The sequence below is a fragment of the Phascolarctos cinereus genome, unplaced genomic scaffold (assembly GCF_003287225.1).
Source record: "Phascolarctos cinereus isolate Bilbo 61053 unplaced genomic scaffold, phaCin_HiC Scaffold_3;HRSCAF=262, whole genome shotgun sequence".
In the NCBI taxonomy this organism is placed as follows: Eukaryota; Metazoa; Chordata; class Mammalia; order Diprotodontia; family Phascolarctidae; genus Phascolarctos; species Phascolarctos cinereus.
The window spans coordinates 93,297,645-93,369,733 of record NW_027555736.1 but is presented as its reverse complement, the minus strand read 5'-3'; the positions used below and the strand labels follow the sequence as shown (position 1 = coordinate 93,369,733).

General features: G+C 37.0%; 1 protein-coding gene across 1 annotated transcript; it reads left to right on the top strand.

Moving 5' to 3' along the window:
* Positions 1-38,371: 38,371 nt before the first annotated feature.
* On the top strand, positions 38,372-58,036 carry LOC110209542 (pancreatic triacylglycerol lipase-like). The gene is made up of 12 exons (XM_020988158.1): positions 38,372-38,417; positions 41,945-42,099; positions 42,771-42,896; positions 46,362-46,496; positions 47,740-47,851; positions 49,139-49,258; positions 49,357-49,476; positions 50,194-50,312; positions 52,440-52,566; positions 54,228-54,336; positions 54,886-55,050; positions 57,930-58,036. Exons 1-12 carry the CDS (start codon positions 38,372-38,374, stop codon positions 57,991-57,993), a joined length of 1,398 nt encoding a protein of 465 aa, XP_020843817.1. The 3' UTR covers positions 57,994-58,036.
* Positions 58,037-72,089: the final 14,053 nt, after the last annotated feature.

Sequence of the window (72,089 nt, the reverse complement as noted above, 5' to 3'; positions counted from 1 at the left end):
AAAATTTGACTCCATTCTCTGTACGTTTGAGAAATGAGGTCTTTATCAGAGAAATTTGCTTCAAAAATTTTTCACAGTTACTATTGCCAGCTGTATTTCCCTGCATCCTATTCCCACCCCCCCCACTTATTCTATTCTCTCTGTCCTTTCACCCTGTTCCTCCTCAAAAGTGTTTGCTTCTGACCACACCCTCCCCCAATCTGCTCTCCCTTCTATCACAGTCCCCCACTCTCACCCACTCTTATCCCCTTCCCCTTCTACTTTCCTGTAGGGTAAGACAGATTTCTATACCCAATTGAATGTGTATGTTATTCCCTCTTTGAATCAATTCTGATGACAGTAAGGTTACTCACTCCCCCTCATCTCCTCCCTCTTCCCCTCCATTGTAAAAGCTTTTTCTTGCCTGTTTTATGTGAGATAATTTACTCTGGATCTGAGTATGAGCAAAGCAATAGAGTCCTGCCTCAGTGTTAGCAAAAAAGACCCTTACAATTTCTTTCCAATCAGTTGTTTGACCCCATTACCATCTGTAGGCTGAGAGCTCCAGAAGCAGCCACTGCTGCTGCTGATTCAGTCACTCCCAAGGCCTGCTTCTGGTTTGCTGGGGCCTGGGCTGTGCTGGCCTGGGCTATGCTGGCACATCCTGCCTGGACTGCACTCCACTCTCATCCAGGTGCAAAAGACCTTTCCTGCTAAGTTGCCTTTAATGTCTGTGGGCTGAGAGGTCTGGAAAGTGCCACTGCTGCTATTGATTCAGTCATGCAGAAGCCTGTTCTAAATGCACACTGGAGCCTGGTCTTCTCTGGTGTGGTCCGTGTTCCTCTTTTATCTGATGCACCGAGACCTTTCTTGCCAACATTCCAAGTTGTCTTGGACTGGAAATTTGTTTTACTCCATCTTTTTGTGGATTCTGCAGCTCTAGAATTTGTTTAGAGTAAATTTTAAAGGTATTTGGAGGAGTTTGGGGGATAGTTCAGGCAAGTCCCTGCCTTAATTCCACCATCTTGGCTCTACCTCCCAAAGATATTCTTAAAACTATTGCTGTCACTATATACAATGTTCTCTTGGTTTTGCTTATTTTGCTCTTCATTATTTTGTGCAAGTCTTTCCAAGTTTTTCTAAAATCATTGACTTCATCATTTCTTATAGCAGAGTAGTATTGTATCACAAACATTTATGACAACTTGTCCAGCCATTCCCCAATTGATGGGCATCCCTGCAATTTCCTGTTTTTTGCCACCACAAAGAGAGCTGGTGTAAACATTCTAGGGCATATAGGTTCTTTTCTTTTTTCTCTAATCATCTTTGAAAATAGAACAAGTAGCAGCATTGCTTGGTCAAAGCGGAGAGGTAGTTTAATAACTCTTTGGGCATAATTCCAGATTGCTGTCCAGAATGGTTGGATCATTTCACAATTCCATCAACAATGGATTAGTTTCCCAATTTTTCCACATCCACTCCAACATTTGTCACTTTCCCCTTCTATCATTTTAGCCAATCTGGTAGGTATAAAATGTTATCTCAAGGTTGTTTTAATCTGCATTTCTCCAATCAATAATAATTTAGAGCATTTTTAATATAACTGTAAATTGTTTGGTTTTTGGTTGGGCAATGGGGGTTAAGTGACTTGCTCAGGGTGTGTGATGCTGCATTTGCACTCAGGTTCTCCTGAATCCAGGGCCGGTGCTCTATCCACTGTGCCACCTAGCTGCCCCCAATATAACTATAAATAGTTTTGATTCCTTCATTGGAAAGCTGCCTGCTCATATCCTATGACCATTTATCAACTGGGACTTCCTAATCATATGAACTCTCCTAAAATGGAGTGTGCTGACTTCAGAGACATTGAGTTCTACCTTCCTAGAGGCCTTTAGGCAATGCTTGTTGACTCTACTTTCTTTCCTTTTACTCCTCAACCTTTCGCAGACTGGCTTCTGACCTCATCACTCAACTGAAGCTGCTCCGTCCAAAGTTTCCAGTGATTTCCTTTTTCTTTTTTTCTTTCTTTTTTTTTTTAGGCCACTGGGGTTAAGTGACTTGCCCAGGGTCAAAAATGCTAGTGTCTGAGGCTGATGATCTCTTAATTGTCAAATCTAATTACTTCCCTTTAGTCCTCATCCTTTGTAATCTCTCTGTAGCATTTCACAGTTTTATCTAACCTCTCTTCCTGTATGTTTCTCCTTTCTGGGTGTTTGTGACACTGCTTCTTTTTTTTTTGTCTCTCCTCCTACCTGACCAGTTCTTCTCAATCTCCTTTTCTCAATCATCATACATATACTGTACCCTAGCTATGATTATACTCCAAGGATCTGCCCTTGGTCCTCTTCTATTCTTTTTCTCTACTTTCTCACTTAGTGACCACATCAATTCCCATGAGTTAATTATCATCTCAATGCAGATGACACTCAGAGCTATATATCTTGCTCTTGTCTCTTTCCTGAGCATCAGTCTTGCACCACTATCTCTTGGACACTTTGAAGTACACCTCCAAATAGGCAGCTCAAACTCACCAAATACAAAATGGAACTTCTTACTTTTCTATTCTCTTGCAGCATTTTGTCAACCTACTCTGGGTCCCTAAGCTTCTGACTGATGAACTTTGTTTTTTTTCTTTTTATTTATGGAATGAATCAAACATTTCTATAACAGCATAATAAAAAAGATGACTGCATATGAAACTGCAAATTTATTATGTACAACTTGCTATTCCTTTTAAATATATAATACATTTATCATGTAAACTTTTTTCTTTTTTTTCTTCCCTCCCTCCCCTCCCCTAGAGATGGTTGCTGTTAGAAACAAATAGGTGTATATGTGTGTGTGTGTGTGTGTGTATACACACATACACATATATGTATATACATATACATATATACATATACATATAAATAAAATTATTCTATACATACTTCTATTTATCAGTTCTTTCTCTTTCCATCATGAGTGAGAACCTACATTTGTCTGTCCTGCTCCCTTTCCATGTTTATTGCTGGGAAAATAATCAAATGATCACTAATATTCTTGGAAAGGACTTGCCAATCAATTGCTCTATACTATAACTATGACTTCCTTCACCAAAACATCCTTCCCTATCTACCAGCACTACATATATGTGTCATCTTCCCCTATTAGAATGTAAGCTCCTTGAAGGCAAGAAACATCTTGCTTCATATTTTTTATGCCCAGCATTTAGCAGAGCACCTGGCAAATAATTATATGTATATATAGATATATATTTAAAAGTCATTTCTTTATTTCCCCTAAATCCATACCTATTATCAACTCTTCTACTATTGAAAATGGAACCATCATTTTTCCAGTCACCCACATTCACAACCTTAGAGTCATCTTAGATTCCTCAACTTGTCTTGTACCATATATCCAATCAGTTGCCACATCTTGCTCGTTTTACCACTACAACATCTCTCCCAGGTGTTCCTAATTACCACTTTTACAGCCACCACATTAGTCTGATGACCAGGAGTGGGGAACCTGTGGCCTCACGGCCACATGTGGTTTTCTAAGTCCTTGGGTGCAGTCTTTCGATTGAGTCCAAGTTTTACAGAACAAATCCTTTTATAAGGGCGATTTGTTCTGTGAAGTTTGGATTCAGTCAAAGAGGAGCACTTGAGGGCCTAGAGGGCCACATGTGGCCTTGAGGCCTCAGGTTCCACCCTCTTATATATTATACTATAATCCTTTATAACTTCTTGCCTGGATACTGCAATAACTTCTTAATTGGGTTATGTACTTCACGTCTCTGGCCTCTAATCTTCCACATAGCAGCCACATGATTTATTTAAAACATAGATCTCACCAGATCAGTGTCCTGCTCAATAAACTCTAATGGCTTCCTGTTACCTCTAATATAAAACACAAATTCTTCTGAATAGCATTCACATGTAAACACCTCTATTGACATTCAAAACTTTTCATAGTGTGTGGTCACTATTTAATGTTCCAGCATTTGACATGTAAACATTATTATACAATCAAATTTCCCAGTATTACACATTTGATGCACATAACTCCCCTTCACAAACTCTAAGGTTTAGCCATGCTGACCTCTTACTATTTTTCGTAGATAGCACTGCATCTTTCGTCTCTATGACTTTGTACTCTCTGTCTCCCAAACCTGGAATGCAAATCCCACCTTCTACCTTTTATCCCATCTCTTCCTTTTAGAACCTCTAATTTCATTGAAGATTCAACTCAAGGAATACCTTTTACATGAGGCCTTTCCTAACACCTCTAGCTGCTAGTGCATTCATAGTCAAAATATATGACCATGTTTATCTCTCATGGAAAAAAATGTGGAATAAAAGAAAGAACTGAATATTTATTAAGCATTTACTAGGCACCAGGTAGTTTGCTAAGCAATTTACAAATGGTTTTTCATTTGATCCTCACAATAGCTCTAGGAAGTAGGTGTTATTATTATATCCATTTTACAATTGAAGAAATACAGGCAGATAGAGATAAAGTGACATACCCAGGGTCACAAAGATAATAAGGGTGGGCAAGATTTGAACTTAAGTTTCCTAACTCAAGACCCAGTGTTTCATCCTCTGTGTCACCTACTTTGCTTTCTCTTTGTATTCATAGCATATATTCTGGTATCTGGAACATAGGAGGAGCTTAATAAATGCTTACAAATAAATTGATTGGGGGGGCGGAGCCAAGATGGCAGAGTGAAAGTAATGACTTGCTTAAGCTCTCCCCCAAAAACCCCTCCAAATACTCATAAAAATGGCTCTAAACAAATTCTGAAGCAGCAGAACCCACAAAAAAGACAGAGTGAAACAAATTTCCAGCCCAAGACAACCTGGATGATTGATCAGAAAGGTGTATTGCACTGGGTTGGAAGCGCAGCAGAGTGCAGCTTGGCGCGCAGGCTGCTGCAAACCTGGAGCGGGCCTCAGAGGACTGAATCTCGGGCAGCTGTGGAGGTTTCCAGACTCCTCAATCCACCAATGCCAAAGACAACTTAGAAGGTCAGTGGGAAAAGTCTGTTTCTGTCGGTGCTGAGAAAGGAAGGCGGGGTCTCAGATTCATTCCCCAAGTGTGTGGTCCTGGGGGGTGCAGCTGCTTCCCGAGCTTCTGGCCCACAGACAAAGGGGGAATCCAGTGGCTGATCAGAGAGGGACTGCAGGGATCTCTTTGCCAGAGCTGAGGCAGGAATCTCTTGCTTTGCCCGCGTATGGATCTGGGTCACAGTTCTGGGCAGCAGTGCTGGGGTGAGGAGGAGTGCTGGTGTGGTGGAGCTTGTAGTGGCTGTGGAGAGGAACCCCTCCTCACAGTTACAGGACAGAAAGGAATACTTGTGGTCACAGGCCAGGAAAGGAGTAAACACCTCCCCTTATCATACCACCTTGGAAGAACTGAAAATTTACAGGTCCCTACAAGTATCTCTGAAAACAGCTACACAAACCCCTGAAGCTTGGGACAGTACATTCTCCACATTGGAAGCAGACTCTTACCTTAACAAAGAGTTTAAAACTCAAGTAATTATCTGGGATCATGAGCAAGCAGTGCAAAAAGAGTCAGACTATATTATCTTACTTTGGTGACAGAAGATCAAAATATACAACCAGAAGAAGACAACAAAGTCAAAGCTCCTACATCCAAAGCCTCCAAGAAAAATATGAATCAGTCCCAGGCCTTGGAAGAGCTCAAAAGGGATTTTGAGAAGCAAGTAAGGGAAGTAGAGGAAAAACTGGAAGAGAAATGAGAGTGATGCAAGAAAATCATGAAAAACAAGTCAACAGCTTGCTAAAGGAGACCCAAAAAAATACTGAAGAAAATAACACCTTAAAAAATAGCCTAACCCAAATGGCAAAAGAGGTCCAAAAAGCCAATGAGGAGAAAATGCCCTAAAAAGAAAAATTGGCCAAATGGAAAAGGAAGTCCAAAAGATTACTGAAGAAAATACTTCCTTAAAAATTAGAATAGAGCAATTGGAAGACTAGTGACTTTATGAGAAATCAAGACACTGTAAAACAAATCCAAAAGAATGAAAAATTAGAAAACAATGTGAAATATCTCATTGGAAAAAAACTGACCTGGAAAATAGATCCAGGAGAGAGAATTTAAAAATTATTGGACTATCTGAAAGCCATGATCAAAAAAAGAGCCTAGACATCATCTTTCAAGAAATTATAAGGATATATTAGAACCAGAGGGCAAAATAGAAATTGAAAGAATCCACAGATCTCCTCCTGAAAGAGATCCCCAAAGGAAAACTCCTAGGAATATATAGCCAAATTCCAGAGTTCCCAGGTCAAGGAGAAAATATTACAAGCTGCCAGAAGGAAACAATTCAAGTACTGTGGAAACACAATCAGGATAACACAAGATTTAGCAGCTTCTACATTAAAGGAGCAGGGCATGGAATATAATATTCCAGAGGGCAAAGGAGATAGGATTACAACCAAGAATCACCTACCCAGCAAAACTGAGTATAATCCTTCAGGGGAAAAAATGGTCATTCAGTGAAATAGAGGACTTTCAAGCATTCCTGATGAAAAGACCAGAGCTGAATAGAAAATTTGACTTTCAAATACAGGACTCAAGTGGAACATGAAGAGGTAAACAGGAAAGAGAAATCATAAGAGACTTATTAAGATTGAACTGTTTACATTCCTGCATGGAAAGATGATATTTATAACTCATGAGACCTTTGTCAGTATTAGGGTAGTTGGAGGAAAAAAATATATGTATGTAGATAGATAGATAGATAGATAGATAGATAGATAGATAGATAGATAGATAGATAGAGGCACAGGGTGAGTTGAAGATTAAGGGTCATATCTGGAGAATAAAATTAAGGGATGAGGAGGATTATACTCGGAGAAGAAGAAAGGGAGAGGTAGAATGGGGTAAATTATCTCACAAAAAAAAACAGAAAAGAAAAGTCTCTTACAGTGGAGGGGAAGCGGAAGGTGAGAGGGAATGAGTAAATCTTATTCTCATAGGATTTGGCTTAAGGAGGGAATAACATACACATTCAATTGGGTATGGAATTGTCTTACCCTACAGAAAATAGGGGGAGAAGGGGACAAGAGAGCAGGGGGATGATAGAGAGGAGGGCAGATTGGAAAAGGGTGTAATCAGAAGTAAATACTTCTGAGGAGGACAGGGTCAAAAGAAAGAATAGAATAAATGGGAGGGCAGATAGGATTAAGGGAAATAGAATTAGTTTTTCACAACACGTCTACTATGGATGTGTTTTGCATAAGTGCACATGTACAACCTATATTGAGTTGCTTGCCTTTTCAGTGAAGGTGGGTGGGGAGGGAGGAAGAGAGAAAATTTGAAACCTAAAGTTTTAAAAACATATGTTTAAAAAAAAGTTTTCACATGCTATCGGGAAATAAGAAATACAGGAAATGGGGTACAGAAGTCTATCCTGCCCTACAGGAAAATAGAAGGGGAAGGGAATAAGAGAAGGGGGGAGAGAAAGAAAAGAGGACAGACTAGGGGAATGGATATTCAGAATGCATGCCATCTTGGGGTGGGGGGAGGGTGAGACGGGGTGAAAATTTGGAACTCAAAAACTTGTGGAAATAAATGTTGAAAACTACAAATAAATAAATTTATATCAAAAAAAGAAATTGATTGACATTGTCAAACGGGGTCTTGGTCAAGGATGGGTTGGATTATGTGACTTCTAATTCTGAGATTCTATCACTGTATGATTGTTTATTACACATTTATAACAGTCAAGAGCCACAATTTCACTTTTTTAAAGTAAAATTTATTTTAGATTGGCAGACATTCATTTTTTTTCTCCCTTCCTATTACTCTCCTTACTGGAAAAAAAAAGAAAAAAAGAAAAAAATGAATTTTTAGTCAGGATATGTAAGCTAAGGAACTCTTTTGTTGTGTGTGTGTGTGTGTGTGTATGTGTGTGTATGTGTGTGACTTTGTTCCAAGTTGCCTAGAATAGCTATTAATGGTAAATAGTCTTTTTTTCTAAGTAGCTATCCATACTCATGTTGGTGTCTAGTTGCTTCCAGTCATGTCTGACTCTGTTTCCCCTTTTAGGGTTTTCTTGGCAAAAGATATTGGAGTGGTTTGTCTTTTCCTTCTCTAGTTCATCAAACAGGGTTAAACCAGGGTCACAGAGCTAGTAAGTGTTTGAGACTAGATTTGAACTCAGGTATTTCTGACTCCAAACCCAGAGCTCTACCCACTATGCCACCTAGCTACCCCTTCAACACCCATACATTCTATATAATTCTACAAGGCTACCTCCAAATGAATCATTTGGTCTTGTGAGTTGGGACCAAAGTTTATGTTTCTGTGGCTGGACACATTAAAGAAGTATACAAAATTGCTAACACTCATTTTTGCCTAGCTTGAAAAGTCAAGACAGGGTATTTCTCTTCTCTGAGAGGTAGACACATGTTTCTGTAGTCAGACTATGTAGACCCAGCTATAAGTACTGGATCATTATTCCCACAATAAAGTCGGGAACAAACCCCCTGATTTCTTGTTTCTGTGAAGGAAGAACTATAGAGATGAAGGACAGCTAAAAGAAAAGATTTATCTGATTAGATATTTATCTTCTGGACTATTTTTAATATAGTTTCAATAGAGAAGTCATAAAAATCGTGCTTTCTGTGAAATCTTATAGGCAAGTTGGTATTATTGCAGACATTTTATGAGAAACAAAAAGAGAGATAGACAGATAAATAGACTGTGTAATAATAGTGGAAAGAGCACTGGCTATAAAATCAGATCACCTGAGTTCAAATTGGGCAATTCAGTCTTCTATAAGCCCCAATTTCTTCATTTGTTTAAAAAAAGAATAAGATGGAGTGGAAAAAGTTGGACTAGGTCCCACCTAGGTCTAATTCTATGCACTCACTTCTTAGAATGATAGCCATTCTCTAGTAAATTATCAAAGGATTTGAAGAGGCAATTCCCAAAGGAAGAAATCTAAGCTATAACAGGCATATGGAAAAATGCTCCAAAGTTCTGATAATTAGAGAAATGCAAATCATCAAACCACTCTGTTTACCTCATGACTATCAGATTGGCAAAAATGACAAAAACGGAAAATGACAGTTGTTGGAAGGGCTATGGAAAGGCAGGAACACTGATTTGCTATTGATGGAGCTGTGACTACGTCTAGCCATTTTGGAGCAGTTCAGAACTACTTTCCAAAAGTCAAGAAACAGTGCATACCTGTTTACTTAACATTATCACTGTTAGATCTACATGCCCAAGAAATAAATAAAGAGGACAAATTATTCATTTGTGCAGAGATATTTATAGTAGCTATATTTGTTGTGGCAAACAACTAGAAACAAAGTGATGTTGTATATACAGCCATATTTTTAGATTTATGTAGTCATTTCCAATTTTCAAAATTCTCTTCTCACATTTGCTTTTCAGATTATTTCCAATCAGACTCTTAAAAAAAAACTTGGATGAGTTCTATTTCATCATCATCCTTGTATCTCATTCTGCAGGTATATCACCTAGGCAGCTTTGTTGCTATTGGCCAATTCCTTTCTCTCATTTATGGTTTCTTCCATATTATTGTTGAGAAAAAATGTATTCTAGAAAGTCATTTAGTATTAAGTCAAATTAATTTCCATCTCCTAAAATTATTAAGCTTTAACAGAAAGTTAATAAGAAGGGAGTTTAATCCTTTAATTGTGTGTTTCCTGGGAGCAGGTTGTAGGAATATCATGTGGGTTGGTAAATTGTCATCATCTGGCTATAAAGTTACTATAATAAGAGCCACACAAACAAATATTTTTTCATATGAATTAGAATTACATATTATATTGTTCATAATATGAATTAGAATTGTACCCGTTAGAATTGTAGAGGGAAATGGGGCCATTACAAAAGGTATAAGTTTGAAATAGTGATGCATTGTCCTCCATCTTGAATACTTTTTTCCTCATTGTCCCTGAGGAAGAACTGACCCTTCTCCTTACCATGGCCAACTTCTCCACTTGTGCACTGGAGCCTATTCTCTCATCTCCTCTAAGAGCTTCTTCTCTTCATCATTCCCTTTCTTTCTCTTTCCTCTTCAATGTCTCCCTATCTACTGACTCTTCCCTCTACATATACTTAGGTCTGTCCTTTCCTTAAAAAAAAAAAAAGAAAAAGCATCACTTTATCTTTCCATCTCCTCACCAAACTGCTATTATCTTTCTGCCCATTCATCACCAAACTTTTAGAAAAAACTTCTTTACTTGCTGAATCCAACCTTTTTTTGGTGAGGAGAGGTAGCAAGGTTCCTAATGAGATAGATCTTAATGACCTGTGTTTTAGACTTCTAAAGCCAAGCACAGAAGGGTTGAAGGGTGTTGAAGAAATGTCCGGTGTTCTCAACGCTTATTGTTCAGGTGTACTCTTTTTTGTTGATTGAGAGACAAGGGCCTCAGTACTCTGCTGGTGGGACATGGCTCTCAGGAACCAAGAGATCTTTCTTTTTCTCTTCTTCAATGCCTCCCCCTTCAAGCATTCAGAAAACTTCAATTCAATTCAACAACTGTTTATGTTAATTGCCTGGGTTCTCAGAAAGCCTAACTTTCTGTGAAGAAGCCAAGATGGGAGGGTAGGAGTCATCAATAAAACCATAACCAGACAAATACTTCTGTGGCATATTTATTTGAGTGGATGAGGTCCTTGGTGGCACGGAAAAACCATTATCCCTCATGCGGGCACAAAAATAGTCCTAGAACTTCTGCATGCCAGATTTGTGCTGGGTGGGGGTGGGGAGATGGAGGTGGGGAGAGGAAGCTGATCTCCAGGAAAGGAGATCATAGCTACAGGACTGTAGCCAGAGGTGATTGCATTCTGCATTCCACTTCACATCCTACCTAGGATGTCAGCTCCCTGCAGCAAAGCCCCGTTTGCCCCATGCTAGTTATGGCTCTACAGGAATGTACAAATGCTTTGAAGGGCCAAAGGTTTGAACTACATATCTTCAGGCTATTTTTTTTTAATGTGAAATACCTTTCTAGTGAAGTAGCTGTAAAGATAATTATATGGGTTTGTCCAAAAATCCCTTTAGTTTCTTTGAAACCAGGATATTTTTAAAACAAACTAACAAACTTTTTTTCACTTACCAATCATACTCATCTCTAAAGGGCTTGTTAGGGGAAAACTTTGTACACAGACCTGTCTCTGTTATTGCCTGACAATAGCAATACACTGTATATCACACTTTCTGTAGTTTTCGTGATACCAATTTCTCCACTTGCTGTAATGGAATCTCTAAGCAGAATCTTTGCCAAACTTCAGATACCAGTTTTCAGCAAGAGAAAATTAAGAATGGGAATGTTGAAAGTCAAAGAGTGATAATCCAATATTCTACTATCCTAAAAATTTTTTATGATTGTTAATTGTTGTATTTCTTCATTGTTTTTAAGATCTTGAACAGATCATGTAGAAAATGAAGTTCATTATGCTTGTTAGTCATAAGTAAAAAAAAATCTTTAAAAAATGGATGTTCTAACACTCCCTTGATGATTTAACTACTTCTATTGTATTTGTTCTAGAATTTGTTTTTGCATTTTGATTTCTGTCTGCAAGAAAAGGTGAAGACAGCTCAGTAGATGTAGTGCTAGATCTTGAGTCAGGAAGACTGAGTTCAAATCTGGCCTCAGATATTTCCTGGATATGTGACCATAGTCAAATCACTTAACTTCTCTCTGCCTCAGTTTCCCCATCTGTAATTCATGTAATTCCCCATTTGTAATCCTCATCTATAAAGTGTGAGTAATAATAGCATCTACTTCCTTGGGTTGCTGTGCAGATAAAATGAGACAGTATTTGGTAAGTGCTTTGCAAATTTTAAAGCACTGTGTGAATGCTGTTTTTGGTATTATTATGAACACAGACCGATATTTCCATTTTGACTGAATTGCCTGCTCAGCTCAGTTTTAAGAAAAAAAAATCAAGCAACCATTTGATTTGACACACCCCTACACCCAATCTTCTACAACTGTTTTTCAGCAGTTGATTGATTGGATTTTGATAGTTTTTAAAACTATGATGCCTAGACAGTTATCAAGGGTCAAATTATTTATGCATGTGTCATTATCAGCTTTTAGGAAATGTTGGGAAACAGTAGGGCACAGTGGAAAGAATGCTCGATTTAAGGTCTGAGGACCTGGTTCAAATCCCACCTACAGTACTTACCTTCCTTGTGTGAGCCTGAGCTAGTCAATTTTCTGGGTCACCATTTGTTAATATGGAAATAGTTGGACTGCATGACTTCTGAGGGACCTTCCATCACTAAATCTGTAATCCTATGTCTATACTCCTTATCACCAAAAGGCAAAAGAAATATCTTAGACTCAAATTGTAAATGGCTGGGTAATTCTTCATTATCACTTCCTATTCCAAATCTTTGCTTTTGGAAGCTTCTAATAATTCTACATGGTGGGTTCAGTATCAAATCTTCCCCTTTTCAAAAACGCGACAAAAGAATCATAAAGACATGTTGCTTAAGACAAGAAGTAAGTACAGAATAAAAGCCATAAATCATCAATACTTTGGTATTGGCCCTCCTTGAAAACTTAGAAATATCATTTCTGTGTTGAAGGGAAGTGAGAAGTCACTCTCAATGAAGACTCTCAAGGAGTGTATCATGAACATGTCACTAATACCAATCCAGTCATTTCTGAAGGCCTTTTCTCTTATCAGACTGAGCTTGGATACTCTTCTTCCAATGTCCACATCATTGGTCACAGTCTGGGATCACATATTGCTGGAGAGGCTGGGAGAGGGTCAAATGGTCTCATTGGACAAATCACGGGTACGATTAAAACAGTGAAACCTGCAACTTTGTGCTAACATTGCCATGATATAAACAAGACATGAGGATGGATATGATGGGAACTTGGTGATCTTTAAGTCTTACATAAAATATTAAAATGGTCTTTAATTTTGCCTGCTATAAGCATCATGCACATATATAAAATTGTGTATGTTGTTGGAAGAGATCTTGGATCTGACTACATTTCCTGTCCTGGAATAATTAGATTATTTTATCTCACAAAGCTAATCTTATTCTTGATATGAGATGAAATTTTTAGGGAACATTGACTAAAAAGCTATTTTAGACTTTTATAGCTTCCCTTCTTATGACAGCATGGCTCTGTCAAACTTACCAGCAAAACTTAGGGATTTTCTGGAGAATCCACGTTTTGCATTTGTATTTTGACAACCTGATAGGGGCATTTAGAAGAAAAAAATTATTTGGTATTTTCAGAGGTTTTAGTTAAAGGAGAGAAATTCTCCATAAAATTTGAACTTCTCTTTGTAGGCTAAAAGTACCCCATCCTTCTATTGCTGTCAAGCTTAATACCATGGTGGTATAATTCAATGACTGACATTTCTAAAACTGGTTATACCTGCCCTCTGTGAATTGAAACCTAGTGGTAAATTCTGTGACACTCAGAAAATTCTTATTATAACATAGATGGTAGCAAAAAAGGCAATGATATTCTAAAAAAAAAAAAGAAATTCAAGCTATCTTTTTTATAAATTAATTTTGATTTATCAACAATCACTTCCATAAGCTTTTGAGTTTTAAATTTTCCACCTTCCCTTTCCTTCTCTGTCCCCAAGATGGCATGCAATCTGATATAGGCTATACATATACATTCCTATTAAACATATTTTCACATTAGTCATGTTGTAAAGAAGAATTAGAATCAATAGGAGGAACCACGAGAAAGAGGAAAGAAAACAGAAGAAAAAAATAGCAATGGTATGCTTCAATATTAATTCAAACTCCATAGTTCTTTCTTTGGATATGAATAGCATTTTCTATCATGATGCCTTTGGAGACGTCTTAGACCCTTGCATTGCTGAGAAGGGCTAAGTCTATCACTGTTAGTTAATAGCACAACGTGGCTGTTATTATGTTCATCATTCTTCTGGTTCTGCTCACTTTACTCAGCCTCAGTCCACACAAGTCATTCCAGGTTTTTCTGAAGCCTACCTGCTCATCATTTCTTATATTTTGACCATGATCTATGAAGTGTATGACTTGTTTAAATGTCATAAATTTCCAAATATAATTTTGGATAAAAAAATAATACAGTGCCACTTCTGTATGATCCCATCTACTTTCACAGGAACTTGTGATTTTGCAGCATGTAACCACCTAAGAAGTTACAAGTATTATGGAGATAGCATCCTCAACCAGATGACTTTTCTGGATACTCCTGTGCTACATACAAAGATTTTAAGGCAGTAAGTTTTGCTTACCATGAAAATCAGCATTGCATACAGCATAGAGAACTTGGGTTCCAAGTTCATAAAAGTTGGGTTCTCTGCCTGGCACACCATTAACTGGGCCTTGAGCAGGTAGCTTAACTTCCCAGTACTGGGAAAGGTACTGATCTGCTTTGATACAGGGAATTTACTTGCCATGAGCTTTCTTATAAACATGTCAAGAACAAGAAAAAAGGCATTTCTCTACAAAGAATAGCAGACCTGGAAGGAACAAGGACCATTAGAGGCTATTTAATACAAACTATACTTGAAAGCAATCCTTATTACAACATGCCTGATAAGTGACCATCCAGGGGTTATTAAAGTCCTCCATCGGTGGGGGGTGGTGGGGGTGGGGGGGTGTCTCATCACCAGTCCATTGCACTATTGGAATCTCTAACTGATAGTAATTTTTTTAACTGACATGAAGCCTGTTTCCTCTTCTAACTATAATTCCTGGGTCTGTCCACTGGGGCCTAATGAATATTTCTGATCCCTTTCTCACAACAGTTCTAGAGATAGCTATCAGGTGGCTCCTATCACTTTTCTTCTCCACAATAAATACCCTCAGTTCCTTCAATCCTTGAGAACAAGTAGATGGAGTATACCCAAGTCTCCCATTCCCTCAAATCTCTGTAGAATTCATCAGAACATGATAATATAGTAGAAAGAGCACAGAACTAGAAATTAGATGACCTGGGTTCTGGTCCTATTCTGACACTGTGTGATCTATAGTATTGTCTGTAGGGCTCCAATTTATTTACCTGGAAAATGAGGAAAGTGAGCCAGTTTTCTCTAAGACCCTTCTAGCCCTAGCATTTATTGATTTCTAATATTGTTTTCCACACATGCTATATGTTGAATGAATATTGTTACATGATGATTCTACCTTGAGTCACATAAACCCAATTTTAGTCACACAATAATATTAGCATTTTTAGGGGAAATATGAAATTTTCACTTTGGTTTAAAGTACACTAATGATTGCCGCATCCTTCCTTCCCTTATGGGCACTGATAAAGTATTTCATTTAGGGTCATTTTAGAAACTTTCTTTGGGAGCCATTTTTGAAAAGAAGAAAGCATACAGAAATCTGAGCTAATGTCTATTTCCTTCCAAACTGAAAAATGTAATTAAAATCAGAAAATTTTCCAAAAATATGGATTATTTAAACATCCTGATAACAGATTGGATTTTTCAGTTTTGTTGTATACACAGAGTTTTGCATTCCTCATAAAGGAAAAAAAAGTTTTCTCAGGTATCTAGTGAGCATTTTTGTGTTGTGATCTTGGATCCCAAGTATTGATAAGATTCACCCAATTACATTTAAAAACTAGCCTTTCTTTAGTTCATACAAATGCTCATTCTAAAAATGATCAATGCTGAATGTCATTTAACAAGGAAAAACATCTCAAGTTCTAGTTGGTAGTTTTGTCACAATAGACACGTACTGCACTTGGTATCAGAAACACCTGAGTTCCAATTCCACCTCAGAAAGCTACTAGTGATGTGACCCAAGGCAACTAATTAAATCTCTCAGCCTCAGTTTCATTATCTGTGAAATGGGAATAATAATCACACCTACCTTACAGGTTGTGTTGTAAGGACCAAAGGAAATGAGACATGCGAAGTGGTTAGCAATCTGTATGTGCTATGTAAATGCCATCTATCGGGTGGGGGAAAGGAAAGTCATAATTCCATATTCTGTTGTTAGGTTTTGCTAACACTCATTAGTATATGTTTGTTGAAAACTGCCTTCATCATTCAATTTAAGCTACCAGTCAGAGAACATGTGTTATGTTATACAGATTAAGTCTGCAGGATAGGATAGGTGTTCCATATATTTTTAGATATAAGATTATTGTTTTCTCAACTGTTATGAAAGTACCAGAATTATATTTGCTTTTTAGATAATTGTTGGGGTGAGTTGTAGGTAGGTAAAACTGGAAAGATAACACATTCTCATTAATCATTTACATATTTTCATCAGAATAAATGCTTTCCTTTTCCATCTGGAGGGTGTCCATAGATGGGCCACTATGCTGACAGATTTGCTGGCAAAACAACCTCAATGGGACAGGTCTTTTATTTCAACACTGGGGATGCCTGTAATTTTGCTAGTAAGTTTCCATTTGACTTTCCTCACTTCCAAAGCTCTGTGAAATTATTATTGCCTACTGGAAAGACTTCCTCCAGTACATACAGTAAAAGGAAAGGAATGACCATATTTAGGAGATAGATACCGATGACCAGTTTAGAGGAGGTTGATTTTCCCTGGCCTGAGGAATCTGGATAACAGCACAGCATGAGTCCACTGTTAAATGTGTTGGATGTAGAAAGGGAACTCTTCTTCACATGCTTCTTGAAACAGATTACCAAATATCCAGAGATTTCACAAAATAAATTTCCTAGTTTCTGTGGTTGAGATGTTGGCACAGGCCCTTAAACATACACCCATATTTTCTTTCGTGAATAGTAAGAAAGAACGTTTTGGATTTCAAGGGTGGAAGCCTGTGGCCTCAAGGCCGCATGTGGCCCTCTATGTCCTCAAGTGTGGTCCTTTGACTGAATCCAAACTTCACATATTCACAGATTTGTTCTGTGAAGTTTGGATTCCCTCAAAGAGCTACACTTGAGGACTTAGGGAGCCACAGGTTCCCTACACCTTTGGTCAGTGAGTTTCTTTTTTATGCTATTTAAGCAATAACTGCTGAAAGATGAACTCTATGAGTTGTAATAACAGCTTATTCATAAATGAGAGTATATAAAGGATCGGAGAAATAGCTACATATAGTGGAATGTGCCATCATTTCTGTGTGTTCTGGCCAGGAAATGAAAGAAGGGAGGACAGGATATAGAACTGATAGGCTAAAGATGTGGAAGACACCTTTACTTCATAATTTTGTTCCCACACTGACCTAGCAGGATTGCCGTGCTGTGTAGATGAGCCATGTTGAGATGGTCTGGCATAGTATATAGAGTGAGGAACTTGGAGTCAGGAAGATCTAGGTTCAAATCCCACTTTTGATCCTTCCTGGGTGGGTGGCTCTGCATAAATGCATTAATCTCTCTGACTCTCACTTTCTTCATCTGGAAAATAAGAGTGTTAACAAGATGGCCTCTAAAGTCCCTTCCAGCTCAGAATTTATGATCTTCAAATCATATTATACAGTTGAAGGAGTACTGGGCTTAGAGTCACAATATGAAGTGTGGTTGAATTCCAGGCTCTGCTACCTGCTTATATTAACATGTGATCTTGGTCAAATACCTTATACTTTCAAAGCCTTGGCTTTCTCATCTCTAATATGGGGATCAACATACTCTTCTCAAACTTTTTTATGGGAAAAACATTTCATAAACTGTCAAGCACCATGATAGTGAGCTGCAAGTTGGTGAAGTAACCATAAACAACATAAAATTTTTAATATAAAATTCACAAATTTGGAAAAATTGCAAAGGACAGATTAATTTAATGAAAAATATCAATTATAGACTATTTAAAAAGAAATGTTATTTTAAGGAAGCAGAAATCCCAAGTCATAAATATGTAGCAATAAAATGTAAGAAACAGGAGACTGGAAAAAAATATTGGATGAAGAGTCAACAGACCTCACGTCTTGGCCTGGTTTTGTCACTAATTAACTGTGTGACTTTAGGCAAGACCAGAGTAAATTGAGCGTTCTCTGAACTTGAGAATGGAAAACCTGAGTTCAATCCTGGACAAGTCATCCAATCTCACTAAGTGTCAGTTTCTCCTTCTGTCAAATGGGGATCAGAATGAGAAAATACATGAAGCAATTTGCAAACTTTAAAGGGCTATAAACTATGAGCTATTATCATCATTCTCCAAGCTCTGGTCTTCTTAGAATAGGTCACATTTGCATAAGAGTCTAAGGTGCTCATCTACAAAAATGAGAGGGTTAGATTAAATATTCATTTTAGTTTCTTCCACCTTTTATATTGTAAAAATGCATAAAAATTGAGCAAATTGATATAAAAATTATTCTGCTAGGCCCCCATTATATGACAGACAAAAAAGGTCTTTAATAGAAAAAGGATTGCCAGACAGAAGTTGCAAACATTATGAAGTAGTCAAAGTCAATTAACCTAGTCAATCACTTGGAAAAGTCCCTTGACTTTAGCTTGAATTCACTTTATTAGTAGGAAGTAAAAATCTACAAATAAAGGAATTACTTAAAAATTTGTATTCAATAAGAATCATGCATTCCATAACTAAATTATTAAATATTATATGTTACTGCTGTCTAAATTAATTTTTACTAAAATCTCTATTTCTTTCCACATAAATATGTATACATTTAACATATTTCCACATTTCTCTATAGGTTGGAAGTATAAGATAGCTGTCACCTTGCCTAGAACCAAATTAATTGGAACAGTAATAGTTTCTTTATTTCAAAGTAATGGAAACAGCAGGCAGTATAATATTTACAAGCAAGTTCAATATTATCAGATCTTACATGTTGGAATTATTTCTTTATATAAATGTTTACTCAAATTGTTGTTTATATTTTCATTACTATAAAAATTGACTTAGCATTAGTATATATATGTATATATATTTATGAAGTTAATCACAAGACTTTATTTTGAATTTTGCACACTGAAATTGACTTCACAATTTGTTTTCTAACTTTGGTGCATTGCTACTTAGTGGGCAAATCATTTATTTTTATTTCATAAAATGATTTTTCCTGTTCTTGTCACCAGGTTTTTAATTTATAATCAATAAATAATTATGCTGCTAACACAACTGATAGAGGAAAGAGATTTAATGAGGTCATCACTTATTAGGTTGTAGGAGAAAATTGTGACCAAAACATGTTAAAATACTATGAGGCATGTGGGGCATAAATTACAACTATGTTTGTGTATTTTTTTGCCTTTGCTTAATACATTGGAAACACAATTTAATTAGCAAAATTTGTATTATGTATAGATTTCATAAGTAAATATGTATGTAGAGATTTCTGTACCTGAAGTTGTTATCTACTTCTATTTCAAGGGGGAGCCTAAAACCAGGTTCTACACATACTAATTCACATACTAATGAGATTGATTCAGATTTCAATGTTGGAACAGTTCAAAGAGTCAAATTTCTTTGGGAAAACAATGTGATCAATTCAACTCTGCCCACAGTAGGAACATCAACAATTACTATAGAAACTTCTGATGGACAAACTTAAGTACTTTTCACTGTGAACCAAGAGAGATAGGAAGTATAAAGAGGCGTATTTGTAATATGCTGACCAGAAAATCTACTTTGAGATTGATTTTTTTCAGTAGCCTTCTCATATTACCTTTAGCTTATAAGTAAAATATTTCATAAGATGATAGCTTACTTTAGAAAAATTGAAGTCGTAAAGATGTATTGGTTGGTATTATGTCATCCAACAAAAGTCCATGGAAAGGTCAGAGTTTGACCCTGAGATTCTACCTTATGAAATTCCAGTTATTTAAGTAGATCTCTACCTTATGTACTTCAAAGGAGTATAGAATCACAGAGTTCAGAGAGAAGAGGAACCTTAGAAATCACCTAATCCAAGTCTTATTATACAGATGAGAAAACTGAGGCTCAGAGAGATGAATGAACTTATAATGTCATACAAGCAGCAAACATTTAACTGGTTCTAGGAAAACCTAAAGTTAAGGGAAATGGCATCATAGATGGCAGTTCCATAGAACAATGTGGTAAGTACCAGTAAGGGCACTTTTGACTGAGTAATATAGTACAGTTGTGCCATGTTATTTTAGAGGTTGGTTGTAATTCATTAATATTGTTATTGAAAAATTGATACCATGGTTAACTAATGTTGTGTGATAAATCTGTGGTTACTAATAAGGAAACTCATTTAATGGTCCTATACCAATTTCTTCCTCCATCCTTTCTGGTCCAAGATAATCTTATTCCATGTGTTTTTGGAAATGTCTAGTATAGTTAAAGTACTGTATTGAGCTAAAATATGAGAAAAGCTAAACAAAATAAAACAACAGAAGTAGGAAGGGAATATTTTACTCTGGGCTGATTTCTTGTGTTGCTTCATATATCTATTTAAAATTTAGCAAATATTTACTGAGTGTCCATTAAATGCTGGGCAAGGTGCTAGAAGTGAATACAAGGATGAATAAAAGCTTCTTATACATTTTTTCTTATCTTTGTATTCCCAGTATTTAGTGAAAGGCTTTGCATATAATGCATAGTAGGTATTTAATAAACTAATTCAACTGTTAAATTGAAGTGATCATGCTAACTGTCCTTACAGAGTGGGACCTTCAGAGAATACGCAGTATTGTGCTCAAATTCATTTTCCCTAATGGTGTTCCACAGAATACTGGTATTCAGCCCCCAAGGTGCATAAGGGTTCTAGGACTGTATTTTGAAGCTAGTGATATTTTCCTCTCTAGAACATCACATAAAAAATTGTGTACCAAATAGACTTATTACCCAAGGTATTTTTAATGAAAAAAATAGGCTTATTTCCATTTTAATTTTTTTCTTTTTTATTATTATTACTTTTTATTAATTTGTTTATTTTTAGTTTTCAACATTCACTTTCACAAGATTTTGAGTCCCAAATTTTCTCCCCATGTTGTCCCTCCCCCCACCCCAACATGGCATGCATTTTGAATACTCCTTCCCCTAATCTGTCCTCATTTCTATCTCTCCCTCCCTTCTCTTATCCCCTCCCCCTTCCATTTTCTTATAGGGTAGGATAGATTTGCATACCTCATTTCCTGTATATCTTATTTCCCATTTGCATGTGAAAATAATTTTTTTGTTTTTAAAACTTTGTGCCGGGAGTGCCTGCATCCCTGGCCATGGTCTGATGCCGGCAGAGTGTGAAGAGAGAAAGAATCACAGCCAGGTGAGAGCAGTGAAGAACAAACTCTGTCTATTGATCTGAGGGCTCAGACTTATATAGTACTAGATCAAGCAATAGTAACATTATTTTTCATGAAAAGTACAAATCTAATTAAGTGATTTCCTTACTTCCTTGTACCTTGTCTGTTACATTCTTTCCTGCATCCTGTCCTGTACCCCATCCATTTCCTCCCTTCCTGCATCCTGTTCTCAAGAGATGGAACAGGGGGTGATGAGCCTACATCCTGAGTTTCATAGATGTCAGGCTTAGTACAAACTACAGGTAAGACCCGGGCTGGCCTAAGCCCTCCAAATCCCCAAAGCCGGCCCTCTACAACTTTGGGTTCCAAATTTTCTCCCTTCCTCCTCCCCACTCACCCTCATTGAGAAGGCAAGCAACTCAATACAGGTTATACATGTGTAGTCACATAAAACACTTTCATAGTAGTCATGTTGTGAAAAACTAAGTATATTTCCCTTAATCCTATCCTGCCCCACTTTTATCCTATTCTCTCTTTTGACCTTGTCCCTCTTTAGAGGTGTTTGCTTCTGATTACCCCCTCCCCCAATCTGCCTTTGTCTCTAGCATCCTCCTGCTCTTGTCCCCTTCCCTCCCTAGTTTCCTATAGGTAAGATAGATTTTCATACCAAATTCAGTGTGTATGTTATTCCCTCTTTAAGCCAAATCTGATGAGAATAAGATCCACTCATTCCCTCTCCCCTTTCCCCACTTCTCCTCCACTGTAAAAGCCTTTTGTTGTCTGTTTTATGTGAGATAATTTACCCCATTCTACCTCTCCCTTTCTCCTTCTTCCAGTATAATCCTCTTTCACCCCTTAATTTTATTCTTTAGATATCACCCCTTCATCTTCAACTCACTCTGTGTCCTCTATCTATCTATCTATCTATCTATCTATCTATCTATCTATCTATCCATACACATAATTTTTACCCTCCAACTATCCTAATACTGACAAAGGTCTTATGAGTTACAAATATCATCTTTTCATGCAGGAATGTAAACATTTCAACCTTAATAAGTCTTTTATGATTTCTCTTTCCTGTTTACCTCTTCATGTTTCACTTGAATCTTGTATTTGAAAGTCAAATTTTTTATTCAGCTCTGGTCTTTTCATAAGAATGCTTGAAAGTCCTCTATTTCACTGAATTTCCATTTCCCCCCCAAAGGATTACATTCAGTTTTGCTGTGTAGGTGATTCTTGGTTATAATCTTATCTCTCTTGCCCTTCGGAATATTATATTCCAATCTCTCGGTCCCTTAATGTAGAAGCTGCTAAATCTTGTGTTGTCCTGATTGTGTTTCCACAATACTTTAATTGTTTTCTTTCTGGCTGCTTGCAATATTTTCTCCCTGACCTGGGAACTCTGGAATTTGGCTACAATATTCCTAGGAGTTTTCCTGTAGGGATCCTTTCAAGAGGTGATCAGTGGATTCTTTCTATTTCTATTTTGCCCTCTGGTTCTAAAATATCAGGGCAGTTTTCCTGGATAATTTCTTGAAAGATGATGTCTAGGCTCTTTTTTTGATCATGCTTTTATATAGTCCAATAATTTTAAATTCTTTCTCCTGGATCTATTTTCCAGGTCAGTTGTTTTTCCAATGAGACATTTCACATTGTATTCTATTTTTTCATTGTTTTAGTTTTACAGTGTTTTTACAGTGTTTTGATTTCTCATAAAGCCACTAGCTTCCAATTACTTCCTTCTAATGTTTAAAAAATATTTTCTTCAGTAAGCTTTTGGACTTCCTTTTCCAGTTGGCCAATTTTGCTTTTTAAGGCATTCTTCTCCTCATTGGCTTTTTGGACCTCTTTTGTCATTTGGGTTACCTATTTTTTAAGGTGTTATTTTCTTCAGTTTTTTTTTGGGTCTCCTTTAGCAAGCTGTTGACTTATTTTTCATGATATTCTTGCATCACTCTCAGTTTTTCCTCTACTTCTCTTATTTGCTTCTCAAAATCCTTTTTGAACTCTTCCATGGCCTGGGACCAACTCATATTTTCTTGGAGGCTTTGGATGTAGGAGCTTTGACTTTGTTGTCTTCTGGTTGTATGTTTTGATCTTCTTTGTCACCAAAGTAAGATTCTATGGTCTGACTCTTTTTGCACGCTTGCTCATGATCCTAGCCAATTACTTGAAGTATAAACTCTTTGTTATGGTAAGGTCTGCTTCCAGTGTGGACAATGTACTGTCCCAAGCTTTGGGGGGTTTGTGCAGCTGTTTTTAGAGATAATTCTAGGGACCTGTAAATTTTCAGTTCTTCCAAGGTGCTATGATCAAGGGCGAGGCGTTTACTCCTTTCCTGGCTTGTGCTGTGGTCTATGAGTGATTACAAGTACTCTTTTCTGCCTTGGAACTGTGAGGAGTATTTCCTCTCTACTGTCACTACAAGCTACACCATGCCAGGGCTCCCCCTTGCTCAGGACTGCTACCTAAAACTGTGACCCAGATGCTTTGAAGGATGCAAAATGTTAGCTACATATGTGAATTTAAAGGAATTACTGAATCTCAAGGCCTTATGGTGCTCATAGGGGGCTACTAGGTGACACAGTGACACACAACTGTATGACCCTAGGTTAGTCACTTAACCTATGTTTAAGATTCCTCATCTGTACAATAAGGATAATAATAGTCACCTATCTCTCAAGGTTGTTATGAAGATCAAGTGAGGTTTTTGTTAAGTGCTTAGCACAGTGCTTGGAACATAGTAAGTACTATATAAATGTTAGTTGTAGTAGTAGTAATTTGTCGGAGTAGTAATAGTAAAAAGACAGGGGTAAAATAGATTCAATCCAATCAAGAAAGCATTTATTAAATACCTACGATGTATAAGGCACTATCCCAGGCATAGCTCTTGACCTCAATGTGGCTTGTACCCTCCTGTCTCTTCCAGCTTTAATTCCTATGATAAAAGAGCTTACAGTCTAATAAAGAGATGTAACTTACTCGAACTACTACAGTAAAAATATAAATGCTTAAGAGATATAGAAAATGTGAGATAGCTCTAAATATATGTTCATGTATGAAGGTAATAAGATAACTATAGTTAATGGTCCATTTTTTTCTGCAGCATTTCTGTAGCAAAGAAACTGTAAGAGAAGATGTTCCATTAATTCTCAATGCTTGCTAAAAACATGTTAAAGTGAAATCATTATATCCTGTAGTAATAAAAGACAAATGTTAAACTGCACATTGTATTCATTAATCATTAATATCTACCTTATTTTCATTGCAATTATCAGTGCAATTAAATTAGGGGTTTGTTCTAGAACTATACCTGAACATTCATTGAATTTCCCAAATTATCTCCTGGCATTTTGCTAAGATGATGATTGTGGAAATCACCATTTATCATCATGGATTGGTGATCATTATTCATTTAAGTAATGTTACTATCTTTATTTTTCACTGTCTTGTACAGATTTAATGAAGACAGTCATAATTTCTACATGTTCTAGGCATCAAGGGAAGGTGAATATTTATTCTGTTGTCTCTGTTAATTTCACTACTTTGTCACCAATCCATCTGACTTCTTGGAGAAGATGACATTTAAAGAGATGAAAACATGATTGATACGAAACTACCTAATGGGTTGAGGAATATGATAGACAAGAATGGAAGAGATTTAGTAGAAGATAAAAAAAAGGGCCATGAAAAGTTTAGTTTGAGTTCAGTGGAAAGAAATAGAAAAATAGGCAGATTATCTACAGGAGTGAAACTGATGAGGAAGTATGGGTTATCTAGAGACTCATGAGCAGTTGGAGGAAATAAGAACTTCATAAGAACATATTTGATGATCATCCTAGTGGGTGTCAGGGACCACCATTTTCAAATATATCAATGAAAGGTTAAATTCCACACATACACACACACCCACACACATACACTTATTAATGCAATACCTATAATTTGCTTCTACTACTCATTTTCAAATAAAGTATTAAGTTCCAGCTATCCAGGGTTAAGCAATGTCCATGCCAATGCAAATAATTTATTGATAGAATATTTTATTTTTTACCCATTTGTTAATTAACAAAGTGAGTTAATAAAACAATAATTTTATTTGATAGGTCACAAAGCACTTTTATTAATACATTAAGAAAAATGTTTTGCATGACTTCATTGTACTTTGTCTGAATTATGGTTGTTCTCCATGCCTGGAAAGTTTGCCCTCTTTATCTCTGATTCCTAGCTTTCCTAGTTTCTTTTAAGACTTAACTCAAAGCCCATTTCCTATGAGAAGCTTTTCCCAGTTCCACTCACCCCCACACATCCTAGTCTTTTGTTTTGAAGATAATAATCTATTTACACACTATATATGTTATATATACTTAGCTATTTGAATGTGGTTTCCTGCATTGAATGTGAGCCTCTTTGAAGTCAGGAATCATGTTTTCACCTTTCTTTGTATCCCCATCACATAGCACAGTTCCTTCACACATACATACATATACATATATATAACATATGCATACACACATACATAGATATTACATATGCATATATACATACTATATATATGTAAATATATTTTACACGTGTAAAAGTTCAGAACAGTTGAAGTGGGGCAGTCCCCCTGCAAATGGAAATTTAGTACCTGTACATAGGCACAAAGAAGACCAGGCCAAATAAAGAGGAAAAGAAAAACTGATGATAATTTTGAAAAACACAACTTTTAATCAAAAATCAATTTGTTAAGATAATTTTTATTTTGAACTCAAAGAAGTATTAATGCAATTAATGCAAGGCAGCCCAGGCCTTGGAGGTGTGACCGTGGCAGTAGCAGCTTTGGAACTCTCAGCCCAGGTATGGCAAGGGGTTTGGACAAATGGTCAGAAAGAGATTTGAAGTGACCCCTTGCTGACACTGGTTGCAGCTAGTGCTTATGGGCAACTATTTTCCTTATGTGCAGTTCTGGGTAGCAGTTTCAGGGTGGATTTGCTGGGGGTCAGTAACAAGGGAGCAGGGGCCCTGGTTACAATGCCAAGGGAGAGGAGAGCACTAGAACTTGTGGCTGAAGGAGTGGACTTGGTCACCATTCCAGGGCCAAGAGGAGCCCTATCACTTGAGTCTGAAGGGGAGCAGGGGAACATGCTGAGTAAAGACCAGAGTGTAGACCAGGGGAGCTGTGATCACACCTCTTCCTGGATCACACCACCTTAGAAGCACTGAAAACTTGCAGACCCCAAGAAATAGCTCTGAAAACAGTAGCCAAAAAAAAAGCATGAAGCTTGGGATAGTACCTTCCCATGCCCAGATAAGCAGATCTCAACTTTAACACAAATTTAAAAGATAAGAAATAAGCTAGAAACATGAGCAAACAACAACAACAACATAAAAGGGAACTTAACCATCTAAAGTTAGTATACTGACAGGAATAGGACAAGACACAAACTCAGAAGATGACAATATGAAAATTCCTACAACCAAAGGATCAAAGAAAAAATGCTAATTGGACAAAAGCCCAACAAGAATTCCTGGAAGAGTTAAAGCAATAAAAGTGTGGAGGAAAATTTGGGAAAAGAAACAAGAATGATGCAAGAAAATTAACAGCTTGGTAAAAGAAGCACAAAAAATGCTAAAACAACAACAACAACAAAAAAAACCCAAACCCCAGCAACTTAAAAAACAGAATTGGCCTATGGTAAAAGAAGAACAAAAATTCATGTGAAAAAAGACTTCTTGGGGAAAAAATAACAACATTGGCCAAGAAAAAAGGCACAGAAGCTCACTGAAGAAAATAATGCTTTAAAAATTAGAATTGACCAAGTGGAAGCTAATAGCTCCATGAAACATCACTTAACAATGAAACAAAAACAAAGGAATGAAAATTTCTTTTAAATGTGACCTATTGCATCAGAAAAAAAAAGCTGACCTGAAAATAGACAAGAGAGAGATAATTTGAGAATAGTCTTCTCAAAAGCCATCATTTCAAGGAAAGCTGCCTCAATATCATAGATCAAGATGGTAAAATAGAGATTGAAAGAACCCACTAATCACTTCCTGAAAAAGATCCTAAAATGAACACTTTCAGAAATGTTATAGCCAAATTCCAGAACTCACAGGTCAAGGAGAAAATATTGCAAGTAACCAAAAAGAAACAATTCAAATATTTTGAAGCCACAGTAAGGTTCACACAGGATCGAGCAGCTTCCACGTGAAAGAATTGGAGGGTTTAGAATATGGTATACTGGGGCAGCTAGATGGCATAATGAATAGAGCTCTGGCCTTGGAGTCAGGAAGATCTGAGTTCAAATCCAGCCTCAGACACTTAAGACAGTAGCTGTGTGACTTGGGCAAGTCACTTAACCCTGATCACCTCACCAAAAACCAAAAAACAGAAAAAAGAAAGAAAAAAGAAAAAAAAAGAATAGGGTATTCTGTAAGACACAGGAACTTGGATTACAACCAAGAATAATCTGCCCAGTAAAACTCAGTCTGTTCTTCAGGGGAAAATTGATATTTAATGAAATAAAGGACTTTCAAGCATTCTTGATCAAAAGAGCAGAACTGAATAGAAAATTTGATATTGAAACACAAGACCCAAGAGAAGCATAAAAAGATAAACATGAAAAAGAAGACATAGGAGACTCAACAAGGTAAACTGTTTACATTCCTATATGGGAGGGTGATGCATGTAATTCCTAAGAACTTTATCATCATTAGAGCAGTTAAACAGAGTGCAAGGGTGTGAGTTGGATATGTTGAAATGAACTCCACAAAAAAAAAAAAAAGAAAAAGGAGCAAAAAGGGGCATTCTCCCATTACAGGGAGAAGTGGGAAAGGAGTGGTAGAATGAGGGAAATTATCTCATGCAAAAGAGGCATACAAGGAAGAGTTTTTATAGTAGAGAGAAAAATGGGGGTGGAGGGTGGACAATACCTGAACCTCACTCTCATTGGAGTTGGTTCAAAGAGGGAAGAATATAGATATACATCCAATAGGTAAAGAAGAAGGGAAAGAGATGAAAGAAAGGTGGGATAAAAGGGAGTATAGGTTAAAGGAAGCAGTGGTTATAAGATAGATTTTTGAAGATGGGTGGGATAAAAAGATAAAGGAAAATAGGATAGAGGGAAATATACAGTTAGTAACCAGAACTATAAATGTGAATGGGATGAGTTCACCCATAAAATGGAAGTGGATAGCAGAGCGGATCAGAAACTAGAATTCAACAATATGATGCTTACAAGAAATACACTTGAAAGAGAAAGACACACACACACACACACACACACACACACGTGCGTGCGCACGCGCATGCGCTTGCGTGCATGTGCCCACACATAGTTAAAAAAAGATGGGACATAAACTATTATGTTTCAACTGATATAAAAAAAGGTAGGGGTAGCAGTCATGAACTCCCACAAAGCAAAAAATAAAGAGATCTAATTGAATGGTAATCAGGGAAATGACATTTTGCTAAAAGGTTCTGCAGATATTGAATAAATATTTTGAAAAGTACAGCAAGTGTCTGTGACAAAGGTCTCTTTTTTTTTTAAATATATAGAGAACTCAGCTAAATTCAGAAAAATAAGAGCCATTCCCCAGTTGATAAAGGTCAAAGGACATGAATAGGCAGTTTTCAGAAGAATAAGTCAAAGTTATCTATAGTCATATGAAAACATCTTCTAAATCATTATTGATTAGATAAATATAAATGAAAACAATTCTGAGGTAACACTTCATATTTATCTGATTGGCAGAAAGGAAGACAGAAAAGGAATATGATAAATGCTGGAGTAGATGTGGCAAAAATGATACACTAATACACTGTTGGTAGAGTTGAATTGATCCAACATGCTAGAGAGCAATTTGAAACTATTGCCCAAAGGGCTATAAAACTGTGCATATCCTTTGACCCAGCAGTACCTCTACTAGGTCTGTATTCCAAAGAGACAAAAAAGGGAAAAGGACCTTTTTGTACAAATACATTTATGGCAGCTCTTTTTGTGATATCAAGAAATTGGACACTAAGGCGATGCCCATCAATTGAAAAATGGCTGAACAATTTGGGTATATAATTGTAATGAAATCATACTGCACTATAAGTAATGATGAACAAGATTGATTTAAGAAAAATCTGAAAAGTCTTACATGAATTTATGCAGACTAAAGTGAACAGGAGAACATTGTACAGAATATCAGCAATATTGTATGATGAGCAATTGTGAATGATTTGCCTATTCTCAGTAATACAATGATCTAAGACAATTCCAAAGAACACTTAATGAACACCGCTATCCACATTCAAAGAAAGAACTGATGGAGTCTGAATGCATATTGAAGCATACTGTTGTTCACTTTTTTATGTTTTTTTTTCTCACAACTTGACTAACATTGAAATATGTTTTGCAAGATTGTACATATATAACCTACATTGCTATGACTTGTAAATGCATTGGATTTAAGTGAGGAAAGGCTGTGCAAAGTCATCAGACTCATTTTCTCTTCCAGAGCCATCTGTACCCAGTGGCAGGAGATAGATCAGGATAAGTGAAGATGGCCCTGGATGCAATGAGAGACCTTGGTCTTTTGAAGCTAAGGTCTTTTACAGGTCTCAATTTGACTGGGAAAACATCAATTCAGTGATGAAGGCTAGATAAGAAAGGTGGCAAAGAATGGCCTCTCTTACCTAGCCAAAAAAAATCCATCTGGGAGGGGAAGACTGTCAGGTCTCCTGGCCAAAATAGAAACAATTTACATTCACTCTGAGCCATAAGGGCCCAAATAATGACCAAGTGAAGTTTGGGCTAGAAGCTATAGTTGGCTGATCAATGAGAGCCAGAGTGATTTAGGTTGAAGGAAAGGTCCTTAAGAAAGACATCTAGCTTGTAAACCCCAAGATATCTTACAGGATTTCTTGTCCTTCATTCTTGAAGAGGATCTTGACATCAGGAAGGTGATGCCATAACTTGCAAGTGAATTGGATTCCAGTGAAGGAGGGCTGTGCAAAGTCACCAGCTTCATTTTCTCCTCTAGAGCCATCTGAACCCAGTGGTAGGATAAAGCTCAGGATGACTAGAGATGGCCCTGGATGCAGTGAGAGATCTTGGCCTTTTGAAACTAAGATCTTTCCCAGGTAATGCCCATTCAGTGATTAAGGCTAGGTAAGAAAGGAGGCAAACAATGGCCTGTTTTACCTAGTCCAAAAAAAAGATCAATTTGGGAGGGGAAGATACTCAGGGTTTCTGGACAAAACAGAAGCAGTTTGCTATTTACATTCACTCTGAGCCATCAGGGACCAAACAATAACTAGGTGGGTCTTGGGCTGGGTTCCATTGTTGGCCAATCAATGAGAGCTAGAGTGATTTGGGTTGAAGGCATAGTCCTTAAGAAAGAAATGTAGCCTGTAAATTCCACAGTATCTTGGGAAGTTTCAATGATCAAAATTTACATTCCTTTGAAAAGAGTACCTACTGGTAAAGATATTAAACCCTGTATGAACAGAGTGAGAGGAGGCGGGGTGGGAAAGGAGGGGATTTCATCTTATATTACAACTACAGTTCTGACTGAATCTAAAGCCTTTTCCAACTCCTCTCAATGCTTGTGCCTTCCTTCTTTTGATTATCTCCAGTTTGTCCTGTGTATATTTTATCTGCATATAGTTGTTTGCGTGTCATCTCCTTCATTAGACAGTGACTTTCTTGAGAGTACAAATCATCTTGTGCCTTTTTTTTTGTTTTCCCAATGCTTAACACCATACCTGGCACATAGTAGGTCCTTAATAAATGCTCACTGACTGACTATATGTTTCATTACACTTCCTCTTCTCCTTCCTGCATAATTCATTAAAGGAAATTGTTGGTAGCTCCATTTTATAGACATGAGTTTTGGTCTCTTCTTACACCGCCCCCCTTCCCATGTCCGTGTCCATTTCTGTATCTCTTCATGGGTTTTTCTCAGTTCCCTTGCTTGGGACAGAATTTCCTTTCGTGTAATTGGCTGGATGATTACTTTGCTATGTTTGAAGCAATCTGACTGTGAACTTGACAATGGGTGACACCTTCTCCACCCAGAATACTTTTCATTCCCTTTACATTTTTATGACAGTTAATGTCAATCTGGATATTTTGTGCGTGAACGATGGAGACCTGAACTCAACCCAAGTGAGGCTATCTGAAGGTTACAACAAATTTATATAAGCACTTGGTATTCTATGTTGACATTTTGATTATCCAGAGCCACAGATGGCAAGTGCCCTTCGCTTTCTTTTGGTGATGCATGTCTGCCAGATCTCTCTGAAAGTTTGCACTTGTATCAATATTGACTTGTCTGCAAATACAACTCCCCAAATGCTTTATTTATTTAAACAAAATAAAACAAAACAAAAAAACCTCTCCCTTTGCCTAAGTCATTACAGTCAGAGCAAAGTTGAGGCTGATGCAAAGATCACATGAATTTTATCTACATTAGCAGAATTTCTATGTAGGGCAGAGTCTACTAATGTTGCCCTATAATTAGTGTGGCTGAAAAGGTAAACTACTGAAAAGACACTGATTTCTTTAAATTGTAGATCTGTAGGATTTAGAGCAAGAAGGAATTTTAGACATACTCTATTCCTACCTTCTTATTTTACAAATACAATGACTGAATCTCAGAAAGGGAAGGTGACCTTTCCAAGATTACACAAGCAGTAGTCACAATTCTAACCCAAGACTTTTGTTTCTGAGCCCAGTGTTCTTTTGACTACATCTCACTGTAGGGTTGTTCATGCAAGTGTCTTCTTGCATGTCCCTGTACTGGATCTGATATTAAAGATATTTTATGTGCAATGGAGCTTGCTTGTCCCTCTCTCTCTCTCTCTCTCTCTCTCTCTCTCTCTCTCTCTCTCTCTTTATTTATATATATATATATGTGTGTGTGTGTGTGTATGTGTATATATATATATATATATTATATATATATATATATATTATATATATATATATATATATTATATATATATATATATACATATATATAGTCTCTACATAGAGAGAGTCTATTCCTCTCTCTCTCTCTCTCTCTCTGTGTGTATATATATATATATATATATATATATATATATATATATATATATATATATATATATATATATAATCAGTATTTTTGAGAGGGCATGCTTACAAAAAGTTTAGATGATCCAAACTGAAGAAAAATAGCTAATTTCTTGGGTAATAGAATCTAAAAAGATCCAAGAAGATTAGAACACTGGGTCAAATATAATAAAAAGCAATTTAATGAGTATAAATGTAAAGTCTTAGACATGGGTTCAAGTAGTCAATCTTACAAGTATGAGATGTGTCAAGATAGCAGTTTACCTGAAAAAAAAATCTGGGAGCTCTCATGAGTAGCAAGGATGGTATATCAACAGTGTGATAAGGCAGGTAAAAAGGTTAATGCAATGTTAGGGTGACTTAAGAATAGCATACTTTCTAGTTCTAGGGAGATCTATTGCTATCTAGCCACATCTTGTGCTTGTAAATTTGATTACTTGAACCATGTCTGAGACTTTACATTTAGACTCATTAAATATCATATTATCATATCTAACAAAGTCTTCTAATCTTCTGAGATCTTTTTGAATTTTTATCATTTAGGAAGTCAGCTATTCTTCCTTGGTTTGGAATTCAGTTACCATTTCTAGGGGAATGATTGTCCCATTGTACTCTGCTCTGAGCAGACTACCTCTGTCATACTGAGTTCAGTTCTTGGTACCACAGTTTATTTTATTTTTCTCTTTTACAAGTTATATTGATACCTCTAGTTTTTATATCACGGACATTTTGAGATATCTCCTCTCTCACCTCAGTGATCCTTCTCTTGCAAAAAAAGAAAAAAAATAGAAAAGAAAAGAAAAGAAAAGAAAAGGATGGGGTTAACGAATGACACAGCCATCATTTTCAACAGTACATGCAACGTTTTGCACCTTGCCCTACAGAAAACAAAATCAAGAAGGTACATTTCCTAATCTTCTGACAAAAGCCAGTATTGGTTATTATATTAAGTATCCAACATTCAGCCTCATTTCATTGTTTATTTAATATACAACGTTGTAGTCATTGTAGTGTCACATTTTGGGAAGTGAGAGAGTATCCACAGGATGGCAACAAGATTGAGAAGGGTCAGAAGAGCATGCCATATGGAAATACCTTCGAAGAACTGGGAATGCCTGAACCTGGTGAATAGAAGATTTAGGGATAATATGATATCTATTTTCAAGTATTTGAAAGGTGGTCATGAGAGTGTCTTGCATGGCCCCAGAGGACAGAACTAGGAACACAATGGGGGAAATTTGCATAGTGACATATTTAGGCTTTATAGCAGCAAAAGCTTCCAAATGATTTTTTAAAATTGTTAATTTTTAGAATAAAACAAGCATTTCCATAACATAGTACAACAAAAAGACCATTGCACATAAAACTCCAAATCTACTATACACAATGTTCTATTCATTTTGAACATACAACAAAATTGTCATGTAAATTTCTTTTTTTCTTCCCTGCCTACCTCTGCTGTAGACATGGCTACCACTGCACATAAATAGGGGTGTGTATGTGTGTATATATATATATATCTGGCTCTAATGGTTCCCTATTACCTCTAATGTAAAATATAAATTCTTCTGAATGGCATCCACATATAAATCCTTCCATTTGGCATTCAAAATTCTTCATAGTGTGGTGACTATTTAATTTTCCAGCACTTGACATGTAAACATTATTACACAAACAAATTTCCACAGTATTACACATATGATGCACATAACTCCCCCTCCCAAACTTTAAAGTTCAGCCATGCTGACCTCTTACTATTTTTCATAGATAGCATTGCATGTTTCATATCCATGACTTTGTACTCTCTGTCCAAACCTGGAACGAAATCCCACCTTTTTCCTTTTCCCCCATATTTTCCTTTTAGAATAGCCCCCTGGGTGTCTGAGCAACCTTATAAGGATTGCACTGCTCACCTTCTGGTGTGAGGAAGGTGCTTGAAAAGGTGCCCTAAAAATTGTGTGCTGGCTCAGATTCTTATAATCTAGCCACTGCTCAGATTCCTCAAGTTTCTGCCCAATATGATGAGTGTCCTAATAAACCTTGTCTTTGGCTGAAAGAAGACTTGGGTTGAATTCTTTCAGGCAGGATCTGCATGTTAAACCCCTAGATCTCAACATTTTGGTGAACCATATGGGGAAACTGCCTAATACTAAGTTCTTCTCCAGCCAAGGCTGGAATGTATGTAAGCCTTTCCCCTCCCCTTTATTGCTTTGCTGTTGGGGTTGCTCTACAAGCACCAAGACTTGGAGGTGTTTTTCAGGCTGACAGTTACGAAGTTGTCTTGCACTTGGCCTGATGCTCTCAGGCTCTTGGTCTACTGGGTCAATTTGAGGCCGTGGACTTGGGTACACCTTCCACCAGCATAAAGGACAAGGACAGATGCCCTGTCTGGAAGTATATGCCCAATTCTGTCAATTCTCTTGGTACTAGGGAATTGGGGAAAACTGCAGTTGCTTTTTGGTTCCCTGAGGCTTACTTACTCCCTTCCCTTTACACCCCTGAATTCTCCTTCATGGAGATTACAGGGAAAAGTTAGTTAGAACAGCTAAAAATATCTTGGTAGATTCTGGAGGTTTTGTGAGTGATCATTAAGGAGTTTTGAAACACCTCCTTGCAACCCTGATCTCTCCCTTCTCCCACTCCCTTCTCTTTAATCAAGAAGGTATCTTTGTTAACCCCTCTCATAGGAGAGGAGAGTTTCACCCTTTCTCCCTCACCTTTGATTTCACCCTCCCCCACCTGGGGAAAAGAAGGAGGGAGGAGGGGCAGCAGCTACAGCATAGGCCCCACTAATGGCCTTGGGCCCTGAGGCAACCTTTGCCTGGAAGCATCACCCAGGTTCAGCACATATTGCTCAAAGTAAAGAAGCTAGCCTTTGAACTTGGGTAAGCATGCTCATTTAAAGTTGTAGTTTTAACTGTTAATGATGAGAGGTTGATTCTCTGTGTTAAGTAATTTGGAAATGCATTTAACAAAACTGAAGTCACCTGATTGGTAATGGGTTTGTTTCAAATTTCAAATTGTATTAGTTATCTCAAGTAACTTTTCATAATTTGGTAACTGCTAAAATAATTTGGCCATTGTTGGTTATTGTTTTAATGTGTAAACTTGCCAAAAAGCTTGTTTGGATTTTGTCTTGCTAAGAATTTCCAAATATATAGAAATAATCTCTAATGATTGTTTTTTCACCAGGACAAATTTAAGTTTGAGATGTAAATCCTGGAAAAGTTTTTCCTAAGTTATGATTAATGGAACTTGCTGTGTGAGGTAAAAGCTCATAGATTTTTATTTTGAGTTGTTTGATGGATCATAATAATCCATCAATAATCAATAATCCACAATAATCCTAGCTAGGCTCCATTCTCACTTGGCTATGTGGTCCAGGTATCTGGCATTTTGTTACCTCACAGTCTCCCCCCTCCCCCAAGACTACTTGGCTGCTCCTAGATTTCTCCCACAGTCTTTCTGTATATAAGGTCCATCTTGTCTGCATTAAGGTGCTCAGATTCTTAAAACCTAGCCACTGCTGATATTCTTATAATCTAGCCACTGCTCAGATTCCTTAAGAGTCTGCCCAATATGATGAGTGTTCTAATAAACCTTGTCTTTGGCTTAAAAAGTGTGCCTACCCAACTCTGGCATGATTACTGCAGCAGGGAGGGAATCCCCACTCTGTGGTTGAAAAACAAAAAAATGTACAAAAAGGTCTGCAAAGACAATTCCACTCATGGGCACATGGAATATGTGCACACTTACAGGCAACACAAAATCCTGTAGACTTGAAAGACTAACAGCTCTTGTTGCAAGAGAACTAAGCAGGGGGCAGCTAAGTGGCACAGTGGATAGAGCACTGGCCCTGAAGTCAGGAGGACCTGAGTTCAAATCCAGCCTCAGACCAAATACTTGACACTTACTAGCTGTGTGACCCTGGGCAAGTCACTTAACCCCAATTGCCTAAAAAAAAAGTTAAAAAAAAGAGAACTAAGCAGGTATCACATCCAAATGGCAGCCCTGAGTGAAATAAGGCTGGCAAATGAAGGTCAGATTACTGAATTTGGATCTGTATACACATTTTTCTGGAGTGGCCACAGTGAAGCAGAGTGCTGTGAAGTTGGTGTAGGTTTTGCAATCAAAACTAATCTAGTCAACAAGCGTGTATGCCTACCAAAAGGGGTGAACAACAGGCTAAGGAGAGTGTAATTGCCACTTGTAGGAAAACATCATGCCACCATCATCAGTGCCTGTGTTCCCATCAGAATGAACCCTGATGAGGTCAAAGAAAAAATTTTATGGAGACCTGGAGATCCTTATCACCAATGTGCCAAAAGAGGACAAGCTTATAATTCTGGGTGACTAATGCTAGAGTATGCTCAGACTACCATACTTGGCAGGGAGTTGTAGAGAGGAATGGAGTTGGAAACAGAAACAGCAAGGGTCATTTATTACGAAGACTTATGCATCTCATGACCTTCTCACCACCAACGCTGTCTTCCATTTACCTAAATGCAATAAAACTTCCTGAATGCACCCTTGCAGCAAACATTTGCATTTAACAGACTATGTAATTGTAAAGAGAAGAGACGGACAGGATGTGAGAGTGATGAAGGCAATGTGTGGTGCAGAGTGCTGGACTGATCTTAGACTTTTCCTCTCTAAGCTACATATTCCCATTCAACAAAAACAGAGCTCCAAGGCAAAATGACTACCAGAAGAATTAATGTCAACAGATTAGAGCTCTTCTCTCAGCAGGAATGGTTTGTTGCTAACTAGGAGGGAAAGTTGAGCCAATACAGAGTAGGCAACAGTGGAGCAGAAAAGGAGTGGGCAGCTTTCACAGATTTGGTGTATAGCACTGCATTTGCTCATCTAGGTCAGAACACTCTAAAACATCAAGACTGGTTTGATGAAAATGATGGAGAAATTCAGAAGATGCTAAATGAAAAACGAGGACACCACAGGGTTTACCAGCAGGATAGTTGGTCGATCTCTAAGAAGGCAGCATTTAATTCCATCAAAAGTAAAGTACAAGCAAAGCTTAAGGAGATGCAGGATTCTTAGCTCAGTAAGAAAGTAGATGAAATTCAGTTTTATGCTGATGGTAACAATCCAAAGCATTTTTATGATGCCCTGAAGGCTATTTATGGGCTAAAGACCTATATGGTGCACCTCAAGTACTCAGTGCTGATGGAGCCACATTGATTACTGATAAGGACATGATCTTAGAGAGATGGGCTGAACACTTCCATAATGTTTTCAACAGACCACCATCAATCAATACTAAAGCCATTGACTGTTTACCACAAGTTGAAGTCAATCCCTCCCTAGTGGAAGTTCCAACTGAAGAAGAGGTTTTAAATGCCAGTAGGCTCCTTTTGTGTGGCAAAACACTTGGTGCTGATTCTATTCCAGCTGAGATGTACAACATGGGGATACATTGCTCATACAAAAGCTAACTGACTCCCAAATCTATAAATCAAACCCTAATTACAATTTCTCAAATCTACTTACTAATCAATTATTTGCTAGACATTTCCTCCTAAATGTCCCATAAGCATCTCAGAGTCATTATTTACAAAATGAAACTCAGTAGCTTCCCCCCCAAACTCATCCTTTATTGAGGAGAAAATACTAACCCCTCATTACTTTATCTGCAGGATTCAAAGCCCCCATCATCTGCTTCCTACCTACCTCCCCAGCCTGATTTTGTATTATTCCTTTCCGTATACTGTATGTTTGTTGAATGTTTTGAATGTTTGTTGAACCTGAGAAACTAGTAATCAGATTAACAAACACTGTTTTACACCTACCCATGTTCTTTGCCTGCCCATAATTACTGTGGAAAATTTACCCACTATCTGGTTTTATCTGTCATCAAAATTAGAAATACACGCTTGGCAGCTTCTCTCTCTTTTTTTTTTTTTGCCCCTTTCCCATGGCAATGCCAGCAGAAGATAAGATTTTGTTATAAAAGGACATTTACAGGCTATTTGGAGTGGTACATGGAGCTTGCCTGAACTTCCATGGTGAGTGAGGGAAATCTATTACACTGCTGTTTTATTATGTACATTATTCAAAATAAAACAAAATATTTGAAAAAAAAATCAAGTGAACATGAATCAGCACAGTCTTTGTTATGTTTCTCTACCAAGACTCAGCTTTGTTTTTGGTTTATTTAGATGCTGCTAATTTGGACGATCTCTCTGCTATTGGGCACAGTGGCAGGTAAGAAACCATATTTGTGTCAGTGTTGGATGTGTAAGTCTCTTGTGTATATCAGTCTGTAAAATGGTTCAGAATTATTTCCTACATAGAAACTGTCTGATATAATGAATAGAAAGCCAGTCTCTGTATTGGGAGAGCCTGTGTTCATGTCTCAGCCCTGGCATATATTGGCTGAATGTGGCAAGTAACTTAACCTTTCTGTGCTCTAGGTAGCTGTCTAAGACTAAGTTGCAGAGCAGGGGTTAATCTGCATTGTTGAGGGAATTCCTCACAATAATGTCTCTACATACATGGAATCATAGGGTGGCCAAAAATAAATACCGCATTCTATAATGTTCTAACTTTAAATTCTGGTAACTTTTCCAACACTGAATATTTTTTTGGGGGGGAGCCCAATGACATTGTAATGTTCAAGCCCAGAATTATGCTAAACTAAGAATTGCTTTTGCTTGTGGGGTGAATCTGCATCTCTTCCATTTGAGTGCCTCTTGGGCCAAAGGTTTGGTTGAGTTCAAAGGAGGAGTTTTTTGGGTCTTGGATAAAATTTAAGCTCTCAAGTGAAAGTTCAACACTGATTATTGAATTGTTTTCTTATATTAAATTTTGTACCTCCTTTTTCCATTTGGGCCATTTTACTTTTTAAGGAGTCTTCCTCAGTGAATTTTTGTGCCTCCTTTTCCATTTGGCCAATTCTGCTTCTTAAGGAATTGCTTTCTTCAATGTACTTTTTTTCCCATTTGGCCAATTGTATTTTTTAAGGACTTGTTTTCTACAGTTAATTTTTGTCTTTCCTTTTCCAGGCTATTGACTCGCTCTTGCATACCTCTCATTTCTTTTCCCAATGTCTTTTCTACCTCTCTTATTTGACTTTTAAAATCCTTCTTGGGCTCTTTCATGAATGCTTTTTGGGCTTTGGACCAGTTCATATCCCTTTTGAGGTTTCAGATGTAGATATGTTGACAATGTTGCCCTCTTCTGAATTTCTGCCTTGATCTTTCCTGTCCCCATAATAAGAATTGATGGTCATCGTACATTTCTTTTTTGCTCATGGTTTTGCTTATTTCCTGACCTTTAAAAAAATTGAGGTCTCCTGCCTGGGAACAGGGGACACTGACCCAAGCTTTTTGTGCTGGGGCCTCTGGTGCTGGCAGTTTGCAGCTGTAGGGTTCTGGCAGCTTACCTGGTGTTGGGCTGGAATCAGTAACACTGGAGCTCTAGGGGTAGGAGTGGGGAGTCTGGCCTTGGAGGATGCCTGCTCACGTGGGCCTTTTGCCCCTTTCTTTGGCTCCTGCTCACCCAGGCCTTGCAGAGAGATGTTTCACTTCTGCAGGATGTTTCTTTGCCTGGAGCTTTCCCTCTTGGAATTGTATTTCACAGAGTTTTGCTGAGGTACCAGGAGACTTGGCTGCAGGAGAACACTGTGGAATGTATTGGTTTTCTGAGCCAGTTTCCACTGGTTCCCCTACCTGTATTGAGGCACTCAGGGGTCCTGGTGTGGGTGCTTGCCTGCTCAACCACACTGGGGTTGAGGATCTCCACCTAGTATGCTGGCGTAGGGCTTTCTGCTAGCTTTTTAGGTTGCCTCCCATTCTGTACTGCTCCCCCTCTCCCAGAGCAGGTGAGACCTTTCCCTCAAGCTTCTTGGGCTACAAGAGTGCTATACCCCTTCTTTCTGTTGGTTCAGCTGTTCCAGGGTTTTTCTTGGGGTGATATTTTCTGGGTTTCCAGAGGTCAATAAAGGAAGTTGAGAGTGACTTACTTCTTACTCCACCATCTTGGCTCCTGGAAGCCTCAACAATAATTAGAGCTGGGAGCATCTCTGCCACTCACATAAAACTGGAAGAATCTGTTGGTTCCCACTTGTACAGTGCTTTGCTGCTCAGCACAATTCAAAAGGAATGTAGTAAATGCCAACTATGTACCAAGCACTGTATGCAGAGAAAAAAAGAGAAAACATAGTTCATTCTCCTAAGGACTTAGAATGGAATGCGGAAGATGAGGCATGTCCACAAATAGCTTTACTCCAAGGTAGAATATACTAAGGGGAAAGGAGAGATACAAGTAAAGTGATATGATAAATTTGAGTGTGGGGAAATTTGAGCTGGCAGAATTAGGGAAGACTTTGTCAGGAAATAGCACCTGAATTGGTGCTTGAAGGAAAGGAAGTGGAGGGAAAGGGAAAGCATAAGCAAAGGATAATTAGATCTAGAGCTGAAATGGACTTCATAGGCCATTTAGTCCGATTCCCTCATTTTACAGTTTCCTAAATGAGGCCCAGGGAACTTAAATTACTTTGCAAGGTCACACAGCTCAGACTAAGGGTCTGAGTCTTTCTGACTCCAAGCCCAGTCTTCTACTCACTATACTCCTGACAATACATGAAGCAGACAGGATAACACTGAGGGATGATTAATAGTCTGGTTTGACTAAGAGTATATGGAGGGGATTGAATTAGAATTAGATAAGTCTATGAAGAAAGGATGGAATTGTGTAGACAGTTTTAAAAGTAAAGAAACCTTACACTCCATCTGTTAGACAGTGGGGAGTCACTGATGGTGTTTGATAAGAGTCATATTTTAAAGGTTATATTACCAAGATTATAACAGAGAGAATAGAGAAACTGGAGGCAGAAAGACCCATTAAAAGGTATTGCTACTGGCCCACTGAGAAGTGATGGCTTGTCCAGAGTCATAAAGCTAGTAAAAAAATACAAATCACATTTATATGTGACTTTATATTTTTTTTAAAGCAAATTGTCAGGATTGGAATTCAAACCTACTCATATTGTAGGAACAAAATTTATCCTACTGTACCATTTTATCTTTAATTAAGGTGTCTTTTTTTTTTTTTGAGTCTGGGTCTCCGTATGTCTCCCAGTTGGAAGGACAGGGGCTGCTCACTGGCCTCATCTAGTCACCACTGGTCAGCACAGAAACTTTGATTTATTCTCTTTCTGACCTTGGTCATTTTACTCCCTCCCTAGAAAACCTGGTAGCCCCCTGCTCCAAAGAACTTGATATATTGAGGCCAGTTTGGTCCCATTGCAGCTTAGAAGTTCTGAGCTCAGGAGAACCTTCAACATCAGCCTCCCCCATAGATGGGACTACAGTGTAAGCCACCACATCCAGCACTAAGGTGTCTTAGCAGTACTTAGTACAGTATGTGTCACATAGTAGGTGCTTTACATAAGTTTGTTGATTCATTGGCTAAGATGTGCTTTTCCCAGATTGTATTGGCTTTGAAGCCAGCACAGAAATGATGGGATAAAAAAATGGATTTGGGGGGAGATCTTACCAGGGCAGTAAGAGGAATGAGGCACCTTAGTATCTTAAATAATGTGCCTTTAGCACTTAGGAAAGAAGACTGTGAATGTCCCTTATAACCATTTAGTGATTTTGAGGAGAGGGAATTAAAATCTAAAACATTATTTTAACAAGTTCTCTTTCTAAATGTAGCAGAGAACTCAGGAAAACTGCCCTCCAGGTTAATTTACTTACTGAGATGTTCCTCTTTTTGGTTGATTGCAGGAAGTGAAGTTTGCTATTCAAGAATTGGATGCTTTACAGATGCGACACCATTTGGGGGCACTGTGATAAGACCCTTTAAAGTGCTCCCCTCATCTCCAGAAGACGTCAACGTCCGTTTTTTTCTGTATACCAATGAAAGCCCAAACAACTATGAAGTGAGTCTTGCTATTACTTTAAGATTTATAACTTGTGCATATTATTTAGAGGAAATAATAGGCTGTCTAGATTTCCTAGTTCCTCCCTGAACATATACCAGAGAAGAAAGTTGGAATCTTTGGGGACTTTTTTTTTTAAAACAATAAGTTCCAGTTTTACTTTACTGTGAATTTTCCCAGGAGTCACTTGTTTATCTTATGACAAGTCAAGTGAAGTCATCAAGTATTTATTAGGCACCTACCAGGTGCCAGGCTCTGTGCTAAGTGCCAAAGACACAGAGAAAAAAAAACCAGTCTGAGCTCTCAAAGATTTCAGAATCTAATGGGGAAAACCACATGTAAACAACTATGCAAACAAGTTGAAGATCTATATTTCATATTTAAACTATCAATAATTGCCTTAGATATAATAGATAAGGATCAACTGCTACTTCTAGGTCATATTTTTGCACCTTCAACCTGCTCTCACTATCACTATTAGAACATATGTTTCACACTGTATTTCCCATGTGATGGCAGAGTCGTGCGATATTTACCAATTAGGCAGTGATTCGCCATAGTGTCAGTGTAGCTATGAAGAAAACGTCTTTCTCAGAAGCTTTCCCCCTCATGTCAAAAGCATCATATGTCAGAAAATAGGTTGATGAGCATTTTTTCTCTTCTTAACATAGGAAATTCTTCCAGACAAAGTGGAATCTGTCAAAAGTTCTAATTTCAACAACAATAGAAAAACTCGATTTATTGTTCATGGCTTCATAGACAGTGGTGAAGAAGACTGGTTGCTAAGCATATGCAAGGTAGGATAACAGCAGTAGTAAACCCCACCCTCTCATTCTCTTATACTAATCTTACAGAGCCCCTTTGTCCCAACAACACTGTGAAGAAAACAGAACAAGTTTTATTGTCCTCTTTCTGTACATGGTAGAATTGAGCAGTCAGATGTTGTCTCTTATGCTCACACTGCCAAAAAAAAGCAGTGAAGTGTAGTAGAAAATGCATTGGACTTAGAATCAAAGGAAGTGGGGTCAAATCCTGCCTCTGATGCTTCTTACTTGAGATCCTAAGGGAAGTAACAAGCAAGATCTTTTGACTCCCTGACCAACATTCTTTCTAACTTACCATTTTGCCCTTGATTATACCCTTATGTTGCTACTAAGGACACTCTTAGTCTTTATTCAGGTTTTCTTATTAGCCTTGGATTCCCGAATGAAACATTTGGCATAGGACAAAATTATTCCATCAGCCTTGATTTCTCCTCATTGATTTCTCACTGAAAGAAAAAATGTACACCTCCTCCATCCATTTGAACTTTACTTCTGCTTTCAACGTTTGAAATCTAGAAATGATTGTTTCCCTCTGATCATAAAAATTATAAAAAAACGAATTAAAAGATTTTTGCATTTTAACCAAATATAATCAGTTTCTATTAGCCCAAGGATCTAAAAAAATATAGTGTTATGACAGCATGCATTAATTAACTCATTCATTCAGAAAGTGAAAATTGATTGTCTACTGTGTGCTAAGAAGATCATTGACTTCTCCAAAAATCACAAACCCAATTAGTCACAGATTATGCACATTTCTAGAGTTTTAGCCTAAAGGCTAATCCTTTATTTCATTCATTTTAATGCATTATTTATTAGACATTTATTAATTACTCAATATGTACATGGGCACCTTGATGGCCCCTGGCCATTTGATATACTTTAGTTCATTGAAGGGCAATCTGCAATAACCATGGAGATGAGGTCAACTGTCCTATTGCAATCTACTCATTTCGCACTTTTACACATGATGAACTCTACTAATTTTCTAGAACAAATGAAAACTGGAGAGAGAAAATCTAGATAACAATGAAGGAAAACCATTATAAAATCATTTTTCGTACAAGTGAGGATGCAAGGTACAAAGGAATATTTGTTGACACCCTCAATTTGTTCTAATATCATAGAACAAAAATTCCTATAACATAGTAGGAGTTATACATGGAAAGAGCACTGATTTGGGAGTCTAATCCTGGTTTTAACATTTATTAGCTTGGTGCCCTTTTCCAAGTCATCTGCCAATTCTAGCCCTCATTTTCTTCACTAATATGAGAGGGAGCATGGAGAATAAGTAATGGGTGTGTAGTCAGAGTTTTGGGGTTGAAATTCTAGCTCTAATATTTACTAACAGTGTGCTTTTGGGGCATTTTCGCTTTTCTGGATTTTGGTTTCCTCATAGACAAAATCAAGGGATTAGAGTAGATAACCACACATAGTCCTGATTCTATTTTAAGGTATTTGACTAGATGATCTAACTTTGTGGGGCTGAGTAATGGAGTGAATAATATTTTGACTTTAGATTCAGGATGATCTGAGTGCAAATTCTGCCTTAGACAGACTGTAGCTGAATGATCCTAGACATGTCAACTAACCTCTCTTAGCCTTGGTTTCTTCATCTATAAAATAGAGATGATATAATGAAGCTAACATATGTAAAGTGCTTTGTAAATGTTAAAATCCTATATAAATGCTATTCTTATGTTTCCTTTCAGTGCTAATATTCCCAGTGCAGTACTCTAGGGGTATAATTCTCACTTTCCCTTATATTCTCAAGGAGCAGTGGCTCTTTGAGGTAGCAAGGCTACTAATGAGACAGATCTTAAGTGTCTGTGTTCTAGACTTCTGAAGCCAGGCAGAGGAAGGTTGAAATGTTGTCCATTGAATGTCTAGTGGAGTGAGGCACCTGCAGCCTCAAGGCCATATGTGGCCCTATAGGTCCTTAAGTGCAGCCCTTTGTCTGAATCCAAACTTCATAGAAGAAATCCACTTAATAAAAAGATCTGTTCTGTTAAACCTGGACTCATCAAAAGCTGCATCCAAGGACCTAGAATGCCACATGTGGCCTCAAGCCCGCAGGATTCCCATGCTTGGGCCTTCTCAAGGGTTCTTTTCTAGGTGTGCTCTGATTTGTTGCTGGAGTGAGTAGGGCCTCAGGACTCTGCTGGTGGTACATGACTGTCAGAAGCCAAGAGATCTTTCATTTTCTCTTCCTCAATGCCTCCCTCTTCAAGCATTCAGCAAACTTTAATTCAACTCAATAAGTGTTTATATTAATTGCCTGGGTTCTCAGAAAGCCTAACTTTCTGTGAAGAAGCCAAGATGGGAGGGGAGGAGTCACCACAGACCCATAACTAGAGAAATGTGACAAATTTATTTGGTTGTGTGAGGGCCATGGTAGCACAGAAAAACCATTACTCCTCACAGGGGCAATCTGTCCCCTATCCATAAATGATCCTAGCACTTGTACATGCTAGGTTTGGGACTGGAGAGAGAGAGAGGAAGCTGGTCTCTAGGAAAGGTGACTGTAACTACAGGACTATAGCCAAAGGGGATTGCATCCCATAATCCACTTCACATGCTACTTGGGATATCAGCTCCCTGGAGCAGGGCCCCATTTGCCCCATGCTAGTTCTGGCTCTATAGGAAGGTTCACATGCCTAGAAGGGCCCAAGGGTTGAACTACATATCTGCAGGATATTATTTTTATGTGAAATACCATTCTAATGATATAGCTGTAAAGATAATTATATGGGTTAGTCAAGAAATCCCTTTAGTTTCTTTGAAAACAGGGTATTTTAAAACAAACAAACTTTTTCAGTTACCAAATATACTCATCTCTAAAGGGCCCAGTAGGGGAAAACTCTGTACACAGACAAATCCCTGATATTGTTTAATAAGAGCCACATATTGTATATCATACTTCCTGTAGCTTCCCATGACGCACATTTTGCCAACATGCTGCAATGGAACCCCTTCTCAGTAGAGTCCTTGATGATCTTCAGATACCAGTTTTCAGCAAGGTCGGATTAATAGTTCAGGATGTTAAATGTCAAAGAGTGGTAATCCAATATTGCACTACCTTGAAATGTTTTTGTTGTTGTTAATTGATGTATTTCTTCATAGTTTTTTAAGATCTTGAACAGACAGGGGCAGCTAGGTGGTGCAATGGATAGAGCACCAGCCCTGAAGTCAGGTGGACCTGAGTTCAAATCCAGCCTCAGACCAAACACTTGACATTCACTAGCTGTGCGACTCTGAGCAAGTCACTTAACCCTAATTGCCTAAAAACAAACAAACAACAACAAAAAACAGATCTTGAACAGACCATATAGAAAATGAAGTTCATTATGTTTGTTAGTGATAAGTAAAATAATTTTAGAATATGGGCATTCTAACACTCCCTTGATGATTATACTATTTCTGTTGTATTTGTTCTAGAATTTGTTCGAAGTGGAAGAAGTAAACTGCTTCTGTGTGGACTGGAAAAAGGGTTCACGGACTTTATACACCCAAGCCTCACAAAATGTTCAAGTCGTAGGGGCTGAAATAGCTTATTTAGTGGATTATCTCAAGGTAACTAGGTGTCTTCATGTTGTCTCATACTCTCCATCCATTGTCCTCTGAATGCTGTGCTCATACAATTGCTAGAGGTCATCATCAACCTTTCTATAAAAAGGTTTTAGAAGGGAAGGTAGTGTGTCTGCATTGGGGTTTTTGTCTGCAAATAAAGATGAAGGCAGCTCAGTTGATATAGTGCTAGACCTTGAGATAGGAAGACTGAGTTCAAATCTGGCCTCAGACACATCCTGGCTGTATGACCCTAGGCAAGTCACTTAACTTCTCTCTGTCACTGTTTCCCACACTGTAAAATGCAGATGGTAGTAGCATCTACTTCTTTAGGTTGCTGTGCAGATAAAATGAGACAGTGTTTGTTAAGTGCTTTGCAAACTTTAAAGCACTATATGAATGCTATTATTAGATTATTATGAACACAGACCTATTTTTCATTTTGACTAAATTCCCTTTTCAGTTCAGTTTTAAGAAAAAAATCAGGCAACTAGTTTGATTTGGTCTCTCCACCCCCAAATCTCCTATAAGTGATTTTCACCAGTTGGTCGACTGAATTTTGCTAGTTTTTAAAATTATAGTGCCTAGACAGTTATCAAGGGTCATGTTATTTCTGCATGTGTCAATACAAGTTTTTAGAAAATGTTGGGAAGCATTGGGGCACAGTAGAAAGAATTCTTGATTCAGGGTCTGAGGATGTGGGTTCAAATCCCAGCTTTACTGCCTAACTGCCTTCTGTGAGCTTTGGCCAGTCAATTTTCTAGGAGTCAATTTTTTGGCTAGTCAATTTCCATTTCTTAATATGGAAATGGCTGAACTGGATGACTTCCAAGGGCTCTTTCACCACTAAATCTGTAATCCTATGTCTATACTCCTTATCACCAAAAGACACAAGAAATATCTTAGACTCAAACTGTAGATGGCTGGGTAATTCTTCATTATCACTTCCTATTCCAAATCTTTGCTTTTGGAAGCTTCTAATAATTCTAGTTTAGTATCAAATCTTCCCCTTCTCAAAAACAAGACCAAAGAATCATAAAGACACACTGCTTAAGACAAGAAATAAGTACAGAATAAAGCCATAAATCATTAATACTTTAGTATTTGCTGTCCTTGAAAATCAACAGAGAAATATTTCTCTGTTGAAGGGAAGTGAGAAGTCACTCTCAATGAAGACTCTCAAGGAGTGTGGCCTGAACATGTCACTAATACCAATCTAGCCATTTCTGAAGACCTTTTCTCTCATCAGACCGAGCTTGGATACTCTCCTTCCAATGTCCACATCATCGGTCACAGTCTGGGATCCCATATTGCTGGAGAGGCTGGGAAAAGGTTAAATGGTCTCATTGGACGAATCACAGGTAGGATTAAGATGGTGAAACCTGAAACATTGTGCTAACATTGCCGTCATATAATTAAGACATGAGGTTGAACTTGGTGGGAACTTGGTGGTCTTTCAAGTGTCATGTAAAATATTAGAATGCTTGTTCATTTTGCCTGCTATGAGCAACATATAAGGAACACCTGTATAAAATTTTGTATGTTTTTGGAAGAGAGCCTGGTTCTTGTGATATTCCATGCCCTGGAATAGTTTGGTTATTTTACCTCACAAAGATAATCTTATCCTTGATATGAGATGAAATCTTGGGGGAACATTGACTAAAAACTTATTTTAGAGTTGTATCGCTTCCCTTCTTTTTGTCTCTGACATTATAGCTCTGTTAAACTAACCAGCAAGACATGGATTTTCTGAAGAATCTGTATTCTGCCTTTGTATTTTAACAGACTAGTAGGGGTATTTAGAAAAAAAATTAATCTTGTATATTCAGAGGGTTTAATTAAAGGAGAAAAAAATCTCCATGAAGTTTGAAACTTTTCTTCATGGGCTAAAAGTAGCCCATCCTTTTATTTCCCTCAGGCTTAATGCCACTGTGATGTGATTTAATGATTGACAGTTCTCAAACTTGTTATCACTGCCCTCTGTGAATTGAAATCTAATGGTAAATTGTGTGACACTCAGAAAAGTCGATTTATAATATAGATCACAACAAAAGAACCAGAGATATTCTAAAAATAACAAGAAATTCAAACAATCTTTCCCCACAATTATCCATTTATATACACATGTAAGATCTTGGGGCAAGTCACTTAACCTTCTTAGCCTCAGTTTCCTCATCTTCAGAAGGGAGATAATACTTACTCAAATTACTTATCTTAAAGGAATTTTATGAGGGAAATGAATCATATACCCTCAAGCACTACATAATTGTGAAGTATATGTAATTATTATCACCACAAAACACACCAAATGAAAGTAAATATATCTACAAGCATTTTCTGTAACAGTTCTTGGGTGTAAGGACTACAACTGTAATTTCATTGATATAATGAATTCTTGGATGTGGAGTGACTAATTCAAGTCACCACTTTATAGTCTTAAGAATTGCCGAAAACATAGAAAAGTTAAGTTACTTTCCCAGGATGACCCATCTATTGTGACAGATTACACATCAAAGGGAGGAATGAAGCATGTGTCTTCTTGTTTGGCAATTAGCTCTCTATGCACCAAGTCATAACCACCACTTGATAATGGCTTATGTTATATAAGTTAAAAGAATATAACCAAAATATAACAATATTTCTTCCAGGATTGGATCCTGCTGAGCCTTACTTTGAAGGGACTCCAGAAGAAGTTCGACTGGATCCCAGTGATGCCTTGTTTGTTGATGTCATTCACACAGATGCTGCTGCTATGATCCCTTATCTGGGTAAGCCTTTCTCCTTGAATCTTGCAACTATGATCAGCCATAACTAAGTTTTTGGCAATGCATTCAAACCCATTTAACGCTTGTTTCAAATGTTTTAGGTTTTGGAACGAGTCAAATTGTGGGACACCTTGATTTCTTCCCAAATGGAGGAGAAGAAATGCCTGGATGTGATAAGAATATCCTTTCTCAGATTGTAGATATAAATGGAATCTGGGAAGGTAAATCCATTCAGCATATAACAAAAATTATTAGTAAAATGTATGTTACTGTCTTGCCAAACTTGCCAAGGTATTTAGCCAACACCTTGCCTTTTTGATGGTATCTACTATTGTATGAGACCTCCCTCCTAGACTGGAGGTAGGTAAATATGAAAGTAATAGATTTGTGAAATATTTTTATTGTGTCAGTCTAGCTTGTCCTTTAATAAACTACAGAACTTAAATATATCCATTAAGCCTCAAAATAAATTTCACCTTCTCATATTTACTTGGCCCTATTTTTGTAACCACTAGCTCCTTTTCAGAGCCAGAATGGTCTAGTGGTTAGAGAGCTGATCTCAGCATCAAGGTCTCTAGGGTGAATCCTGCGTCTGACATGTACTGTTTGCATGATGCTGGGCAAGTCACTGACTCTCTTGTTGCCCCTTTTCTCACTCAGTTGAAAAGAATGAACCAATCTCCATTGGCAGAGGAACTTTCTTCCCTGGGGCTACATATGTTGATATAATGACAAGCCTCATCTGACAATACTTAATGATAGCTAAATATATCACAAAACATAAATTATCATTTTAAAAAAGTGTGATATGTCCTTAAACTTTGACCATGATTTATCAAGTCTATGACTTATTTAAATGTCACAAATTTTCAATTATAATTTTGGATTAAAAAAAATAATACAGTGTCCCTTCTGTATGATCCCATTTAATTTCACAGGAACTCGTGATTTTGCAGCATGTAATCACCTGCGAAGTTACAAGTATTATGCAGATAGCATCGTCAACCCAGATGGCTTCTCTGGATACCCCTGTGCTTCCTACAAAGATTTTGAGGCAGTATGTTATTGCTTACCATGAGAATCAACATTGCATACAGCATGGAGAACTTGGGTTCCAAGTCCATAAAAGTGGGGTTCTCTTCCTACCTCTGGCACACATTAGCTTGCCCTTGGGCAGGTAGCTTAACTTCCCTGTGCTCTAGAAAGGTGCTGTTTTACTTTGATAGAGGGAATTTCCTTAATATGATCTTTCTTATGATTGAAATCACATGTCAAGAACAAGGCAGAAGGTATTTCTTTACACAGAACAACAGAATTGGAAGGAACAAGGAACATTAGAGGCCATTTAATGTAAACTATTCTTGAAAGCAGTCTTTATTACAACATACCTGATAAGTGACCACCCAGGAGCTATTAACAGTCTCCATGAAGGAGGACTCATCACCAGCCCTTTGTACTATTGGAAATTCTAATTGTTAACAATTTTTTTTATTATCATTTAGCCCCTTTTCTACTCATAATTTCTGCTTCTGTATACTGGGACTAAATAGAACATTTTTAATCCCTTTCATTTAACAGTTCTTGAGATAGCTATCAAGTGGCTACTGTTTCCACTTTTCTTCAAAATAAACACCTTCAGTTCCTTCAATCCTTGAGACCAAGTAGATGGTGTATACCCAAGTCTCTCATCCCCCCAAATCTCTGTAGAATAGCTCAGAACATTGTGATATAGTGTAAAGAGTGATGAACCAGAAATTAGATGACCTAGGTTCCAATCCCATTCTGACACTATGTGACCTACAGCATTGTCTCTAGGGCTCCAATTTATTTATCTGGAAAATGAGGAAAGTGGGACAGATTTCTCTACGTCCCTTCCAGCTCTAGCATTTATCGATTTCTGGTATCATCTTCCATACATGTTACATATTGAATCTATATTGCTACATGAGTCTACCTTAAATCGTACAATCTCACACAATGGTATTAGCATTTTTCATGGGATGTATGGAAATTTTCACTTTTGTTTAAATTATGTTAATGATTGTCTCATCCTTCCATTCCCTTTATAGCCAATGGTTAAGTATTTGTTTCATTTAGGGTCATTTTAGAAACTTTCTTTGGAAGCTAATGTCTATCTGTTACCAAATTGAAAAATGTAATTAAAAGCAGAAAGTTTATCAAAAATATGAATTATCTAAACATCCTAGTAACAGATTAGAATTTTCAGTTTTGTCCAGCGCTGTAGCATAGTACACACACAGCTTTAGATTCCTTATAAAGGAAAAAAAGATTTTCTTAGGTATCTAGAGCAGCATCATTGTGTTGTGATCTTGGATCTCAAATATTGATAAGGTTCTCCCAATTACTTTTAAAAGCTAGCTTTTCTGGGTCAGCTAGGTGGCACAGTGGATACAGCACTGGTCCTGGAGTCAGGAAGAACTGAGTTCAAAATCTGGCCGGAGACACATAATACTTACTAGCTTTGTGACACTGGGCAAGTCACTTAACCCCCATTGCCCAACCAAAAAAAAAATCTAGCTTTTCTTTAGTTCTTACAAATGTTCATTCTAAAAATGATCAATGCTGAATGTCATTTAAAAGAGAGAAACATCTCAAGTTCTAGTTGGTAGTTATGTCACAAAAGACACTGCACTGGAATTTGTGTTAGAAACACCTGAATTTCAATTCCACCTCAGAAAGCTACTAGTGATGGGACCTGAGGCAACTAATTAAATCTCTCAGCCTCAGTTTCATCATCTGTGAAATGGGGATAATAATCACTCCTACCTTATAGGTTGCGTTGTAAGGACCAAAGGAAATGACATGTGTAAAGTCCTTGGCAATCTCTATGTGCTATACAAATGCCATCTGTGATTACTGGGTTGGGGAAGGGAAGGTCATAATTCCATTTTCTGTTGTTAAGCTATGCTAACACTCAGAACAAGTTTGTTGAAAACCGCCTTCATCACTGACTTTAAGCTACCAGTTCAACAAACATTTATGATATTATGCAGACTTAGTTTGCAGGATAGGATAATTCCTCCTTATATTTTTTTCTCAACTGTTATGAAGATATCAGAATTGCATTTGCTTTTTAGATAATGGAATTGATTGAGTGAGTATAGGGATGTAAAACTGGAAAGATAGCATGTTTTCTCATTAACCATTTATGTATTTTCATCAGAACAAGTGCTTCCCTTGTCCATCTGGAGGGTGTCCACAGATGGGCCACTATGCTGACAGATTTGCTGATAAAACCACAGTGGGACAGGTCTTCTATCTCAACACTGGAGAGGCCAGTAATTTTGCTCGTAAGTTTCCATTTGACTTTCCTCATTTCCAAAGCTCTGTGAAATTGTTATTGCCTATTGGAAAGACTTCCTCCTGTACATACAGAAAAAGGAAAGGAGTGACCATATTTAGGAGATGACTACTAGATACTGATGTCCAGTTTAGAGGAAGTAGTAGATTTTCCCTGGCCTGAGAAATCTGGATGAGAAGACAGCATGGGTCCACTGTTAAACACGTTGGATGTAGAAATGGACCTCTCTTTTCCCAATATTCTTGAAACGGATTGCCAAATGACCAGAGGTTTCAAAAAATAAATTTCCTAGATTCTGTTGGTGTGATATTGCTACATGCTGTCAGAGTTCTTAAACAGACACCGATGTTTTCTTTTGTGAATGTTAAAAAACAAGAGTTTGGATGGTCAGGTTTTTTTTTTTAATGCTGCTTACCCAATAAATGTTGAAAGATCAACTCTATAAGGTGAAATAGCAGCTTACTCATAGCTGAGAGTATATAAAGAATCTGATAATAGCTTTATATAGTAGAATGTGACATCATTTATATGTGTTCTGGCCAAAAATGAAAAAGAGAGGAGAGTATAGAGAACCAAGAGAATAAAATCGTGTAAGACACATTTACCTCACAATTTTGCCCCCACACTGACCCAGCAGGATTGTAGTGTTGTGTAGATGAGCCCTGTTGAAATAGTGTGGCAGAGTATGTAGAGTGAGGAACTCAAAATAAGGAAGACCTAGGTTCACTCTCACTTCTAATCCCTCTTAGCTCTATGACTCTGGCTAAGACCCTTAATCTCTCTGACTCTTTTTCCTCATACGGTAGACATGTGTTAGACTTAATGGCCTCTACAATCCCTTCCAGCTCTGAATTTTTGACATTACAATAATATTATACAGTTGAAAGATTACTGGGCTTAAAGTCCAATATGAAGCAAGGTTCAATTCCAGCTCTGTAAGATGCTTATGTCAACACGTGACTTTTGTCAATAACTCATACTTTCAAAGCCTCGGCTTTCTCATCTATAATTTGGGGATTAAAACACTCTTTCACCAAGTTTTCTGTGAGAAAAGTATTTCATAAGTTGTCAAGCATCATGATAGTGATCTCTAAGTTGGTGAAGTAACCATAAACAAATAACTCTTTTTGATATAAAATTTACAAATATGGAAAAATTTCAGCTTGAGTCAGAGGAAATTTTAATTTAATGAAAAATATAAATTATAGACAATTTAAAAGAAATGCTATTTTAAGGAAGTAGAAGTCCAAAAAGTCATCAAATGTAGCAATAAAATGTAAAGAACAGGAGAGTAGAGAAAAAAATATTGGACAAAGTATCAACAGACCTCAGTCTTGGGCTGGTTTTGCCACTAATTCACTGTGTGACTTTGTGCAAGACCATGGTAGATTGAGTGCTGAAGTTGCTGCCTGACTTTAGTTTGAAATCATTTTATCAGTAAGAAGTGAAAATTTGAAAAAAAATGAATTACTTAAAACTTTGCATCCAATACAAATCCTTCATTGTATAATTAAATTATCATATATTTTACATTAGTGCCATCTATATAAAGTGTTTTGCTGAAATCTCTATTTCTTTCTATTCATATATTTATATTTATACACTGAATATATTTATTTCTTCATAATTCTATTTCTACCTTCTCTACAGGTTGGAGGTATGGAATAACTGTCACATTGTCTGGAACCAAGGTTACTGGAACAATAGTAGTTTCTTTGTTTGGAAGTAATGGAAACAGCAGGCAATATGATATTTATACGTGAGTTCATATATCTTAAATGTTGGAATTATTACTTTATATAAATGCATGTTGCCTAAATTACTGCTTATATTTTCATTGCTATAACAATTTACATAGTACTAGGATATATATTTTATTAAATTAATCACAAGAATTCCTTTTGAATAGTTCGCATTGAAATTGACTTCAGAATTGGTTTCTAACTTTGGTGCATTGCTACTTACTGGGCAAATCATTTATTTTTATTTCATAAAATGATTATTTTGTTCTTGTCACCAGGTGCTTAATTTATGATCAGAAAATAATTATGCTGCTAACACGACAGATGGAGGAAAGAGATTTAATGAGGTCATCAATTATTAAATTATAGAAGAAAGTTGTGACCAATACATGTTAAAATACCATTTGGGGCATAAATTACCACTATGCTTGTGTGTCTTTTTGCTTTTGTTTAGTACGTTACTAACACAATTTTATTAGCAAAAAATGTATCATGTATAGAATTTATAAGTAAATATATATGTAGAGATTCCTGTACTTGAAGTTGTTATCTACTTCTCTTCTAAGGGGGAGCCTAAAACCAGGTGCTACACATACTAATGAGATTGATTCAGATTTCAATGTTGGACCACTTGAAAAAGTTAAATTTCTTTGGGACAACAATGTGATCAATCTAACTCGGCCAAAATTAGGAGCATCAACGATCACTGTAGAAACTTCTGATGGAGAAACGTAAGTCTTTTGATTGTGAACCAAGAGAGATAGGAAGTATAAAGAGGCATATTTGTAATATGCTGACCCAGAAAATCTACTTTGAGATAGATTTGTTTCAATAACCTTCTCATATTACCTTTAACTTAAAGGTAAAATATTTAAATTTCATCTTTAAGAAAATAGAAGTTTTAAAGATGTTTTGGTTGGTATTGTGCCATCCAATAAAAGTCCATGGAAAGGTCAGAGTTTGACCCTGAGACTCTCCCTTCATGAAATTCCAATTATTTAAGTAGGTCTCTACCTTACGTTCTTCAAAGGAGTAGAGAATCACAGATTTAGAGAGAGGAGGAGCCTTAGAAATCACCTAATCTAAGACTCTCATTGTACAGAAGAGAAAACTGAGGCTCAGAGAGACAAATGAACTTACAGTGTCATACAAGTAGTAAACATTTAACTGGTTCTAGGAAAACCTAAAATTAAAGGAAATGACATCATAGATGGCAGTTAGTTCCACAGAACAATGTGCTAAATACCATTATGAGTACAGTTGTGCCATGTTATCTTAGAGTTTGGTTATAATTCATTAATGATGCTATTGAAAAATGACTACTTTTTAATTAATGTTGTGTGGTAAACATGTGGTCACCAATAAGGAAATTAATTGAATGGTCATGTACCAATTTCTTCCTCGTCCTTTCTGGGCCAAGAAAATCCTATTTCCATGTGTTTTGGAAAATGTCTAGTACAGTTCAAGTACTGCTATTGAGCTAAAATATGAGAAAAGCTAAACATAAAAAAAAACCAGAAGTAGGAAAGGAATATTTTACTCTGGGCTGGTTTCTTGTGCTGCTTCACAGATCTATTTAACATTTAGCAAATATTTACTGAGAGCCCATTAAGTGCTGGACCAGGTTCTAGAAGGGAATAATACAAAGATGAATGAAAGTTTCTTAAAGATTTTTTCTGTATTTTTATATTCTCAGTACTTAGCAAAGGGCCTTGCATATAGTACATAGTAGGTGTTTAATAAATGCTGATTTAATTGTTAAATTGAATTAATCATGCTAACTGTCCTCACAGAGCAGGAGCTTCAGAGAATATGCAGTATAGTGCTCAAATTCAGTTTCCCAAATGATGTTCCACAGAATCCTGATATTCAGCTCCCAACATGCATAAAGGTTCTAGGATAGTGTTTTAAAGCTAGCAATAGTTTCCTCTCTAAAACATCAAGTACAAAATTATGTACCAAATGCACTTATTACCTGAGGTATTTTTAATGAAAAAAAATAGGCTTATTTCCACTTCATTCTTTTATTCTGGAGGCATTCCATACCCCTAGAGTTCCTTGACCAGCACCTAGCACTGTGCCTGGCATGTAGTAGGTGCCAACTTCATGCTTGATTTTTTGATTGATTATAGTTTGTGTCATTATTTTAAAGCCTATCAGCATTGTGGCCAAATTAGTTTTGCAAACCCATATTAAATAGTGCCCAGTGTTCTGGGCCTTGCAATTCTTAAAGTTCTCTGGAAGGTCCTTAGTTGGACACACTGGAGGCCAAAACTTAAAAATCAGCTGTTGTGAAACAATCCCTACCCTCTCCCCTTTTCAAAACAGTGGCTTTGATTCTGGAACCTTTCTTCTCAGTCAATTTTACTTTCTTCCTGATGAGGTCTAGAGGTTTAGGGGTGCTGGGACCCTGAGATCATGACATGTGGGCCCTGCCTGAAAGAATTCAACTGAAATCTTTCAGCCAGAGAAAAAGTTTATTGGAGATAAATCATACAGGCCAAGTGATGCCCATAAGGAAGAGTGGGCATGACAAAGTCTCAGAGTTTAAGTGGGGGCCAGGGTAGATCTTCTGTATACTCATGTAATTTTGGGCAACCAGAGGAGGGGCTGGGAAGAGAATCTGGGTAACTTAGGGAGATTTCTTATTGGAATATCTGTGATATTGAATAGACAATGGGGATAGATAGATTGAATAGATAATGAAGCTGGGCTGGGAATGTCCTAGAGATTGAATGGGAATACTAGGGCTTTCAAAGGGAGATAAGGAGAGTCCATAAGGAAAAGCCATTGGTTGGAATATAGCCTCAGGTAACCATTTGAGACCAGAATGAGGTAAAAAAAAAGTTTAAGGGTTTTCTGGGGCCTGTAGACAAATGGGAGCCAAATTCTTTTTAGGACAAGGAGCAAAGGTCTCTGCTAAGGTCCATACCCCATCATTCCCCCCTCAAATCACAGCTCAGGGTCTTATGGTGCTCATAGCTAGGTGACACAGTGGATAGAACATTGGGCCTGTAGTCAAGGAGACATGAGGTCAAATCCAGCCTTATTTTGCTAGCTGAGTGACCCTAGGCAAGTCATTTAACCACTGTTTATTTAAAATTCCTCATATATACAATAAGGATAATAACAGTCACCTACCTGTCAAGTTTGTCGTGAGAATCAAATGAAGTTACTGTTAAGTGCTTAGCACAGTACCTGGAACACAGTAAGTGCTATATAAATGTCAGTTAATTAGTAGTAGTAGTAGTAGTAGTAGTAGTAGTAATAGTAGTTAGTAGTAATGGTAGTGGTAATAATAGTAAAATGAGAGGGTTAGAAAAGATTTAATCCAATCAAACAAGCATTTATTAAATACTTACTATGGATAAGACACTATCCTAGGTATAGTACCTGACCTCAACATGACTTATACACTGTGTCTCTCCGTCTTTAAGTCCTATAATAAAGGGACTAACAGTTTAAACAGGAGATATTACTTATTCAAATTACTAGAGAAAAAATAAAAAAGTTACAGGCAATATAAAATGCTGTGATATAGCTCTAAATATATGCATGTGTATAAAGGTATAAGATACTTATAGTTAATAGTCCATTTTTTTTCCTACAGGTATGAATTCTGTAGCACAGAAACTGTAAGAGAAGAAGTTCTGCAAACTCTCTATGCTTGCTAAAAGCATGTTAAAGTGAAATGATTATTTCCTATAATAATAAAAGGCAAACATAAAGGTGTTCACTGTATTCATTCATCATTAATATCTACTTCATTTTCATAGTAATTTTTAGTGGTGAAACTTATTTTTATCAGGGGTTTGTTCTAGAACTATGCCTGAACATTTATTGAATTTCCCAGATTAACTTCTGGCATTTCACTAAGATGAAATATCCAAATCACCATTTATCATGATGGATTGGTGATCATTATTCAATTAATTAATGCTACTGTTGAGGTTTAGGGGTGCTGGGACCCCAAAATCACAACATATGGTTCCTGTCCTAAACAATTCAACACATGCAAAAAACAAGGTTTATTAGAACAACATTGGGCAGACTCTTAAGGAGTCTGAACATTAGTAAGGTATTGGCTAGATTTTAAGAATCTAAGCATCTTAATGGAGACAAGGTGGACCTTATATACAGAAAGACTATGGGAGGGACCCAGGAGTGGCCAAGTAGTTTGGAGTGACTGGAGGAGGAGTCTAAGGAAGAGCTGAATGGGAGTGGCTAGTAAGCTATGGTGAACAGAACTCCTGGGACCTGAACCTTGTGGCCAAGGGAGAATGGAGCCCACCTTGGGTGGGAAATGCCTGGGAGTCATAGGGAGGTAAGACAATGGAGAGCTAGGTAAATTAAGGGAACAGAATTGGGAGATTGGGCATAGCCACAGTGAAAGGCCAGTTGATGGGATTATAGCCTCAGGCAAATGCCAGAGGTTTGCCCATCTGGGAAAGTCCAGGTCTAGCTCCCATCCTCATCACTACAATACATCACTATATTTGTTTTACTATCACCCTGAGACAGAATGAGAAACAGGTGTAATTCCTACACTTTCTATGTTTAGACTGTTAGCAGGAAGGGAAGATGAGCATTTTTCTGTAGTTTTTGCTAATTTCACCACTTTTTTACCTGTTCATTTTACTTCTTGGAAGACACGACATGTAAAGGCATGACTGATATGAAACTACATAATAGTTTGGGGAATATGATACACAAGAGTGGAAGAGATATAGTAGAAGATATGAAAAGGGCCAAGAAAAGTTTAGTTTTAGTTCAGTGGAAAGAAGTGGAAAAAGAATAGTCAGAATATCTACAGAAGTGACACTGATGAGGAAGTAAGGGTTACCTAGAATTTAATGAGCAGTTGCAGGAAAAGAGAATTTAATAAGGATATATTTGACGGTTATCCCAGGGCATGAGTGTCAGGGACCACCATTTTCAAATATGTTGATGAGAGGTTAAATTCTACACACACCCACCCACCCACCCACACACACACACACATACACACACACACACACACACACACACACACACACACACAGAGTAATGCACATACCTACAATTTGCTTCTACTACTCATTTTCACAGAAAGCATTAACTTCCAGATATCAAGAGTTCAGCAATGTCCAAATAATGTCAATGCAATTTGTTGATAGAATATTTCTGTTTTTATCCTTTCATTAAATAACGAGTCAATTAAATAATAATTTTATTTGATGGATCACAAAGGACTTTGATCAATACATGAAGAAAAATGTTTTGCATGACTTTATTATACTTAGTCTGAAATATAGCTGTCCTTCATGCCTGTAATGTTTGCCTTCTTCACCTCTGACTTCTAGCTTTCTTAGTTTCTTTTAAGACTTAAGTCACAGCCCATTTACTATGAGAAGCTTTTCCCAGTTCCCCTCACCCCCTTGTCCTTTCCTTTGAGGATATTTCATTTCCACTCTATATCTTATATATACAAAGCTATTTGAATGTGGTTTCCCGCATTAGAATGTGAATCTCTTTGAGGTGAGAGACCATGTTTTCAGGTTTTTTTGTGTCCCCATCACATAGCACAGTTCATTCACAAACACAAATAAATTATATGTGTGTGTGTGTGTTTATCTATCTATCTAATCTATCGATCTGTATGTGTGTCATTTAAAAATTCAGCGCACGTGAAATAAGACAGCCCATCTACAAATGGGAATTTAGTTCCTGTTCGTGGGCACAAAGAAGTCCAGCTGAAATAAAGATGACTAAGAGAAACTGAAGATAGTTTTAAAAAAAAGCCCTTTTTGCTAAAAAATCAATTTGTTAAGATAATCTCTATTTTAAACCCTTTTTGAACTCAAAGTATTAATGCAATTTAAATATTTTAAGTTATTGTTAGGTGTATTTTAAAAATTAACTCAATTAATTTTGAACTCTATTTTTGAACTTAATGAAATGTGTCTGTTAAAATATTACTTCATTGCTTAAAAATTTCAATTCAAACTTTTCTCTGGAATTAGGGAAGATCTCATTTGCTAACATATACAAAAAGGGTCAGCCTTTCTTCTTAAAGAGAGCCACTGGTGTTACATTCAATAAAGAGAAGTGGAAAGATAGAGTAAAATTAATTGGACACTAAATAATAAAATACTAAAGAATAAGTAGGTAAAAGAAGAGATAAAAAAACAACCAATAATTTCATTAAAGATTAGGGGAGCAATATGACAACATATCAAAATTTGTGGGATGCAGTCAAAGCAGTATTTAGGAGATATTTTATTTCTCTAAATTCTTAAATGAACACAGAAAGAACAGATCAATGAATAGGGCATACAACTAAAAATAACTAGAAAAACAAAAAATTAAAAATCCTCAATTAAGCATCAAATTGGAAATCCTGAAAATAAAAGGTGAGAATAATAAAATTGAAAATAAAACTATTGAGCTAATAAATAAAAATAGGAGTTGATTTTATGAAAAAAAAACAAGAATGTAAATAAATCATTGGTCAATTTCATTAAAGAAAACCATATTTCCAGTATCAAAAATTAAAAGGGTGAATTTACCATCAATGAGGAGGAAATCAAAGCAATCATTAGTAAGTATGTTGCCCAATTTTATTCCAATAAATCTGACAAAGAGAAATTCATGAATATTTATGAAAACATAAATCACACAGATTAAAAAAAGAGAGAAACTATAATATTTAAATAACCTCATGGTAGAAAAAAAATTAAACAAGCCATCAATGAGCTCCCTAAGAAAAAAGTCCCCAGGTCCAGAGGGTTCACAAATGTTCAATTCTGTATAAACTATTTGGGAAAATAGGTGAAGAAGGAATCCTAACAAATTCCTTTTATGACCCAAATACAGTCCTGATATCAAGACCAGGAACAACTGAAATAGAGAAAGAAAGCCACAGGCTAATTCCCTAATAAATATTGACGCAAAAATTTTAAATAGACCTCACAAGGAGATTATAACAATATAGCACCAGGATAATACAATATGACCAGGTGAGATTCCTACCAAGAATGTAAGGCTGTTTCAATATGAGAAAAACTATTAGCGTAATTGACCATATCAATACCAAATCACCAGAAATTGTATGATTACCTCGATGGTTTCTGAGAAAAACTTTTGACAAAATACAGCACCCATTCTTATTAAAAATACAAAGGAATATAGGAATAATTAGAGCTTTCCTTAAAATGAACCCTCAGCAAGCCTTATCTGTAATAATAAGCTAGAAGTCATTCCAATTATATGAGGGGTGAAGCAAGGATGATCATTATGATCACTATTATTCAATATCATACTATAAATTTTAGCTTTAGCAATAAGAGAAGAAAAAGAAATTGAAGGAAGTAGAATAGGCAATGAGGAAACAAAATGATCACTTTTTGCAGATGATATAATGGTATGCTTAGAGAATCCTAGAAAATCAACCAAAAAGTACTTGAAATAATTAACAACTTTAGCAGATATGAAATAAATCTACATAAATCATCAGCATTTCTATATATTAGCAATAAAGCCCAGCAGTAAGAGAGGAAAAAAAAATTCCATGTAAAACAACTCTAGACAATATAAAATACATGGGAGTTTACCTGCCAAGACAAACCCTGGAACTACATGAACAATGGCAAAACATTTTTCACACAAATGAAGTCAGATACAAACAAATGGAAAAATATTAATTGCTCATGGCTAGGCTGAGCTAATATAATAAAAGTGACAGTTTTACCTCATTAATTTACATATCCAGAGCCATGCCAATCAATCTACCAAAAAGTTATTTTATAGACCAATGAAAAATAGTAACAAAATTCATCTGAAAAAAACCATCAGAAGTAACAAGAGAATTTAGGAATGTGGCCTAGCCATACCAGATCTTCAGTTATTTTATAAAGAAGAAATCATCAAAACTATTGGGTAGTGGCTAAGAAATAGAGCAGTGGATCAGAGGAGTAGCTTGAGTGCGATAAGACATAGTTAAATGACGATAGTAACCTAGTGTGTGATAAATCCAAAGACCTAAGCTTCTGGGATAAGAACTCACTATTTGACAAAATTGCTGGGGAAAATGGAAAACAGTATGGCCTGAAAGCAGTATAGAGCAACACCTTTCTCTGTATACCAAGATAAGGTCCAAATGAGTAAATGATTTAGACACAAATAATGATGCTATACACAAATTAGGACAGCAAGGAATAGTTTATCTGTCAGGTCCATGAAGAAAGGAAGAATTTTTGACCAGCAAGTGATTGATAATTGCATTATAACATATAAAATAGATAATTTTATTGTATTAAATATGAAAAATTTTGCACAAACAAAACCAATGCAACCAAGATTAGAAGGAAAACAAAAATTAGGGAACTATTTTTACAGTAAATGTCTCTGATAATGGCCTCATTTCTCAAACATATAGAAAATTGAGCCAAAATCATAAGAATACAAGCCATTACCCACTTGATAAACGTTCAAAGGATATGAACCTGCCATTTTCAGAGAAATCAATGCTACCTATATTCAAATGGGAAATAAGTGCTCTAAATCACTATTGATGAGAGACATGTAAATTAAAACAACTCTGAGGTACAACCTCACCTACCATCTAGGTAATATGGCAAAAAGGGAAAATGACAGATGTGGAAAGGAATGTGGGAAAATTGGGACACTAAAACACTGTTGGTGGAGTTGTGCACGGATCCAACCACTGTTCAGAGCAATTTAGAACTATGCCCAAATGGCAATCAAACTGTTCATAACCTTTGATCCAGCATTACTACTACTTGATCTGTAACCCAAAGAGATCATAAAAAAGCAAAAAGGACCCATATGTACAAAAATATTTATAGCAGCTCTTTTTGTGGTGGCAAAGAATAATGAATCAAGGGGATACCTATCAATTGAGGAATGGCTGAACAAGTTGTGGTATATAAATTTGATGGCATACTATTGTGGTATAAGAAATGAGAAGAAGGCAGATTTCAGAAAAACCTGGAAAGACTTACATGCACTAGTGCAAAGTGAAGTGAGCAGAACCAGGAGAACATTATATATAGTAACAGCAGCATTGTGCAGTGACCAACTATGATTGACTGAGCTCTCTTTAGCAATACAATGATCTAACACAAGGCCAAGAGACTTATGGTAGAAAATGCTATACACATCCAGAGAAAGAAGTGATGGAATGTGAATGAAGATCAAAACATACTATTTTCACTTTCTTTATTTTTTCTTATTGTTCTTTTTTGTTCTTTCACAATGTGACTAATATAGAAATATTGTTTTCATTTTTTTTTAAGAATGGCTACTGTTTATGACTGTGCTAGTCCTTCTGGTTTAAATTGTTTCATTAAGAAGTATCTTCTAAGGAAGGATATTGCAAAATTTGCTAGCAGAGTAGACACAAAGGGGGACAATTTGGTTCAAATTATCTCTCCCCTGTGATTGGAGGACTAGAGGGAGAAGTGTCAAATTTCTCCCAATTCCTTCCTCCATAGATGGCAGAAACTTCACTTCGGCTGCTTTCTTGCCCTGTTTTGTGCATTATCCCTCCTCTCCACTCCCCTCTCCCCACCCTTGATTGCAAGCTCATTGAGGGTAAAGGCTATGTTTCTTTTAATTAACTGCATCCTTAGCATTTAGCACAGTGATTGTCACATAGTAGGCACTTAATACTCATTGAAAAAGCTCTGAAAAGAGAAGCAAAAATAAGCCTCAGCTCAGAATCTTTAAGAGTCTAGCCAAGGGCTCAGATTCTTAAGATCTGGCCCAATTGCTTTAGTGATACAAATGCTTAGCCTTCTTAAGAGACTGGTGAATATGGCGGATTCTTTAAATCTCACCTATCCTCTATCAATGTTCTAATAAACCTTGTCTTTGACTGAAAGAAGGCTTGGGTCAAATTCATTTGGGCAGGACCCACATGTGATTTTGGGGTCCCAGCACCCTGAAACCTCTAAACCTCAACATTTTTAATGGCACATAGGGGAAGCTGCCTAACCCCAAGGTCTCCTCCAGGCAAGACTGGAATATATTTAGGCCTCCTCTCCTCTCCTCTCTCTTACCCAGCAGTTGGGTTGCTCTCCAAGCACCTAGGAAGGCTTGGAAGTGCTTTTCAGGCAGTGTTACAAGGCTGTCTGGAACTTGGTCTGGTACTTTCAGGCTCTTGGTCCACTGGTTCGGTTCAAGGCCATGAACATGAGTACACCTTCCACAGCTCAGAGGACAAGGACAGATGCTCTGTCCAGAAGTATATGCCCAAGTCTGTCAATTCTCTCAGCGCTAGGGAATTGGTAAAATTGTAGATGCTTTTTGGTTCCCTGAAGCTTACTTACTCCCTTTCTCAATACTCATGGATCCTCCTTCATGGAGGCTACAGGGAAAAGTTAGAACAGCTCAAAACAGCTTAGCAGATTCTGGAAGTTTTGTGAATGATCATTAAGGAGTTATGAAACACCTCCTTACAACCCTGGTCAAACCCTTCTACCACTCCCCTTCCTTTAGTCAAGAAGGTATCTTTGTTAACCCCTCTCATAGGAGAGGAGAGTTTCACCCCTCCCATTCCTCTTCAAATTTTCTCTCCCATACCTGGCTGAAGGAAGAAGGGAGGAGGGGCAGCAATTACAGCATGGGCCCCAATGTCAATGGCCTTAGACCCTGGGCAACCTTTGCCTGGAAGCATCACCCAGGTTCAGCACATCCTGCTCACCCCCCACCCCACCTCAATCCCCAGCAGCTGTGGAGAGAGAAAGAAGGGGGATTGGTCAAGGTATACAAGTTAGCCAGCCTCCAACTTGGGTAAGGCTGCTCTTCTAAAGTTGTAGATTTAAAGGTTAATGATGAGATGTTGATTCTCTGTGTAAAGAAATTTGGAAAGGCATTTAGTGAAACTGAAGTCACCTGATTGGTAATGGATTTGTTTCAAGTTTCAAATTGGTAAACTTTTTGTATCAGTTATGCCAAGCAACTTTCATAATTTGGTTACAGTTGAAACAATTTGACTATTGCTTGTCACTGTTTTAATGTGTAAACTTGTCAAAAGACCTGTTTTGGTTATGGCTTGCTGATACTTTGCAAACATATAGAAATAATCTGTAACAACTGGCTTTTTACATCAGGACAAATTTAAATTTGAGATGTAAATCAGGGAGCTTGGAATATGATATTCTAGAGAGCAAAGGACCTAGGATTACAACCAAGAATCACCTACCCAGCAAAACTGAGTATAATCCTTCAAGGGGAAAAAATGAAAATTCAATGAAATAGAGGACTTTCAAGCAATCTCGATGAAAAGACCAGCGCTAAATAGGAAAGCTGACTTTCAAATACAAGACTCAGAGAAGCATAAAAAGGTAAACAAGAAAGGAAATCATAAGGGACACAATAAGGTTAAACTGCTTGCATTCCTACATGGGAAGGTGATACTTCTTACTCACTGGAACTTTCTCAATATTGTGCAGATACAAGTAGTATCTATAGACAGAAGGCATACATGTGAGTTGAGTATGAAGAGATGATATATTAAAAAATATAATTAAGGGATGAGAAACGGATGTACTAGGAAAAAGGGAAAGAGATATGTAGAATGGGTAAATTATCTTACATAAAAGAGGCAAGAAAAAGCCTTTACAATGGAAGGGAAGAAAGGAAAGGTAGAGTGGACTGAGTGAATCTCACTCTCCTCAGAATTGGATCAAAGAAGGAAAAACATACACAGTCAATTGGGTACAGAAATCTATATTACTCTACAGGAAAGTAGGAGGAGAAGGAGATCAGGAAGGGGGTGGGAGATAAATTGGGAGGTGATAGAAGAAAGGGGAGATTGGGAGAGGGGATAATCAGAAGCAAAACACTTTTGAGGAGGAACTGGGTGAAAGAAGAGAGAGAATAGAATAAAGAGGGTAAGTAGGGTAGAGGAAATATAGTTAGCAATAGCAACTGCGAAAAAAAATTTTTTAAGCAAAATTAAATAAAAAACCTCATTTCTCAAACACATAGGGAACTAACTCAAATTTATAAAAATAAGAGCTATTCCCCAATTGACAAATATTCAAAAGATATGAACAGGTTTCAGATGAAGTAATAAAAGTTTTTTTTTAACAGAAAAAAACATTCCAACTCACTCTTCATTGGGGAAATGCAAATTAGACCAATTTTCTTTCTTTCTTTCTTTCTTTTTGTGAGGCAATTGGGATTAAGTGATTTGCCTAGAATCACACAGCTAGTGTTACAGATCTGAGGCCAGATTTGAACTTAGGTACTCCTGACTCCAGGGCCAATGCTCTATCCACTGCACCACATAGCTTCCCCAGATATAACCAGTTTTGGTTTACTACATCATATCTATTAGATTGGCTAATACAACAGAAAAGAAAAATGATGGATGGTGGAGGGGATGTGGGAAAAATGTAACATTAATACACTGTTGGTGGAGTTGTGAACTGACTCAACCATTCTTTAGAGCAATTTGGAACTATTTCCCAAGGGCTATAAAACCATGCATACCCTTTGACCTAGCAATGCAACTACTAGTCTATAGCCCCAAAGAGATAAAAAACCAAAAATTAAAATGACCTATATGTACAAAAATATTTATAGCATGTTTTTTCAGGGGCAAAGGATTGGAACTTGAGGGGATACCCATCAATTGGAGAATGGCCTACCAAACTGGGGTATGTGATTGTGATGGACTATTACTGTGCTATAAGAAATCATAAACAAGATCATCTCAGAAAAACCTGAAAAGATTTACATGAGCTGATGCAGTAACATGCACTGTGTACAAAATAACAGCAAATATTGTAAGAGAAAAGAATGATAGCTTTTTTCAGCTATAAAATGATCCAGGACAAATCTGAAGGTCCTTTGATGAAAAATACTGTCCATCCCCAGAGAAAGAACTCATGGTCTCTGAATACAGACTGAAGCATAAGTTTTTTTTTTAAACTTTATTTTTCTTGAGGGTTTTTTGGTCTATGCTTTTTTTTCATGATATGACTATTATGGAAATGTTTTGCACAACTACACGTGTATAATCTATGTGTAACTACTTGCCTTTTCAATGAGTGGGAGTGCAGAGGAAGGAAGGGAGAGAATATGGAACTCAAAGCTGTAAAAACAAATATTAAAAATTGTTTTTGCATGTAACTGGGGAAAAATGAAATATTAAAAATATTTTAAGTATTGCATTAAATCAGAACCTAAACATCTTAGTTCAAAAAATTATCAAGAAAAATGGCATCAATACCCTAGATTCAGAGGATAAAATAGATATTGAAACAATCCATTGATCACCTTCTAGAAGAGATCCCAAAATGAATACTTCCAGGAATGTTATGGCCAAATTCCCAACTTCACAGGTTAAGGAGAAAATATTGCAGGGAGCCAGAAAAAGAGAAATTAATTCAAATATTGTGAAACCACAGTAACAATCACACAAGATTTAGCAGCCTCCACATGAAAGTGGTGGTGGCATTAAAGTATGATATTCTGGAAGATGAAGGAGCTAGGATTACAACCAAAAATTATCTACCCAGCAAAACTAAGTGTAATTCTTCAGGGGAAAATGGATATTTAATGAAATAGAAGACTTTCAAGCAGTCTTGATTAAAGACTAGATCTGAAACTGAAGACCAGAAAATTTGACATTGAAACACAAGACCCAAGAGAAGCATAAGAAGATAAACATGGAAGAGAAAATATGAGACTCAACAAGGTAAAACTGTTTATATTCTTATATGGGAAAGTGATACATGTAAGTCTTAAAAACTTTATCTTCATTAGAGCAGTTAGAAGTAGTCTACATAGAGAGAATATGTTGGTGTGAGCTGAATATGTTAAAATGATCTCAAAAAATGTAATAAAGGGGTGAAAAAGAGAGATGAACTGGGAGAAAGGAAAAAGGAGTGGTAAAATGGGGAGGGATTATCTCACACAAAAGAGGCACACAGTGCCACACAATGGAGGAACAAAGGGAGGGTTGGGCAATGCCTGAAGCACACTCTCATTGGAGTTGATTCAAAGCAGGAAGAATATAGATATTCAACCAACAGGGAAAGAAGAAGGGAATGAGATGAGTGAAAGGGGTTAAAAGGGAGGACAGATTAAGAGAGGCACTGGTCAGAAGACAGATATTTTGAAGATGAATGGGATAAAAAGATAGAGAAGGATAGAAGAATATAGGATAGAGAGAAATGGACAGTTAGTAATCAGAACTATAAATGTGAATGGAATGAGTTCACCTGTAAAATGGAAGTGGATAGCAGAATGTATTAGAAACCAGAATCCAACAATATGATGCTTACAAGAAATACACTTGAAAGAGAAAGACAGACAGACACACACACACACACACACACACACAATTAAAATAATAAGATGGGACACAAAGTATTATGCTTCAACTGATTAAAAAAGCAGGGGTATCAATCATGAAGTCAGACAAGGCAAAAGAGTAAAGTGATCTAATTGAAAGAGACAATCAGGGAAAGTACATTTTGTTAAAATATAGCATAGACAGTGAAGGAATATTAAAAGAAAATTACAGCAAATTTTTTTTGTCTGATAAAGGTCTCATTTTTCAAATGTATAAAGAACTGAGCCAAATTTGTAAAAAATGAAGAGCCACTCTGCATTTGATAAAGGACAAAGGATATGAACAGGTAGTTTTCAAAAAAAGAAATCAATGTTATACAAAGTCATATGTAAAGATGCTCTAAATCATCACTGATTACATAAATACACATTAAAGCAACTCTGAGGTACCACTTCACATTTATCAGATTGGCTAATATGACAGAAAAGTAACATGATAAATGTTGGAGCAGATGTGGGAAAATTGGGACGCTGATACACTGTTGGTGGAGTTGTGAAGTGACACAGCCATTCTAGAGAGCAATTTGGAACTATGCCCAAAGGGTTATATAACCATGCATACCCTTTGATTTAGCAATGCCACTACTACATCTGCATTCCAAAGAGACAAAAATGGGAAAAGGACCTATCTGTACAAAAATATTTATAGCAGCTCTTTTTACAATACCAAAGAATTGGACACTGTGGGAATGTCCATCATTGAGGAATGGCTGAACAATTTGGAGTATATGATTGTAATAGTATACTACTGTGTTATAAAAAATAATGAACAAGATTAATTAAAGAAAAAATCTGAAAGCCTTACATGAAGTGATGCAAAGTGAAGTGAACAGAACCAGGAGAACACTGTGCACCATATCAGCAATAATGTATGATGAGCAACTGCAAATGACTTGGCTATTCTTAGCAACACAATGATCCAAGACAATTCTAAAGGAAAGATCTAATCCACATTCAAAGAGAACTGATGGAGTCTCAGTGAAGTTTGAAGCATACCATTTTTCACTTTATTTTTTTTATCATTTTTTTACTTTGTGGTTTTTTTTAGCCACTTGACTAATATTGACATACATTTTGCCAGATTACACATGTATACCCTACATCAAACTGCTTATAGTCTCAGGGAGGGAGGGAGAGAATTTGAAACTTAAAATTAAAAAAAAAAAGAATGTTAAAAATTGTCTTTACATTTAATAAAGATAAAATATCACTAAGAATAAAATACAATAGTGGTTTCTTGACCCAATAGCAGGTATTTTTGTTTTTGTCAAATAGATTGCTCATTTGCTTCCTTATATAGTGTACTTAATCTGTTTCACTGATCAATGTCTCCTCTTTTTTTTAAATATAAATTTATTTTTAGTTTTCAATATTCACTTCCACAAGTTTTTGAGTTCCAAATTTCTCCCCTCCCCCCACCCCAAGATGGCATGCATTCTGAATACCCTTCCCCTGGTCTGCCTTCTCTTCTATCTCTCCTCCCTCCCTTCTCTTATCCCCTTCCCCTTCTATTTTCCTGTAGAGCAGGATAGACTTCTGTACCCCATTTCCTGTATTTCTTATTTCCCAGTGCATGTGAAAACATTTTTTTAAAACATGTGTTTTTAAAACTTTGGTTCCAAATTTTCTCCTTCCTCCCTCCCCACCCACCCTCATTGAAAAGGCAAGCAACTCAATATAGGTTGTACATGTGCAGTTATGCAAAACATTTCCTTAGTAGACATGTTGTGAAAAACTAACTCTATTTCCCTTAATCCTATCCTGCCCTCCCATTTATTCTTCTTTCTTTTGACCCTGTCCCTCCTCAGAAGTATTTGCCTTCTGATTACCCTCTTTCCCAATCTGCCCTCCTCTCTCACCCCCTGCTCTCTTGTCCCTTTCTCCCCCTATTTTCCTGTAGGGTAAGACAGATTTCCATACCCAATTGAATGTATGTTATTTTCTCCGTAAGCCAAATCCTATGATCATAAGATTCACTCATTCCCTCTCACCTTCCCCTGTTTCCCCTCCACTGTGAGAGACCTTTCTTTTCTGTTTTTTTTTGTGAGATAATTTACCCCATTCTACCTCTCCCTTTCCTCTCTGAGTATCATCCTCTCTCATCCCTTAATTTTGTTCTCCAGATATGACCCCTTAATCTTCAACTCACCCTGTGCCTTCTATCTATCTATCTATCTATCTATCTATCTATCTATCTATCTATCTATCTATCTATCTATCTATCCATACATAAAATTTTTTCCTTCAACTACCCTAATACTGACAAAGTTCTCATGAGTTACAAATATCATCTTTCCATGCAGGAATGTAAACAGTTCAATCTTAATAAGTGTCTTATGATTTCTCTTTCCTGTTTACCTCTTCATGTTCCACTGAGTCCTGTATTTGAAAGTCAAATTTTCTTTAGCTCTGGTCTTTTCATCAGGAATGCTTGAAAGTCCTCTATTTCACTGAATGACCATTTTTTCCCCTGAAGGATTATACTCAGTTTTGCTGGGTAGGTGATTCTTGGTTGTAATCCTATCTCCTTTGCCCTCCAGAATATTATATTCCATGCCCTGGGTCCTTTAATGTAGAAGCTGCTAAATCTTGTGTTATCCTGATTGTGTTTCCACAGTACTTGAGTTGTTTCCTTCTGGCAGCTTGTAATATTTTCTCCTTGACCTGGGAACTCTGGAATTTGGCCATTATATTCCTAGGAGTTTTCCTTTGGGGATCTCTTTCAGGAGGAGATCTGTGGATTCTTTCAATTTCTATTTTGACCTCTGGTTCTAATATATCAGGGCAGTTTTCCTTGATAATTTCTTGAAAGATGATGTCTAGGCTTTTTTTGATCATGGCTTTCAGATAGTCCAATAATTTTTAAATTCTCTCTCCTGGATCTATTTTCCAGGTCAGTTGTTTTTCCAATGAGATATTTCACATTGTTTTCTAATTTTTCATTCTTTTGGATTTGTTTTACAGTGTCTTGATTTCTCATAAAGTCACTGTCTTCCAATTGCTCTATTCTAATTTTTAAGGAAGTATTTTCTTCAGTAATCTTTTGGACTTCCTTTTCCATTTGGCCAATTTTCTTTTTAGGGCATTTTTCTCCTCATTGGCTTTTTGGACCTCTTTTGCCATTTGGGTTAGGCTTTTTAAGGTGTTATTTTCTTCAGTATTTTTTGGGGTCTCCTTTAGCAAGCTGTTGACTTGTTTTTCATGATTTTCTTGCATCACTCTCATTTCTCTTCCCAGTTTTTCCTCTACTTCCCTTACTTGCTTCTCAAAATCCCTTTTGAGCTCTTCCAAGGCCTGGGACTGATTCATATTTTTCTTGGAGGCTTTGGATGTAGGAGCTTTGACTTTGTTGTCTTCTTCTGGTTGTATATTTTGATCTTTGTCACCAAAGTAAGATAAT

Excerpts from the sequence above, each read along its gene's own strand:
- LOC110209542 (XM_020988158.1), top strand. The coding sequence starts at position 38,372 with ATGCTGCTAATTTGGACGATCTCTCTGCTATTGGGCACAGTGGCAG. Across the intron at positions 47,852-49,138 it reads TCTCATTGGACGAATCACAG|GATTGGATCCTGCTGAGCCT; the intron begins GTAGGATTAAGA and ends TATTTCTTCCAG. Across the intron at positions 54,337-54,885 it reads AGGCAATATGATATTTATAC|GGGGAGCCTAAAACCAGGTG; the intron begins GTGAGTTCATAT and ends TTCTCTTCTAAG.